Raw genomic sequence first — 72089 nt, 5'->3', positions numbered from 1 at the left:
TTTCTGCGAAGAATGTGGTGCAGGCACTGTTTAAGGTCATCTCTGGGCTCAGACTGATGGGCTGGTGGAGCGGCAGAATAAGACTTTAAAGTCCATGATTTTGAAGTTCATTCACGAGGATGAATGCAATTGGGATTGCTGGTTAGACCCCTGTTGTTGCCTAGACTCAGGAAATTTTCACTGGGAGATAAATTGCTTGTGTTAGTCCCTTCTTCTAACTCAAAGTTACTAGCCAAGTAGCAAGGACCCTTTGTGGTCACACGACCAGTGGGGAATGTGGACTATAAGGGGTGGAGCCACACAGATATATGACCTCAACGTCTTTAAATCATGGAGAGAGGCTGAAACCACTTCTCTGATGAGCCTGGTTAAGGAGAGAGATGAGTTGGGGCCGGACGTGCCAAATTCTGATGATCATCTCACACAGGCCCAGGGAGCTGATACTGCTGCTTTGCAACAGCGTTTTGCAGATGTATTCTCCCTCTTACCCGGCTGTACAAATCTCATGGAGCATCACTTTGAAACACAGCCTGGCATGATGATGTGTTCATGGCCCTACAGGTTACCAGAGCACAAAAGAGATGAGGTGTCAAACTTTGATGCTTATCCTATGCCCTGGGTCGACTAACTCCTGGACCGGTTAGGCACTGCTAGCTTTTTTATGACGCCGGATTTGAACGAGGGCTACTGGCAGATTCCCTTATTTGAAGAGTCACACTTCCATTCGGCTTGTTCGGATGGCTCCCCGTCCTAATTTGGACGGTGGGGGTGTGTGGCAGGGTGTGGTTGGTGGCTCAGTTGCAGGGGAGGAGTGGACTTTTTTCAAAAGTAGCAGTATTATGAAAAAAATACTAGACATATTGATTTTGATGCTAGGCCCTTCAAAATAAGGAAACATGCTCTCCATCCATCAGAGTGCATAGGTAAATGTCAAAACATTGTTCTACCTTCAAGGTTCCTTTATTTATGATTCACTTCTTAAAAAGATGACTCTTTTTGATAATAATAGACAACAAAAAATTTTTCTCACACAGTCGGTAATTTTAATATGCCAACATATGCTGTAAAAATAAAATAAATTTAATTCCCAGATCAGTGATGATTGGCCTTTGTTGAAAAACTGATCAAAACTCTAATGGTGTTCTATATGGGGTACTCAAGGGCAAAAGTTCAAAGAAAAGATTGGGAGGAGTCTGATAATTCCATTATGATATATATTTCTTTCTGAATGGGATGTGAAAATATCATTCGGGGCAGGTATGCATGTATTTATTTTATTTGCAGTTTTAGCAATCTCCCCAGGGCCTGAAAGGCTGCAGAGCTGCTGCTATACCACACTAAGATGCCATAGGTCAGGAGGCTTTCAATGGAGCAGTGACACCAGTAGATGATGTGGCACGTTAAGTCATAACCATGTCTGAGGTTTTAATCGGGCAAGCCTCCTGCTAGTAAGTACTGCTAGTAGATGCTAGTAACAATGTCCTAATCTTTTGCACCTGATGTGCAACTATGTGTGAATTCACGCATTTTAATTGGTAATAAATATGGGGGTGTCCTAATTTAATCTTCACCATTAAATTGCATTTTTAAAGAATTTCCATTTTAAACATTTAGTAATATTACTGGAATCTCCCACTATTGTTAAAATTTATATTAAATATATTTCCGCACAGCAAATTCAAAAGTGTTAAATGTTTTGGTGTTAGTAGTCTTCTTGCAAAAGTAGAGTTAATTGTACTCTAAGTAGAGTCACATTCTTTGAATGTAACTCTGAGGTGTAAAATGATAGTACCGTAATTGCCGGGCTATAAGCCGCTACTTTTTGCACAAGCTTTGAACCCTGCGGCTTTTAGTCAGGTGCGGCTTTTCTATGGATTGTCCATGATTTTTGTGATATCGTAAGACGATTTGTTTTGTTTGTTCCGCTGTTGTACGGCACTACGTTGCCTGGCGGAAGGATCGGGGTTCAAGAGTGGTATGTTGGTCACATGTCCATCCGCCAGGCAACATAGTGCCGTACAAGTAGCGCGAAAAACAAACTTCAAAGTAGCGCTACGCGTTCAGCGGGAGTCGTGGATGACCAGCGGCGATAAGTTATGCTCAACTCCACCGGTGGATTCTGACAGCGTGGAAAATTGTGAAAACATCCACGATCACCCACGGATTTCGAAGGGCTGGACTACTGCATGATGGAGAGGAGGACACCGCCACGGCCCTTCTGAGGGTGTTCGACTCTGACACTGACAATGAGGATTTCTTTGGTTTTGAAAGTGACAACGAAGGAAAGAAGCTGAGAGTGGATGACGAAGCCATCCTGAGCCTGTTCGTTTCCGACACTGGAAAAGAGGACTTTGGTGGTTTTAGTGCGCAGGAAGATGGTGGTGAATGACTGACTTTTCTTCTTGTTGAAGCCATGTCACTGCACCTGAGCCTAAAAGGTAGTCCGAATCTATTTTTCTGGTGTGCTGTAGGTTATTGTTATGTACTACATTTGTTACTCATTTATGAAGCACAGTACATGTGCAAATATGTATCCATAACTTGTTTTTCAAAATATTAATAAAAGGGGTGTGTCTCCAAACAGCCATCTCTTTCCTGACAATTCGCTTTGTGCATATTCTCTTACATATGATAAGTCAACATTGAAAAACCTGCGGCTTTTGGTCAGGTGCGGCTAATGTATGTACAAAACAGGATTTTCCCCTGATTTTAGCTTGTGCGGCTAATATTCAGGTGCGCTTTGTAGTCCGGGAAATACGGTAGTTAAAACCGAGTGTTAAAAATGAGTGTTTCTATGTCAAATCTGGAGGTGTTACAATGGAAACATTAACTCTTGACCTCTTAACTCTGAACTCCTACAGGGGCTATGACAGCTATAGGGCTTTGGAGCGTGATGTCACGGGGGTGGGCGTGGAAAGGATTTTGGCCCGATCCGCCATTTTGGGGGTCTAGCGCAAGTGAAAAGGGAGCGAAGTCACACACAACAGCCATGGTTCGTATTTGCTGTGTGGTCGGCTGCAATGTTCGATCACACGACCGGCAAGAGAATAAGGTTGAAAATGGTTTATCTTTTCATTCTTTCCCAACCTGGAAGCAACATGAGGCAGCTCGTGTATCGGATGTTACCAAACAAAGGCGTCTAGTCTGGATAGCAGCTGTGAGACGAGCTGATATCCAGTTCTCTTCCATCTCCAAATATCTGTTGGTGCTCCAGACATTTTCATTCCGGTAAGTTCTAAATATGTTCATATCACTCTTTATAGCCTATTAGTTTTATTTTCGATGCGCTCTGAGGTCATAGCAAATTAGAACAAACATCCTACTGAGAAATTTTGCAAAACTACCTTCTATTTATAGAGTTGCTAATTATTTGGCATTATTGCAGCAAACCAGCCTATGAAATGGATGAAACATCGTGACTGGGTTCCAGTGCTACACAAGGGACCTGCTTCAAACATACCACCATGCCAATCAGATTACTTCTTCCATGTGAGGGTGAAGAGGTGACCCTTCTGGATAAGATGGTGAAGGTTTGCTGCGTTTGGTGAACAGTGTGATAATAAAACCAGGGAAAAATGAAACCTGCTCCTGTTAAATATTCTTAAGTCTTGTGCTGTTAAAATTGCTGTATTTTTTCAAAAGATACAGTAAATAAAGTAATGTTAGTAGTGGGTGAGATCATGTAAACACTCATGATTTTGTGTAAACATTTTGTCATTTGTAAACTATAAATGACATGGATTCTACACTGTAACTGATGTGATGTTCTATAAGGTGGTTTTAATTTAAAAAAAAAAAAGAGGCAAAAATTTGTTTGTTTCTTTATTCAACTTTTGAACAGTGGGACTCAGTCAGTACATATTCAGTAAATGCAAATTATTTACACAGCAGTGCACTACAGGCATAAATCTAGACCCCTAGATAAAACATTATGGGTCATTCCCACAACCCACAGCTTTACTGTGTTCCAGCAAAGTATCCAATAGCAGTGACAACTCCTCCACAGTAGCAGGTGGGATTTTTCTGTTTTGAGGACGGCTCCTTTTCCCTGTCACTACAGATGGTCTGTTTATGTTTTGATTGAGAGCCTTTTTTTGGGCAGCTGAAGAGGAGAAGTGTATCTTATGGCCAACCTCTGGCTGTATCTTGGTCATATTACCCAGAAAAACCCAGTATGCAGGTTCATCTGTAACAGTCCTTGTGCCACGGATCAACACTGTTGCTTCTACATTAAACAGAAGAGCAGCGACATGGCTGCAGGTCTCTGCGACTCCGGCCTTACAGGTGCAGTGGGCGGCTTCAACCTTCCTGTGATGCTCACAGTGACCTATGGCTGCAATGCTGGTTCATTCAGTCTTTGAGAGTGCAGTACCTGAAACACACACAGACAAAGTTCATTTAAAGACAAGAACTAATGAGCCAAGGCAGACATATATGTCTTTAATCTACTTTATCATAAATGTAACAAAGTGTTTAGAATGTTAGCACATACATGTCATTTTTCATTTCTTTATGTGTCCATCTATAGAACGCTGCATGTTATATTCTAAATCTGCCTGTTCTCTGTCAGAAACCTGCCTGCAGAAAATGAACCTAAAGTATGTAATGCAAGGATGTCATCACTTTAGAGATGGAGAAAGCATAAAGTGACAATTATGAATCACTTAATATGATAAGGAGATTCTGCAGGTCATTAATCAGTGTATAAAACTAAAATAAAATGTATTTTTAGTGACACAGGATACAAACATGGAAGCAAGATGTATAATTAGGATTATTTATAATAAATATGAATAAATTAGTGCAATTTCTTTAACCATAAAGAACAATCCTTCAGGACAATGTCTCATCAATGCACTGAACTCACTATGTAATCCATCTAACAGCCTCCACATGTTCTCACTGTAATTTCCCCTCATGAATGAATTTATGCTGGACTAATCTGAATGTTTGCAGGGAAATCAAACGCATTTCACTCGCAGTACTCGAGCTGACTTACCTTTGTTTGAATGACGACTTGTACGCGCTGACTCCACAGACAAGGTCAGGCTACGTCAATAGCGGTTGGTCTTCAGGGTTTCTACTAGTGATGTGCGATACCACTGATTTCCTTTCCGATCCGATACCAAGTAATATTCAGGGTGGTATCGACGATACTGATCCGATACCGATACTTTGTACAAAAACGTATTTTATTTATTGTATCTCAAATTATAGCGTTATAATGATTACAGGGCATCAGATTACTTGTTCTTATCACTTAATAATGCAGGGTTCATCATATAGAAACATGATATACAAGTCACTTTGATAACTTAAAAATGTTATTGTTTGGCTTTTTCAGTGTTTTATTTGTTCGTGAGTAAATCGGTTTGGCTGAGATTAAAGTTATTAGATTAGATTAAATTTAACTTTATTAATCCCTCAGGAGGGTTCCTCCGGGGTTTTCACACAGCTGAATAAACGTCAAACAGAAAATGATTAAAGAGAAGTGTGAGACGGTCGAGAGTTTACGTCAGCGCCCGGTTGTATTCACCCTCCACCGAGGGAGCTCGTGACGTACAACCCGGCTTTCTTTAGACCGCGAAGGCCAGGTGCTCAAGTGGAAGCAGCCTCTGAATTTGGACACCCCCGCTGTTTCCGGGGCCGGCCAATAATAAAGGTGATTTAACGTATTTTATCCGATAAATAAACCCTGTAAAATGTATTTATCACCCCCCCCCCCAACAGACCTTTTGAATGTCTCCCTAGTAGGCTACGGCCACAACACCTCACTCTTGGAGCACTTTTTTACCACATGTATCGCAAACCACGTCTCAGCTGTTTGTGGAGGTAAAATACGTCCGCACAATTACGCTCAGCCATTGTTGTGAGTGCGCACGCCAAGGCGCTGCGAGACATTTATACAGCCGTATTTCGCACATGACTATGAAAGGCGGAAGAGGAAGTAGTTCCTTTGAATGTAGACAATCCGAATGTTATAGTTTCTTTCCACTGTGTTCCTGTTAATGATAAACTACAAATTTACTCTAAATTACTAAAATATCGATATTTTAATGTGAGAATCGATTCTAGAACATAAATGATTGGTATCGGAGGAATCGATATTTCAGGATCGATCCGCACATCACTAGTTTCTACTCCACGGCCGTATTTCATACGGGTCCACATTTCCAATGCACGCTCTTTTCTGCAAGTACCGCTGCTTCGCCTCTGGACGCAATCGGTCTCTATACAGTTCATTCTCTTTTGAGCTGCTTTTAAGCATCTTTCTTGTAGTCGTCGTTCCAACACAGTGTGTTTGTGTTGATTCGTAGACCCTGAAAATGGCGCTGCGCTCCCATAATGCATTGCGGCGTGACGTCAAATCCAAAGCCCTATAGAGTAAATTCACAGACTCCGCCCCAAGCACCATAGGCTCCAATGCAAGCTGAAGTGAATCCGTTTCAGAACATTTTGCTCTACATATTTGAGTTGTTTGCCATGCTTGGTAAGTAATTTTTTCAAAGATTGTTTCAATTATTATTATTAGCTTTTACTTCTGTGGCTCTTTGGAGTTGAGACAAAGCTGTGTGAAAGGCATTAGCCATGTTGCTCGGAGATGGAATAATATTCTGTTTTAGCTAGCTGAAAGGTATTGTTTGCGGGCAAATACCACAGCCTTGAAAAAAAGCTTGCATGTGAATTTTCAGTCAAACTTTTGGTCAAACACACCTAAAACAATGTCTAGAATGTGAAATGTTGGTATAATGGTGCTACTTGAAGCCTGAAAACGATCTCCCATGAAAACAAAAACGAGCAAACAGCAGTAGCAGATGTCCTGACTGGGTTCTAGTTAGCATTTAGATCCCTCCAGAGTTTTGTGCACACGTTTTAGGTTAAAATGAAAAAGGTTGAGGTTTTACATTTATTACCTGTTGCCTGTGTCCTTGTCTTTTTGGAAAATACTTTACACAAGTAATGGCTCAAAAAGGATTCCTTTTTTTTTACTGTGCTGCAATTGATTACTGGATTATGTGTGCCATTAATTAGTGTCAACTAATTTTTATTCAATCTCCACATAGGATATGCTTGTGAAGATGGAATATGGGGGAGAGCAGAAGTGTTTTGAAATTGTGGTGCACAGTTCAGAATAAATGTTTTTCAAAAACCATTGTGTCTTTTTAGTAAATGTTTATTTCCAAAAGAAATTTCTAGAAGTTCAGAACAGGAAAATTCCCACTTTTTGGAATTAACTCTCACGTAGTTAAACTAAAATACTCTTTGAGAGTTAATATATAAACTCTTAACACCAAGTGTTAAATTATCAACTCCAGACAGATTTGGTGTTTAACACTAAATCAGAGTTAACGTACCAACTCTCCAAAAAGAGTTAAATTAACACTCTCTGGTGTGGACCTATATAGACACTTTTAATAGTGTTGAAATCAAATCCGACAGTGTTAATTTGGACATGCTGGATTTGCTGTGCAAATACATTAGTAAACATACAGGCTTTTTATAGGGTGTTAACATTTTTTACAAGAATGAATTTGCCCAGGAACCAGATGCTGGTGATCCACCATGTTTCTTCTAAAATCAACAATGATTTTTTTTTTATTGTTTGGGTTTTTTTTGGTGTTTAAATTCAGGGTGTTAACTGCACACCAGCCTGTCAACCACTGCACCTCCTTCCTGTATGCTGTCTCATTTCCTCTTTTCATAAGGCCCATCACAGTTGTATCCAGTGTTGGGTAAGTTACTTTAAAAAAAGTTAGTAATTACTATTACTAATTACTTAATCAATATTGTATTTAAAATACTTATCTAATTACTGTGTCTGAAAAGTAACTTAATTGCTCAATAAGTAATTTAACTAAATACTTATTAAAATCCCCATAAACCTTGAGTGGACAAACAATAGAAATTAAACTCTTTAAATAATAAATAATTAAAAAAAAAATATGAGTCAACATGAAATAGTTTAGCCTTTTTGCTTCCTGAATCATCTTTATTACATTCTATAAAAAAATAGATTCTTTAATAATTACATTTTTTAGTAAGGAATGTAACTTTCTTTAGCTAAGAAACACTTTTCCAGAATAACAAATATATTTTTCTGCAACATATCTGAATAACAAAAAGGCTTAACCTAAGAAATGTTATACATGACATATTTCACGCAGTAAACATTAAAATGTTTACATTTTCAAAGCAATGAGTAATATATTCATACATAATGTATGTAATCATGTCATATGATTCAACAAAGTGAAGTTAACTCTGAACTTTGGTTAACAAACAGAATTCCTCTGAAACTTCCTCAAACCAATGAGCACCATATTTCCTGCATGCTGTATGCACTCATGTTTTCCAAAACATTTTTTGTACTACTTAGCTGTGTTGTTTTTGAAAAAGTTGTTGTATCTCATTAATGTAAGTCTCTCAAAGCGTTCACTTGACAGTCTGTTCCTTCTGGGTGTAAGCACAAGATTGCCGAGGCTAAAAAGCCTTTCGACTGGTGCGCTTGATGGTGTGGCTGTGTTGTACCTCAGTGAAATGGCCTTAATCCTGGGAAACTGGCTAAGAACACCCAGCTCAGACCCAGCAGATTTCAAATATTCCATCACCTCTGTTTCAGCAGAGTAGGTACAGTCGTCCTCCTCAAATGAAAAAAACATCATCAGTGGAGTTAGCAGGGTTCTTGTGATCTTGACCAGGTTGTTGGTCTTCAAGAGACAACCCACGGCACTCTGTAGTAAGCATTGCCCTAACCATGTCTTTTTTCTCTTCTTCTCTGATCCAGCGTAACTTAAATTTAGGCAAAGTGACTGCAGCCAGGAGAGCTTCTTTATTGTCCATCATTGAGGAAAAGCGCACCTTGATCGCCTATGAGAAAAAAATACATCAGACACTTCACATAAGAGCATGATAAATAAAACAAAATTTTATTTTAGGGTAAGGCTATATATAGATTACCTTAACAATGATATCAGGGAGGGATGCTGTCAGCTTAAGCTCGTCCTGCAGTGCCAGCGTCCTGGACATTAGAATCTCCAGAATTGGAAGAAGGATTCCAAAATAGCAGTTCTCTTCTCCTTGCAATATGTCTAGTGCAACAGTGAGTGGCTTCAACACGACACAATACTCCTTTAGGAACAGATACTCCCGATCAGTGAAGCATTTGATTCCAAACTGAGTGCAGACAGTATTTAATTCAGCAAGGGGAATGTCAGTGATCCTGGACAGAGCGTCGTGAAATGAATTCCATCGTGCTGAAACAGGTACTGTGAGTTTTTTCTTGAAAAAATTATCTACCAACTCTGAAGCAACAGAAGAACGGTTTGCTTTTGTCCACATTGCAGAACACTTTGAAGTTGCACTTCTGTAGATGAATTATGCCTCATTTGCTGGAAGCCATTTTTCAACATGATGAAAAATTAAGTTCAGTGTGGGTGATGCACACCTTAAGTGTGGAGGGAGAGAAAACTGTCCTTCAGATTCTGTGGAGAGGGTCTGCTTAACATCAGTAAATGTCACCTCTTCATCTTCTTCCGATTCCTCATCAGAGTCTGATTTTTGGAACATTCTAAAAGCTTTGATAAAATTGGACCCATTGTCTGTCACGGTGGCTGTCACTTTAGAGTTCAGTCCATAAGCCGAATGTACTTGCTCGATTTCATTGCCGATGACATCATATGTGTGTCTCCCTCGAACTCTTTTACATGCTAGCGCTGCATGTCCTCGTACAAAAGTAGAAGGATCAATCCAGTGTGCCGTCATTCCGAGAAAACTTTTGTTATGGCTGGTCCAAATGTCAGCAGTCGTGGAAATATATTCCAAAGTCTCGAATGTCTCTTTAAGCTCCATTTCCATGTCAGCATAACACTTATCTAAGTAAGTAGAAAACGTTTTTCGATCATGCAGTGCTGCTTTTTTGCCACACACAGGTATTTTGTTTAATATGCACCTAAAAGACGGAGACTCTACAGTACGCAGCGGTAGCATCTCTTCCACAACGTAGCCTGCAATCATTTTCTTAAGCTCACCTTCAGACACTTTCTGTGTTGCTGAAGTGAAATCAAGTTTCGTCTGCTTAGCAGGAGTTGCCGCAGTGTTATCCATGGATGATGAAGATGGCTCACTCAGAAGGCTTTGTCTGTGCTGCCGTGTCAGGTGCTTCAGCAGATTACTCGTGCTATTGACAGCGGCCGATAATTTTTTCTCCCCAGGACATAGCTTACATATTACCGTAATGTTCTTGTCTGCTTGTTTTGTGAAGTGACGGGAATATTTCCATTTCATAAAACAGGCCCTCGCTTCAGCCGAGTCTGACATCTTCTGCTGTAGAATACGACTATGCGGCAACACTGGTTTTATCACATGCAAAATCCACTCTCACTGGCATCTTTTGTCCTGCTTGTCTGCTCTGTTACCTGGCTCTGCTATCATTGAGTTGAACCATGTCTCCATAAACACCATGATGCAGCAGTCTCAAAAATTCTTCTGAGCAGAAAAGGTGAGTGTTAACTTACTCATTGGAGGCCTGCATAAGTTACATACACAGTCTTGCTATTGTTTCCTGTTTCTGCACTGCCTCTGTCGCCTTCCCTCAGGACAGTAATCCACTGAGATCCTGGTAGTCTGACGATCTCATCCCAGGTCACGGTTGTTGTGGAAGTTTTCCACTTAAATAAAGCCTGCAGACGATCGGTGAGCGGTAGCTAATGTAAAAGGTTAACATATGTGTTTAAGTTGAAATGTGTGGCTGGTAAATCTGGATTACACTAATAGTTAAAAAGTTAAGAGATAAAAAGACTTACGGGGATGTTAGTTCAGTTTATGTCTTCATACAAGGAAAAAGGGAACACCCCAGTTATATTTTGGTCTTTGTTATATCGTTCAGTGTTAAATCAGTATTTTCTAATTACACTTTACATCTTCCATGGCATTACTTAAAAAATACCACTAGGTAGCGCATAGCGGCCAGGAGGAGCGTAAACCCCCCTGGGAGGCAAATCTGCAGAATAAATCCTGCAGTTGAAACGTAAACAAGTTCATGATCTGTGCCTCTTTATTTCAATACACAGCTGCGGGATCTAGGATCGCACCCCTCCCAGGCACCTGTCACACCAAGGGGGCAACAATCGTGGGGGCTCGTCCGGGATTAGTGCCTCCTCTTGACGGCAGCTAATCATGAAGTAATAAACTAAGACCAACGTGCTACGCCTGCTCCATCTGAGGTACCAGAATGGCGGCTGTGCAGGAGCTGCGACGAGGAATACAGAGAAAGCTTCATGAGCTTATTAACACTGCTAAGACAGAGGTGTTGTACAAGCTTGTAGACACCATCAAGGATGAGGTGGAAGATGACCTACCAGGAGATGATGCAACAGAGGTGGAACTCTATGACTTCATTGTGGACTTTTTGAAAAGTGACCGGCTGGCAAGTCAGGAGGACCAAGGCATGTCTCGCCTGCTAGTACTCAATGACTTCATCACTGACCTGCAACGACCTCCGGTGGCTGCAGATGAGGACTGTGAGCTGGGTGCAGAAACAGACTCTGTGGTAACACCTTCAGTAGTTAGTGTGAAGGCAGATAGAACCTGCATGGTAACCAGTCAAGTAACTGATGTTATAAAACTGGCAGATGTTGCGGCGCTCCTGCCTCGTAGAGAATTCAAGCTCCACAGTGGACAGATTTCTGACTCAGATTCAGATGTTAGTTATAGCTCTCTGTGTAGACAGATTGATGAAGGGCTAGCTGAGAATTTTACAGAAGCAGAGATAATCCGAACTGTCCTAAAGATAATTAAACCAGGTACATTTAAGGATATGCTAATGACCAAACCTGGATTAACGGTGGCTGAGCTCAAACGGTTCCTCAGAGCACACCTGAGAGACAAGAGCAGTGCAGAGCTATTTCAGGAGCTTAGCAATGCTAAACAACAGGACAGAGAAAGTCCACATCAGTTCATGTACCGGCTAATGGGGCAAAAAAAGCGTGTGATGTTTGCTTCTCAGCAGAGTAGCTCAGAGTTCCAATATACCAGTCAACTGATTCAAGGAGTATTTCTTCACTCATTGTATCAGGGAACTCATTGTATCCAGGAGGGACACCGGGCGGTGGGCTGTCTGCCCAAGAACAAATCGGGAAACAGCAGAGGGTCACTGGGGAGGGACCACCAGTGATCAGACAAGAACCAGGGTCCCAAACCATTGTAACAAACCATGAGAGAAGAACTCCAACTGATAATCAGCCACTCCTAAGGAAGAGAGCGGGGAAAGGAAACCGTGTAGCTCGACTGATAGGCAAAAGGTGTATGCTTACCTGTCACCTTAATGGGGTACCAACTGAGGTGCTACTGGACAGTGGTGCTCAGGTCACGATAATGGCAAAGTCGTGGCTAGAGAAGCACCTACCAGGCACAAAAGTCAGGTCGCTTGAAGAGCTTTTGCCAAATGATCCACTCAGAATAACAGCAGCTAATGGGACGGATGACCCCTTTGAGGGTTGGGCTGAGGTACTCGTGGAAATCAGAAGTGAAAAACATGGCCAGGTAGCCATACATATACCCATGTTAGTGAGTCAGAGCTGTGTGAACGGTCTGTTATTAGGTTTCAATGTGATAGAGGAGCTCATCCTTGAAAGTCTGGAGAGATCAGGGAGTGTCAGTTTAAGTGATTTGCTAGCAGAGGCATTAAAACTCCATCGAGATACTGCTGAAACAATTGTTTCTGTTGTCAGTGAAACCCCAACGTGCCAACAAACTAGGAATGAGATGATCAGATTAGGAAAGGGAGGTCTCACAGTTCCTAGTGGCCAAATATGTTAAGTGAAATGCCATATCAGGGGTTGGCCTGAGGAGGGGACAATGTTATTTGAACCAGCATTAAAAAGAGATGTCCCAGATGGACTGGATTTATTTCCTGCTTTAGTTAATGTGCCTCCTGCTGCATCTAAAACTGTAAAAATCCCAGTCTGCAATTCAACCAAACATGATATCTTCTTGCCACCAAGGACGGCCTTGGGCTGCATAGAAGGAATCATAGACAGCAGGCCAATAGATTTTGGTCCCCCTTATCAGCAGTCAGGTACTGATACATATATACGTACCACGCAGGGTAGCCAAGCCAGTCACAACAGTATCCCAGAGAATTATACATCAAAAAAATGGCATCCTCCTGTTAACTTGGAGCATCTTGATCAGCAGCAGCAGGAAGTTATGCGTCAGATGCTCTTTGAGGAATCTGATGTGTTTGCTAGAGAGGAGGGAGACATAGGTTGCATACTCAACTTGCAGCTGAAGATTAATGTAACTGACAACAATCCAGTCCAAAAGTGCTATAACTCTATCCCTAAGCCTTTGTATCAGGAGGTTAAAGACTATGTAAAGAATCTCCTAGACCGAGGTTGGATCCGCAAATCTGTGTCCTCTTACTCCTCTCCAGTTGTCTGTGCCCGTAAGAAGGACCAGAGTTTGCGGCTATGTGTGGACTTTAGGGGACTGAACAAAAAAACAGTCGCAGATCGTCATCCCTTGCCCGCGCATACAGGACTTACTTGACAACCTGGGTGGTAACACATGGTTCTCGATATTAGATCAAGGAAGCGCATATCACCAAGGGTTTGTAAGTGAGGAATCCAAACACCTTACAGCTTTCAACACACCGTGGCGGCTTTACGAATGGATTCGAATCCCATTTGGTTTGACAAATGCACCTGCAGCATTCCAAAGGTGTATGGAGGGAGTGCTGGACGGAATTAGAGATGAGTGCTGTGCTCCATATCTTGATGATGTATTGTGTTATTCTACATCCTTTGTGGCACATGTCAACCACCTCAGACAAGTTCTGGGCCACATGAGAGAACACGGAATCAAACTGAGACCTGCAAAGTGTGAGTTGTTCAAAAGAGAGGTTCGTTATCTTGGACGTTTAGTATCAGGAGATGGAGTTAAGATTGATCCAAAGGACTTGGAGGCCGTCATGGCTCTGAAAGATAAAATGCCTCATACTGTTGGAGATGTTAAGTCCTAATACCAGAGGCGCAAAACACCAGCTACTGGTAGACAGAACAATCAGCCGAGACTGCAAGACCAGACTGACCAACCTGTTCACTGCCTGGATTGATTACAAGAAGGCCTATGACGCAATGCCCCACAGCTGGATACTGGAATGCCTAGAATTGTACAAGATCAATGGGACCCTAAGAGCCTTCATCAGGAACTCAATGGGGATGTGGCGTACAACACTAGAGGCCAACTCCAAGCCCATAGCACAAGTCACCATCAAGTGCGGGATCTACCAAGGAGATGCTCTGTCCCCACTGCTGTTCTGCATAGGCCTGAACCCCCTCAGTGAGATCATTAACAAGACTGGCTACGGATACCGACTACGGAACGGAGCAGTTGTCAGCCACCTCCTGTACATGGATGACATCAAGCTGTATGCCAAGAGTGAACGAGACATCGATTCACTGATCCACACTACCAGGCTATACAGCAATGACATTGGAATGTCGTTCGGACTGGAGAAGTGTAGCCGGATGGTAACAAAGAGAGGGAAGGTAGTCAGAACTGAGGGGATTGAACTACCAGAAGGCAACATTGCAGACATAGAGGACAGTTACAAGTACTTGGGGATCCCGCAGGCGAATGGGAACCATGAAGAGGCCGCTAGAAAAGCTGCAACCACCAAGTACCTGCAGAGGGTCAGGCAAGTCCTGAGGAGTCAGCTGAATGGTAAGAACAAGATCCGGGCCATCAACACGTACGCCCTGCCCGTGATCAGGTACCCTCCTGGGGTAATAGGCTGGCCAAAGGAGGAGATAGAAGCCACTGACATAAAGACAAGAAAGCTCCTTACCATGCATGGAGGGTTTCACCCCAAGTCCAGCACCCTGAGGCTGTACGCTAAGCGGAAGGAAGGGGGCCGGGGACTGGTGAGTGTCAGCACCACAGTCCAGGATGAGACAACGAACATCCAAGAATACATTGGGAAGATGGCCCCAACTGACCGAGTGCTCAGTGAATACCTCAGGCAGCAGAAACCCAAGAAAGAGGAGGGAGACGAGGAACCATCATGGAAGGACAGGCCCCTGCACGGTATGTACCACCGGCAGATAGAGGAGGTGGCTGATATCCAGAAATCCTACCAGTGGCTGGACAAAGCTGGACTGAAAGACAGCACAGAGGCACTAATCATGGCAGCACAAGAACAAGCTCTGAGCACAAGATCCATAGAGGCTGGGGTCTATCACACCAGGCAAGACCCCAGGTGCAGGCTGTGTAAAGATGCCCCAGAGACAATCCAGCACATAACAGCAGGGTGCAAGATGCTAGCAGGCAAGGCATACATGGAACGCCATAACCAAGTGGCCGGCATAGTGTACAGGAACATCTGTGCCGAGTATAACCTGGAAGTCCCGAGGTCAAAATGGGAGATGCCCCCAAGGGTGGTGGAGAATGACCGAGCTAAGATCCTGTGGGACTTCCAGATACAGACGGACAAAATGGTGGTGGCTAACCAACCGGACATAGTGGTGGTAGACAAACAGAAGAAGACAGCTGTAGTGATCGATGTAGCGGTTCCGAATGACAGCAATATCAGGAAGAAGGAACACGAGAAGCTGGAGAAATACCAAGGGCTCAGAGAAGAGCTCGAGAGGATGTGGAGGGTGAAGGTAACGGTGGTCCCCATGGTAATCGGAGCACTAGGTGCGGTGACTCCCAAGCTAGGCGAGTGGCTCCAGCAGATCCCGGGAACAACATCGGCGATCTCTGTCCAGAAGAGCGCAGTCCTGGGAACAGCTAAGATACTGCGCAGGACCCTCAAGCTCCCAGGCCTCTGGTAGAGGACCCGAGCTTGAAGGATAAACCGCCCGCAGGGGCGTGCTGGGTGTTTTATAAATAAGTATATGAAGCATTTGTAAAAATATAAAACCATAATATACATAAAACACAATTACTTAAAATAAATCAATAAATACACCAACACTTTAACCAATGCTTTCTCAGACTGGATGAGTAACGGGAACCACTCACTGTCGTATCTGTAAGTGCTAAAATTATACTGTTACTCGAACCATCCAGTCATTCTCTAAAATTGAACATTAACTTTCTTAAAAGTGCTTTAAAAGTCCAAACACCCACAGCTACAAACATCTGGCTGGCACTAACACTTCTAGGTATCCTGCAAAGGATTCTCATCGCATCATTATATGCAAAAGGGGCGACCGTGGCTCAGGGGGTTGGGAATCGCATCTGTAGTTTGTGTGGAAGACAAAATCCCACCCTGTCTGACACCATTGCTGATACCAAAGGGGGCAGAAATACTGCTTCCCCATTTAACCTGCATGTTCTGATGAGCGTACCAGTAAGAGAGAATCCTCACGATGTATTGAGGAACTCCCTGTGTCTTCAATTTATCAAAAGGTTTTCTGTGGTTCACTCGATCAAAAGCCTTACGGGCAATCGTGGCTCAAGAGTTGGGAGTTCACCTTGTAATCGGAAGGTTGCCGGTTCGAGCCCTGGCTTGGACAGTCTCGGTTGTTGTGTCCTTGGGCAAGACACTTCACCCGTTGCCTACTGGTGGTGGTCAGAGGGCCCGGTGGCGCCAGTGTCTGGCAGCCTCGCCTCTGTCAGTGCGCCCCAGGGTGGCTGTGGCTACAATGTAGCTTGCCATCACCAGTGTGTGAATGGGTGGATGACTGGTTATGTAAAGTGCTTTGGGGTCCTTAGGGACTAGAAAAGCGCTATACAAATACAGGCCATTTACCTTAGAGGCATCAATGAAACACATGAGGACAGATGAATTTTTAGCCCTATACAAACTGACTATTTCCTTGAGTGCATATATGCACATGTCAGTGCCGTGCTTTGGTTTGAAGCCAAACTGATTATCCAGAGAAGAGATGAACACACTAACTCTATCAAACAAGATTCTTTCTAACACCTTAGATAAAATACTGGCTAGTGCAACTGGCCTGTAATTATCCAAAAAGCTTACTTTTGCAGCTTTGTCTTTCATAACTGGTACCAGTAAAATACACAGCATTGCGTCTGGTAATATGCCATGAATCATAAACCCAGTGAAACAGAGTGCTAAAAGAGGAGCTAGCCTTAAACTAGCATGTTTTAAATGTTCTGCAGTGATGTGATCCAAACCAGAGGATTTATTATCAGACAACCTATGAATGGCTTCATATACTTCATGTGTCCTTACACTTATTGTGTCATTACTCATGTCAAGATTGTCCTCATATGGATCACTTTTTATACAGTTAAACAACGCACTGTAATGCTGTCTCCATAATGCTGCAATGTTATCTGCCCAAGAAACACCTTCAACAGTTGATGGTAGAGATGGTTTACAGTTATTAAGAGCTTTCACCTCTTTCCAAAAATCTGCCATATTATTACACAGCATTTTCCTGGCCAAAGAATCTGCTCTCAGCATTTGCTCATTTTTAATTAATTTCAAAGCACTTTCTTACCACAATGCATTCTTCGTTTGCCCAACTGTTGCTTCCTTGATCTGTTTCTTCTCTTCCTCAGACACAGCCAGTGATGCCAAGAGATAACTAGCCTTGTCTTCTGCTTGGGCAAATCCCAGGTTCCTCAGCAGTCCATCAAATGTCTTGGCTGGTGGAGTCTAGATTTAAAACAAAAGGATTTTAAAGGTTTTAATGGGACCAAGCAATTTTGACCACAGAGTAGTGGATGATGTCTGTAGTTTACAAGAGTTTACATACATATATAATTTATACCACATGTTAAAGTAAATATCAAATTACCTGAGGGCATTCTGGACTCAAACTCCGCCCCATCCCAGTAAAACGCTCGCATTTCGATAGAGATGCCACTGCCCATTCCTTGTCCTCCTGGATGACAGGTCTTTTGATTCCAGCTGAAAAATAAATAAAACATACTTTTAGTAATCTAAATATATAGTAATTTTAGTATATAAAACACAATGCTTTTTAAAAAGTTAAGAGAATAATTAATTCAAAGAGCAAATTTTAAATAAATAACTGACCTTGTGTTGTTGATGGTGTCATCTCAGACACTCTCTTGGCAGCAATTTCTTCTGCTTTGGTTGATTTCACCCTCTTCCACACATGTTCCACGTCAGTGAGAGACACATTCTTCTCCACCCAAATCAACAATGCCGCCATATGATGGCACTTATCTTTGCCAATCGGGCACTCACTGGAGCTGAACCTGACTAACAGATCCTCAACATGCACCTACATTGAAAGAAAGTTAATGCTTACTCTAAACATTCTAACAAACACTTGCAGTGCTGCTCTGTTTACTGGTACTAGGGTTAACTAGGCTAATATAACTGGTACTAGGCTAACATTACTAACTCTCCAAAACCTCTGTGTTATGTAGATTTTAATCTTCATTTACTTCCACTGTTATAGCATTGCTGTACGTGTGTGTGCTTTATGAATTACATCAATGAGTACAGAATATCTCATGTTTAATCGTCGGCTAGCTAGCTTACTCCTAGCTCACCTCAAACTCGTAAATCTTATTTTTCATGGATGCCTGGACACTTCCCTTTATAATTCCGCCTGGGAGAACGGTTACACAGACCACTTTACTAGAGTTGAAGGAATTAAGACCCTTTTTAACCTTAATTGGTACTTCGCTAAAGAAGGAGGTAATCGTGAACAAAGTTACTTGCTCCTTCGTCGTTGTTTCTTCAGGAGAGCTTGGGCCCGGAAATACCAGCAACGTCACCCGTGACGTCTGACTTAAAGACCGGATACAAGCACTGCCATCTTGATTTTATGTTATAAGCAGAAAGGAGAATATCTGATGCATTTTTAGGGTAGACTAAAAGGTAAGAGAAACAATTAAAGAAAGTCTGTGTCATGGTCCGGGTGTGTGCCAGTGTGTCTCCCTCCGAGCCGGCATCTCCACCCCTGGGCGGGGCCTCAGTGTTCTGCTGATTGCTCACACCTGTGGGTAATTTAGCCGGGGACTCATAAGGCCAGCGCACTCAACCTCTCTTCGCCAGATTCTCAGCTAACCCTTAGTCAGTGCAGGCCACCACCGTGATTTCGCACTCGCTTTGTGAATTACCTTGTCTCATTGTGTGTTTGTCTCATTGTGTGTTTCTCTCATAGCCACACCAAGCTGCCAAACACTAATCTCTGCCAAAGAGCTCCAACCCGGATACTGGACCACCTGACAGTCCCACAGGCTGTGCACCCGAACCACCTGCCTGCCTCTCTGCCTCCACGCCAGGAGTTTCGGACCACACACCCGGACCACTCACCCCTCCACGTCACCACCGACCACCCGCGGCAAGTACGCAGTACGAAGGAGGATTCTGAACGAACAGCTTATCCATATTTCTCCTTACCCATACCTGAACGTCTGTACTCTATTTACAGTGACCCTGACCCTTTCCCTGGACCCAGTGTGACTCTCCCTCCAGCCCAATCCCCGGAACTGCTGTTCTCACTGACCAAGACCAGATTGTTTACTTAGCCCAGGCTGCTTAAGACCCCTTTGATTCAGTTGTGGCACTTCGCACTTGTTAACCTCACTTTCCAGTTTATGAAACACTTATTGAGTAATTAAACATCGTCTCTAAAACTACTTACGTGCTGTTCGGCGTCCTGCATTTGAGTCCTGTCACCTTTTGAAGCGGCCACGGCCGTGACAGTCTGAAGAAACTATACAAACTATAAATGCAAAACTGAGTACAGCAATGTGCATATGTACATATCACCTGAATGATATAACAGTGGATTATTTCACAGTTTTCATCAGAGTGACAGCCTGGGGAAAGAAACTGTCTCTGTGGCGGCTGGCTTAAGCAAACAGCCCTCTGTAGTGCCTGTCTCAAGGCAGCAGTTTGAACAGGTTATGTCTGGGATGTGAGGGGTCTCCACAGATGTTTTCTGCCTCGACATGTACAGGTTCTCGATGGAGGGAAGGTCAGCACCAGTGATCTGATTGTCCTGATTGTCCATTGCAGTTTGGCACCGTCCTGCTTCCTGGCTGAGACGAACCAGGCAATGATTAATAAACAGGAAAGAGGACATACTGGATGATGGCAATGTGGAAGATGACCAGCAGCTCCACTGGCATGGATTGCTGCAGGAAGTAAGACCTTTGCTGAGCCTTCTTCCAGAAGACCACTTCAAATCCCATGAAAAAGTGGAATTATAATCTAGGAATCTGAAGTGACCTAGTGACACCTCCTGTCTGTACGGATTTCATAATAAAGCCTGACATTTTCTTAGCAGTCAAGAGTATAAAATTAGTAAAAGGAAAGAACAAGGGAAATCACACTGTATATATGTAGAATCACCTAGACTTTCTAATGATTATTACTAATCTTTATATTGAATATTGAGGTCCATAAAAGTATTATACTGCTCAGTGCATTAAAATGGAGATGGAAAATTATCAGGTACCGATGATTAAAAAAAGACCTAGTATTTCCTTTAACAGACCCTATTAGCATTGCATAATATTCAGATTTACCTGCCAACAGCTCATTCTTATGGTGGCACATGTGTTCATCATACATGTCCATATGAACAGCAGTTTTCAAAGGAGCAAAAGTATCCTTCTGCAGTGCATCAGAACCTTCTGACTCCGATGAACTACACAACTTCATCATAAGTTGATACATTGCCTGTCAACTCCACTGAAAAAGGCAGTTATGTCAGTGTTCTTAATGTTTTGATATGAAATAAAGCAAAAACAGCTTGACTTACATAATATTAAATTGACATTAAAAGATACCAGATCCTGGTCCTGGTATGGGAAGGTCAAATAATACACAGTTTTGAGGAATAACACCAGACTAAAAGATAAGATCGAGAATATGGCTCTTGCTGTAGACGAAAATTATTATAGACATCATGAGAAATTCCTCGTAGGAATATTAGTTACAGTGTCCATATGTATATTAAGATCACCCTGCAAAACAACATTAACATAGACATAAAAGGAACAGTGACCATAGAGTTCCAGTGGTGGCTAAGAAGAATGAAGTAAAAGCTGAAGAAGTTTGGCTGCCATGTACTGAAATACAAGAGTCACTGGGAAACAATAAAATCCAGGGGTCCAAGCTCCATGACAGAGTATAACAACCTCACTCAAACAGATGAAAAGACAGTAACTTAAGTAATACAATTAATCAGATTACAATAAGTATGTGGAGAGCTGCAGCAGCCATTAGACCCAGCATTCATGCAACTGGAAATCAATAATAAAAGCTTTCTTAACAATAACTCACTATTTTTAAATTATTTTTGATTATTCATTTACATTTATAGTTAGATTTTACTGTTTAACATGCAAAAATAACTCCTATCAAACAAATATTATTATTATTATTATTATTATTATTATTATTATTATATCTCCTTGAACCATGTAAGGTGGAAAGAGTGCTGTGCTGCTGAGTTCATCCAAGGATCAGATGAAGTGGAAAGAATATTTTGACGATCTCGTCAATATCACTAACACACCTTTTTTAGATGAAGCAGGGTCTGGGGGATGACTTGCCCATCACTAGGGCTGAGGTCACTGAGTGAATTAAAAAACTTCTTGGTAGAGGAGGCCTTGGGTAGATGAGATTCACCTTGAGTTCCCTAATGCCCTGGTTACAGTAGGACTGTTATAGCCTGTTGGTGTAAAGTCACATAGAGATCGGGCACCCAATAGAATTGGGTGGTGGTTTCCATCTTCAAGAAGGGGGAGGGTGTGTTTGAACTACTGTGAATGCTGGACCAACTCTTTACTCTTTCATTGTTATGAGCCATTTGTTCACTGTACAACTGTAGTGAGAGCTTGGTCCAAATTGCAATAACTTGGACTCATTCTCAGTTGGCCAGTGAACTCTGCCAGAGCTGCTTTCTGTGGCCACTGATTTTTGTTATGGAAAGAATTTCTAGGTGGTGCAAATTGGCAGAAGGCTTCCATTTTGGTGGCCATCAGTTTCTCATCTCTAGCTTTTGCAGATGATGTGGTTCTGTTGGCTTCATCAGGTAGTGGCCTTTAGCTTCCATTGGAGCAGTTTGCAACCAAGTGTGAAGGTTTAGGAATTAGAATTAGCACCTCTAAATCTGAGGTCATGGTTCCCTCCCGAAAAAGGGTGATGAGCCCATTCCAGGTCAGGGGAAAATTGTTCCTCCAACTGTGTTCAAGTAGCCTGAGTTCAAGTATCTTGGGTTCTTGTTCACAGTTGAACGTGCATTAACGCGTAGGGCCACGTCTGTGGACTCTCCCAAGTCCAAAGACTGAACTTCGCAACCTATCTCAACAGCAAAGGTTAGGTACCCTTTAGAGAAAGCTAATTTCTGCTATTTGTATCTCCAGCATGTATCTATTCTTTTGGTGAATACCCACAGGTTTCTCCAGAACTCTGGGTAGTCACTTTTATGTTGTAGTGAGGAGAGAGCTGAGAGTAAATGTGAAGCTGCCTGTTGCAATCTACATCCTGTAATTACTGAAAGAAACAGATATAAGCACTGGATACAAGTGACATATACAAACAACTGAAATTAGCTTTTTTTTCAGAGGGTAGCTGATTTCTTTATTAGAGATAGGGTGAGGAGTTCAGTCATTCATGGGGGACTAGGAGAGTAGAGTCATTACTCAACCATGTCCAAAAGAGCCAATTAAGATGTTTCATGTATGTGACTAGGTAGTGCCTCCTGGGTGAGGTTCCAGGCATGTCCCAACAGGAGGAGGCCCAGAGGTACCCAGAGGCACACATTAGAGAGATTGCATCTCTCTACTGGCCTGGGATGCCTTAGCGTTAGAACCAAATTGGAAGCTGTTATTTCTTCTCACAAGGATGAAGAATATATTTGTTATTCTGACAGCAGTTTGGAATATTGAAACTGGGTGCAGATAAATTCATACACTCCATGAAAGAATATCAAGTGTTCCCTAATTTGTTTTTGCTGCTTCAGCAGGAAATTTACTTTTAAGTAACAGATATAAGGTGCAAGCATATGTTCATACCCTATAGTGTGACAGGTACAACATCTCTCAATAAAATGCATATTTGTCTTTTTTTTTTTTCTTTTTTACAGACAAGGAAGCAGCACACTCTACTGTGGTTTATCATTCTGCAAAGTCACAAAATCTGAAACTGCTTTAATGAATGTCATACAAGTCATCTGTATTGTCACCAGAGATGGGCAGTAACGCGTTACTGTAATCCGATTACTTTTTTCAAGTAACGAGTAAAGTAAGGGATTACTATTGCAAAAATGGTAATTATATTACCATTACTTTCCCATAGGAACGCTGCGTTACTGCGTTACTGCGAGAATGTCTCATGACAGTGACGTGAGCAAGTGCGACGTTTGTGGCAACAGCTGTGTGCAGATCAACAATGGATAATATATCGAGTGCGGGAGAGAGTATGAGCGTGCAGCGTTTAAAGCGTGGAAGTACTGACCTTATTTTGAGTTTGATTCCTTAAAAAGTGACAAAAACATTAGCGTCCGTTGTTCGTGGGAAGAAAACTTCTTTTTACAGCGAAAACCCCCCCCTAAACAAGCACCGAGTGTGCAACGACGTAACGGGAAATTCACAGAGAAACTCGCGGATTCTTCAACTGACCGCTGCGGCACACCTGCACCAAGGTAAACCTCCGCCTACCCTACTTCTGCTTTACAGGTGAAAATAGAGCAACAGGACCGCTAGTCTGTGACTTTATTTATTTTCTGCTGTGTTTTACTTGCATCTATTTGAAAGAGTGAGTGTAAACACACACAAGAAAATATTTTATGTGCTGGAATCTGCAGAAAATAGGTTTAAATGTTAAACTAATTTATTTAAGTCAGAGAATGTTGCATATAATTAAATTTTTGCTTGATGCATAAAGTTAAAAGATTAAAACTAATAAAACAAGTTTTAAAAAGGGACCTTTCCATTTGATTACATTTTGCATGATGGATTATGCAGAAAAAGTAGAATTGGGCTGAAATATCTATCGCTTTATTACCTATTCAGGTTTTAAATCGTGTTTTTAAAAAGTAACTAAGTAACTAAGTAATTAATTACTTTTGAAAATAAGTAATCAGTAAAGTAACGGGATTACTTTTTGGGGAAGTAATCAGTAATTAGTTACTGATTACTTTTTTCAAGTAACTTGTCCAACACTGATTGTCACACTGATGGCAATACACTTCTATTACAGTACACTTTGACTACTACTTCTCCCGCAGTGGCAATGATGTCAGAACCTTTAATTATTTGAATGTCTAAGAGAGGTAAAATCTGTGACGTATCTGATTACATCATTGCCTCAGTGCACACCTTCAGAAAGAAACTAGCACTACTATTTCCCCAAGCAGCGTAAGAACAGCTCTACTACAAACGTTCATGTTTTAAAAATGTTTGCAAATTGAAAAAGATTGCATATAACTACAGGTTTATGAATCCTGGATGATTTCCACTGACTGCATGGAAGAAGAAATAGTCAGTCCTCATGATTCGACAGGGAGCAAATGAAAAGGAGCAAATATGGCATAGCGTTTTGGATCAACATAACACAAAATTGTTCAGCCCCCTCCAGTGGCGAGTTCAAGCAGAAGTTAGTCCACAGTATGAGAATCCAGTTAAACATGGTACCACACTTAAGAATTCCAGAGGGAGAAGACGTGACGCTGAATCACATGCAAGGTAATAAATTTAGAAATTTAGATTCGGAACCTAACATTGTAACTTGTAGATAGCTGAATGATTTGATGATCATGAAGGAAAAGCTTTTTGAGGGCTTGGGACCAGTACCTGGAACACATAATTATAATTTATCACATTCTTCTGGTATGTAAAATCTTAGTTGTTCTTGCATTTGTTAAAGAAAACTGCTCCCTGGCAGGAAATAACCATCCCTATTTTTGCATAAAAAGTGTTCACAAACAAACTGAGCCATTTAGAAAGGTCACATGGGTTGAGGTTTTTCTAGCAATTATTGCAGCACTTTATTTATGTGCTGAGGATTGCTTGGTATCATTAATATGAAGCAGCGATAGGCTGATAAATGTGAGATATATGGAATGGGTCCAAGTAGCAGTAGTTGAACTCCGGACCAATGGCAGCTTGCTGATTGCTCGAGTATTCTATGGACATTGCTCTGATAAAACCGAAAGAGAAAATGCTTAAATGAAGGGGGCAAGGAGCTTACCTTAATGGTTCAACCTCAGCCCCAAGAGGTTCCTTCTCAGGTTCAGCTTCCCAACATGAGAGGGTAAAGTCTTTTATGGGGCATCAGAGAGTGTTACAGTCAATATGGCTGTACTGCTTCTCCCTTTATAAGATTCAGTGTTATGTAGAGGTGTAATTTTAATCATATTTTTAATTAAATTTTGCCTCATTGAAAATCTCTCCAGAAAATAGATAAGTGTCTATGGAACTATAAAAAAATCAAAGATGTGTGTTGGCGCCTTATAAGTGAACACATGAGCGGAATTAGTGGATGTGTTATTTTGTGGATCAATATTTACTCGTCCCCTGTGCCATCCAGAGACTGAGAAAAGTGTAGCTGAAGGCTGTATTTTATTCAGGCGTATTCATGCATTTGCTTAATAGATTACCATTTTAACTTCTCCTCACAGGATCCGGTACAGCCAAAGAAGAATGACGGTACTTTCACAGAAAACATGAATTTTGTTACATAATGGAAACAAGCTACAGAGAAGGTGCCTGAAAAATTAAATAATAAAAGGTAACAGATTCTGTGATCTAACTGTTTGATTTAACAAACACCGAGATTATTTTCGATTGCTCCCCTCCTGCTGCACCTGAACCAGCTCACTGACACTCCACTTCATTTTGTCATTCACAAAGTGGGTATGGATAGAGGAGGGATCAATCATTTGTCCTATTATAAGCAGCCACACGTATGGCAAAATGTCTGTCACAGTTGGATCTTTGAGATGATGTAAATAATTGAGTGAAGATGATGTAGAAATTAATTTAGCACTGAGCAAAATGTATTTAAACATTTTACATACAATTCTGACAACTTTGGGGTGGCCGTAGCTCAAGAGGTACAGCACGTGATCTACTGATTGGAAGGTTGGTGGTTGGATACCCCAGTCTGCATGCCAAATATCCTTGGGTAACATACTAACCCCAAGTTGCTCTCTGGTGCATTCACCGCAGTCTGAATGTTAGTTAAAAAGCACATAAGAAAGTGCTTGCGTGCATGTTGTATAAAGCGCTTTGAGTGCTCTGGGAGAGTAGAAAAGTGCTATATCAGTCAATTTACCATTTCATGTTAATGTTTGTTCACAGATTGAGATTCAGTCATTAAATGTCAAACAGCATCTTGAAAAGTACACTGTACGAAATTCCGAGTCAGCATATTTTTCACTGGAAATCACTTAAATCATTCTCAGTGGGTCAACCCCTTGATTCCCCTAAAGAAATAGACTTGGTAACAGATCAGTTATGAATGTCTATTTGCAGGACGAATCTAAAATGGACCACGATTTTGATTGATTTAAAAGGATTGCGAATTCAGTCTGGATCAGGCACATATCCACTTCAGCCCGATCATTTCCCAGCTTATGATGTGACTTATTTCACATTAGTGATCTGTATTCCTTTTTTAAAATGTCTCATCTATAGTGAGATATTTTAATATGTTTGCCTTTTATGATAAAACTTTAAATTTACAGTTGTTCTTTTAAGCTAAATGTATAACAGTGACTAATATCAAGAACTACTACTATGAAAACTATCAGGAAGTAGTGTCCCCCTCAGGTGGTAGCTGAATAATTATATTTAAAATCAAATGTAAAATTAGGATTCCCGCTTCGTCTAATGATAATTAAAGTTGGGAGGCCTAAATCATGTCAGTGGACATTATAAATACATATACAGTATAAATAATTTATATCAGACTTTATTCCCAAACTGATTAAAATGACTCTTTTCTTCCCTCTTGGTTTTAAAGATAAATATTAGGGTCAGCATTAACACATGCCTATTCATGTTCCTTGGTGTACTGGATTAAAATGGAGGCCCTGCTCTGCATTTTCCCGCTGCCAATGTGAATCATAATCTCAGGGCTTCATAGATGATTCTCTACTCTTGCACGTGCTTAACTCCAAGTGAACATACAGAGAGTTGATTGAATTGTAGTAACTGTGATAATGCCTGAGCTTGTACTGGCAAAATCATTTCAAATTTGTTTTTTCACACACACATTTTGTGCTTGCTTGAGTTGTGCGCTTTCCTCTATGCTGCAGCCACTGCTCTGGTCTCCAAATTTTTCATACCACTTCTGGGTCCCAGCATGCTGCTTAGATAGGGAAGGATTGATTAGAGTGATGACTGCCAGTTGTGTCGGCCAGCCTCCCCTGGCACTGGCCCCTGAACCCACTGCCCCATCTCTTCTCTGCAGGTGAGATACAAAGCACACCCCACCACATGACATAACTCAGATCTGGAGCGGGAAACTCAAAGTTTCTAGTCTCAGAGTTATTCAACAGAGAATTTATATTAAGCTCAGAGTTTGTTGAACATGTTTTTTGATATAGGACCATAAACACATATGTGGTGGCCACACTCTCACTATCGCTGAACTGAAACGATAGATTATAGTTTTTTTCTTAAAAAAAAGAAATCCCTCATTTGGTGATGTGATTATGGTGGGGGAAAGTAGTGTCTCGCTAAATCTTCCATTTCTGTTCGGTTGGGTTGACAGCTAGTGATTGTGAAGACCATAAGGTATGATTTACAACATTTTGGTCCTCATTATACCATCCATTGTGCCCCCACGTCCTAAAAATGAGACCACTGTCATCTTGTATGAGATGACTACCAAACTGCCCCTGACAAGTAAATCGTAAATGGAGTGATTCTTATAGCACCTCTCTGCTCTACTTGAGCACTCAAAGCGCTCTATATAACATGCCTCATTCAAGCCATTTTTTTCCCACACCTAAGTGCTTTCTATCTAACCTCCACACATATTCATACTCTGATGGACGGATCAACACAGATAAATGATGAGATAAAAGTATTTAAAGTGCATAGAATAAAGTGCTGTGTGTATGGGTGAATGCAGTTTGTACTACTGCAAACAAAATAGCACATCACTTACCACTGAAGAGGATGAATGGAGCCAAAAGCACATGAGCAAATGTCACCATGGCATAAACAGAGGTGTGTCAGTCAGTTTCCTTGCACTGCAAAAAGTTACTATAGGTTAAAGAGAGATCGAAAAAAGTGTGTCACAATTGGATCTTGGAGATGATGTCAATATTTGAGTGAAGATGAGGCTGAAATGGCTTTAAGACCCAAAAAACAAAATGTGACTATCCAGAGTTGGGACCAGGAAGCAGAGTTGCAGTCTTACACACTTCTTTGCATCTTCTTCCCTCCCATTATTCTCCCAAAACCCCATCCCCTTAGAGATCATGTCAGATCCTAGATCAGCAAAAAACAAACCAAAAACCAGCAACAAGTGATTTAAATATAAACAACTCAATAAAAAGAAGAAGAAAGCCTTCAGGTCTGCCCGTCATGGCAGCTGGCCACCCCCTCCCTTAGCCTGGACCTGCCGAAGGTTTCTGTCTGGGAGCAGGTTCCACAAAAGAGGTGCTATCAGTTTCTTTCAGATGGGGCCTGATTATTCACAAATTTTTGTTTAGATTTCTATATTTAACAAGAATCACTCCCTTTAAAAGGAGTACAATGTGTTTAATGAATTTAAAAGAGCATTTGCATTTTGTATGGTTCATTTTTATCTTGGTGAGGTTGATATCCTGTTTTATTGTGAAGAGCTTTGTAAGAGGAAGTAAATATGGTTGTGATCGGTAACTGCACTATGAGAAGTTGTGATGGAAAGTACGAGAAGTTATTCCAGTTCATATATAAACACTTGTACAATCAGTTTGACAGTCTTTGCTGATGCACACATTTTTGAAACTGCCTGTGAGGAACTGAGGACATTTCAGCTCAAAAGCCACCGAGTGACGCCATTTTGGAGATGTCCGTGATCGCTCTGTATTCCTTCACGCATAACTGTTTCTGTACAGAACGTGCACTCTGCCCTCTGGAAGCATGGGACTACAGGGCCTATATATGTAGAAGCAGTCAGCGTGCTTGTGAATAACTTTTATTGTTGTTGTTGTTTATTCCAGACAGCTTCCTAGCTGTCTCCACACCACACTACACCACACTAGATCACACTCCTTCCTCCTGGAACTGGAGGCACTGTAAAAAGGAAGAGCGTGATCGCTTGATGAGCTGCAGCTGGTGTGCCGGCCGCCCTGGCACTGGCCCTCGAGCATGCTCCACCACCCCTCCCACACCTCCGCCACAATTATAAAAAATATGTCTAAAATGAGTCCAAGTTTGGAAAGACGTCAACAACGACCACATCTGGATTATAAATAGCCCATACACTGAGATTCTACGAACTCAACAGTAGAAGTTCAGTAGACTTAGACAAAAAGACGTCGCCTGGTGTTACAAAACAACCCATTCAGTGGCCCAAAACTGTATGTCCAAAAATGACTTCTAAAAGACATCCCTTCTACGTTACTTTGCGCAGTGCGAAGAGGTTATCCAGGTCTTTATGTTTTCACAACAATCCTGAAGTTTAACTTATTGGAGTGTGTTATCTGGCTTCATGGATAGACAGAACTAGGTAACTTTTGAATAGCAATGAAAATGTATTCTATGCCTTTGAATGACACTGCCAAAGGAAAGCATGTGTAATGTAAAAATAATTGTCCATATCACTGAACCTGTGTGTGTGTGTGTGAAGAAGACTCCTCATTTACCGTATTTCCCGGACTACAAAGCGCACCTGAATATTAGCCGCACAAGCTAAAATCAGGGGAAAATGTACATACATTAGCCGCACCTGACTAAAAGCCGCAGGTGTTTCAATGTTGACTTATCATATGTAAGAGAATATGCACAAAGGGAATTGTCAGGAAAGAGATGGCTGTTTGGAGACACACCCCTTTTATTAATATTTTGAAAAACAAGTTATGGGTACATATTTGCATAACTTCTTAGGTATATGTACAAGTATCGGTAATTACAAGTATACATGTACTGTGCTTCATAAATGAGTAACAAATGTAGAATATAACAATAACCTACAGCACACCAGAAAAATAGATTCGGACTACCTTTTAGGCTCAGGTGCAGTGACACAGCTTTAACAAGAAGAAAAGTCAGTCATTCACCACCATCTTTCTCTTCTTCCTGCGCACGAAAACCACCAAAGTCCTCTTCTCCAGTGTCAGAAACGAACAGGCTCAGGGTGGCTTCGTCATCCACTCTCAGCTTCTTTCCTTCGTTGTCACTTTCAAAACCAAACAAATCCTCGTTGTCAGTGTCAGAGTCGAACACCCTCTGAAGGTTGATCTGATATCCTTGTGTTGGTGTTGTTCCCAGATCATCATACTAAATGTTGTTCCAGGATCACCATTGCAAGTGACCAATCAGAATGTTGTGACGTCATACTTTTGCGACTTCGGGAAAAACCGGCGTAAAACAAAAAACTGTACCTAAGCTGCGTGAAACCGCCTCTGTCCGCCGATCAACGGACCTTGACCCTAACCATAACCCTTTAATAAACAGTAAGCAGAATTGATATTGTCCTTGCAACAATGGAATTTCATAAATGCACGAATGGCTTGGCGCGCAAAAGAATAACGTCACAACAATGTGATTGGTCACTTGCAATGTTGAACCTGGAACAACATTTTCATGATGGTCTGGGAACAACACCAACACGAGGATATCAGATCATCCCCCTCTGAAGGCAGTGTCCTCCTCTCCATCATGCAGCAGTCCAGCCCTTCGAAATCCATTGGTGATCATGGATGTCTTCACACTTTTCCACGCTGTCAGATTCCACCGGTGGAGTTGAGCATAACTTGCTTTTTATTTATTGCCGCTCGTCATCCACGCCTCCCGCTGAACGCGTAGCGCTACTTTGAAGTTTGTTTTTTGCGCTACTTTTACGGCACTATGTTGCCTGGCGGATGAACATGTGACCAACATACCACTCTTGAACCCCGATACTGTGTGTCTGATCACATGCCCTTCCGCCAGGCAACGTAGTGCCGTACAACAGCGGAACAAACAAAACAAATTGTCTTATCAAAAATCATGGACAATCCATAGAAAAGCCGCACCTGACTAAAAGCCGCAGGGTTCAAAGCTTGTGCAAAAAGTAGCGGCTTATAGCCCGACAATTACGGTACATGAAAAAATTGGAGTCTATTAGATAGATACAACATGATTCAAACCACTAAACTACAAATACAGCAATGCCAGAGCTCGCAGGCAGAAGGAAAAACAGAAAAGGAGGCGCAAAAAAAAAAGAAAAGCTAAGAATAAGGAGGAAGGAATAATAAGGACAGAGCACAAGTTGAAAAAGAGAATGCTGTATTTTGTGCTAATTGTGTGAGTATAAGTGTCTACGTTGTAAATGTACTTCATAGTGGAAAATGGAATGGCTCTTATAAAGCGCTTTTCTTCTCTCTCTGAGCACTTGAGGCACTTTACTTGCCTCCTTCACACAAGCGCTTTTTTACTTACTATTTCATTGTAAGTGCTTTCAATGTAATATTCACACACATTAATACTCCAGTGCACCTGAGTGCACCTTTGGCCTAGCATCTAGCCCAGTGATGTTTGGCATGCAGACTGGAGCAGGGAATTGAATCACAACATTCTGACAAGTAGGTGAGGTGTTCTACCACCTGAGCTAATGAGGGGTGGCGGTAGCTCATGTGGTAGAACAGGTCACCTACTTATCAGAAAGTTGGTGGTTCAATCCTCTTTGATCACCTCATTATAGCCACCCCATAATGAGGGACAGATACTATCTCTACTTTTAAGATTAGGCTTAAAACTTTGCTTTTTGCTCAATCATATAGTTAGGGCTGGATCAGGTGACCCTGAATCCTCCCTTAGTTAAGCTGCAATAGGTGAAGGCTGCTGGGGGATTCCCATGATGCATTGAGTATTTCTTCTTCAGTCACCTTTCTTACTCACTATGTGTTAATAGACCTCTCTGCATGGAATCATGCTGGTTATTAATCTCTGGCTGTCTTCCACAGCATGTCTGTCATTCTGTCTTCCTTCTCTCACCCAATCGGTCCCTCCTTGAGCCCGGTTCTGCTGGAGGTTTCTTCCTGTTAAAAGGGAATTTTTCCTTCCCACTGTCGGCAAAGTATGGAGCCCCGCAAAGGACATGGGAGGAAAAAAAAATTAAGATGAACTTTTGCGAGATCTCGTAAAAGTTTTGCAAGATCTCGCAAAATAGACTGCATCCTTCGCAGGCCACATTTAAAGGCCGAGTCAGTGTATCCTTCCCCAACCTATCCCAGAATTCATAGCGCAGCCCAGCAATTCATTTCTAACAATGGCGGCAGCTATTTTGTTTTAATATTAGTCTTTCTGGGTCACAAAATAAACTTTTAAGATATTTTTTAGGCGTGCATGTAGCTGTGTAAACTTCAAATATCTGCTCGGTTTATCAAGACATCACATATTTGCAAAAGTGCTCCGACATTTTCGGAGACGTCTGTTACCCACCATTCCGAAGCTAACGGGACTACAGCCGGGACTAACACCACACTCCCAGCACATCGTGCCTCGACCTCCCGGTCGGCTTCGAGCTGGCGGTCTCCAGAGGATGCGGCCAAATTATTTGCGAGGTCTCGCAAAAGTTCATCTTAATTTTTTTTTCTCCCATGTCCCTTGCGGGGCTCCGTACCAAAGTGCTTGGTCATAGAGGGTCATATGATTGTTGGGTTTTTCTGTGTATATTGTATGGTCTACCTTACAATATAAAGCACCTTGAGGTGACCATTATTGTGATTTGGCTCTGTATAAATAAAATTGAATTGAACCAGAAGTAGAAAGGGAAAGACTAAGGAGACCCCGGCTTTCCACAACTTCCCAAATCTAATCTAAAATTCATGGTTTGGATGTGGCTGAAATACAACTACTAAACAAAGTCTTCGCATCTGAACAGGCGTACAAGATGATATATCATACATATAGTTATCAGTCGAATTGCCTGTGCAGTAGGTAGGTGCATATGTTTGAGTGTGTAAGGCCTATTTGGAACATTCTTTCTCCTGAATTGTATATCCATGGAGACTTTGGTGCTCCATAAGTTGTTAGATGGGGCTTTTTGTGATTTAGAGGGTCTATAAGCATATTTGCTTAGGCTGCTGCCCCCGTGACCCGGCCTCGGATAAAGCGGATGAAGATGGATGGAAGGATGGTGTCAGAAGACTTGATATGGGTTGATAACAAGATCTCGCTCCCATTTTGTAGTTGGATGGGAATTCATTAAAGTTTAACAATGACTTATAAATATTTTAAAACAATTTAGGGGAACAGCGATTTAAAATTATGTTACCCAAGTAGGCATTTCAAAATTCAGTTGATTGGAATACAAGTTTTTCTATATGGTGGACATCAGTTGCTGATAGTCAAGAAATCACTGTTGGTCATTCCACACTAGTAATGTCAAAGTATCTTACAGAAATAGGCCTCTGCACCTGGGGTGAGGGTGTGGCCATGAAAACAATGTGACATGGGGTGGCTGTAGCTCAGGTGGCAGAGCAGGTCAGCCACTAATCAGAAGGTCGGTGGTTTGATCCCAGGCTGCTTCCTGGCTGCATGCCAAATATCCTTGGGCAAGATACTAACCCAATGTTTGCCTACTGGTGGTGGTCAGAGGGCCCGGTGGCGCCAATGTCCGGCAGCCTCGCCTCTGACAGTGCGCCCCAGGGCAGCTGTGGCTACAATGTAGCTTGCCATCGCCAGTGTGTGAATGTGTGTGTGAATGGGTGTGAAGTGTGAAGCGCTTTGGGGTCCTTAGGGACTAGAAAAGCGCTATACAAATGCAGGCCATTTACCATTTACATGCCATTGGATGTTTGGACACATAATAACATGACGCTAAGCATTGGCCAAAGAATGTGAACTAACAACCACAAGGTCGTGGGTATGCCAGCACTGTAGGAAAAAATTCTAATATAAAAGTATTTTACTGTGCATTTTACAGTTTTGTTCTGTTCTTCTAGAATATCATTAAAGTTACGTAAAAAGACTGTGATTTCACATTTCAAATGTAAATTAATGTTAAATTACTGTAATGTAATAAAACATAATTGTCATGATTATTAAATGTATCTGTCTGTACATATGCATATTTAGATTGTTAAAATACATTCACAAATGTATCACCGAGAGCCATCTCGTTTGGCTCTCGGTGAAGGCGGTCGCACTTTTCTCCTCTCCTCCTTTCCCTTATCTTCCCTGCTTAGCCTCTTGTGTCCTTGTCCTGTCTCGTGTGTATTACTTTCCCTGGAACAGTCTCTCACTGTCGTTCTCTAAAACCTAAAAGAGAATTATGGATTTGATCAACTGGTCTCTGAATGCTATTGACACCCTTTTCTCAACGAGAAATCTGGGCTCGGGAGAGCCCGAGTGCCCTGGAGGGACTTTCCCTGCCGGATACACGATGGACGAGTGGCAGAAATGGAGGATCATGTGCCTGGCGGGACTGTCGATCGAGGACGCTGAAGATATCTACCTATTCGGAACCATGATAACAGGGTTCTTGCTGATCGGAGCTGGCTCGGCCCTGGCTTATCGGAGAATTAAGAGAGCGGAACCGGCTGTTCAAACCCCCCCCAAGGCCCGCTGGAATTGAAACGATGGGACGAGGCGCGACTTCTCACAACGAAAGCAGCATTGTTAACACCTTGAAGACACTTACAGCTGCCGTGAAGACTCAAAATAACACCATTGAGCGTATATTGGGATACATCAAGGAGAGGCCTGCTCACAATGAGACCCTTGAGCGAAAGTTGGATCACATCGCAGAATGGCTCACTGCAGTTGTGGGGTCTCAGAATCAAAAGAATGACAACACCACAGAACGGAAGTTTGATACCATCATGGGGAGGCTCGCGGTTCTCCAACGGGAGATTGAGAGACCAGTGTCGGAGTGTTAAAGTACAGCTTTGAAATTCTCCTGAGCTGCTTGCATAAAAGAAAAATCAACAACATCAACATGCGGATACCTAGGCGCCAGCTGCGGGCCCAAGGCTGGAGTCGAACAAAAACTCCCAGATAACGACTGTGTGTTGACTATTCTTCCCATTCCATGCAAGGCCACCTGGGTTGGCTGGCAGACTGTTTACTTAGCCTGATAGGGCGGAGGACACTGTCTCAGCTGAACTCTGGTAACGCACACACATACATTTACACTGATAAGCACACACTCATCCCCCTCCCTTTCCAAACGCCTTCAATGCTTGTTTGTGGCGGGTCTGTGTGCTGCGCTGGAATGGTAGCGCTGTGCAGGGCGGCTGCTGTGTTCGCTTCGTATTACTCCTCAACCCCCACCCAATCCTGTGGCTTGTCATGTCTTTCACAAAGTTGTGCTGTGGACATTTATGTGCTTTTTGTGCAGAGGAGTTTTTTTTTTGTTTCCTGTTCTCATGCTGTCCTACCATGGAAGCACAGCATGAGTAGAGGTCTCCTTTTTCCTCTTGTACTTTCCCATTGTGGTGTATATTTCAGTGTTTTTCTGTAACGCTACCGATCTCCGACTTGTATCCCCATGTAATGTCTGAGTTGTGTCTGTAAGGTCGGGGGGTACTATTTCACTTCAGGGCAACCTGCATGTGGCGAATAAAGCTTTGATTGATTGAATGATTGATTGATTGATGATTTCACAAATATCTGTCCGTTATTTGAAAGATCGAACTGTTGAATTCAAATGTAATGCTATGGAAAAGTATATAACATGATTCCTATAAGCTTGTGTTACATCACATAAGTATTATTATCATCGCTATTTAGGGCGATTGTGGCTCAAGAGTTGGCAGTTCGCCTTGTGATCAGAAGGTTGCCGGTTGGAGCCCAGGCTTGGACACTCTCGGTATTGTGTCGGTGGTCAAGACTCTTCACCTACCGCCTACTGGTGATGGCCAGAGGGGCCGATGGTGCGATATGGCAGCCTTCCCTCTGTCAGTCTGTCCCAGGGCATGCAATCCATTATTGTTTAAACCAACTGTTGACTGTATATTTCTATACATTTACCTATTATGATTCATATTGCCACATTAATTGACCTTGTTTATAGGTAATTTCATTGTTTGATCACGTTAAAATGTTCCTAATTTAATGTCTGAAAGCACTTGGAAAAGGAAGAATCCCATGTAAAATTAGCGCAGCAAACTCTATTTTCATTACTGAAAATAACTGTATTTTCATGAGAAAGTTATTTTCTGTTATTTCACGGTAGTATTTTGGCGCCCCAGCCGCCAGAATATTACTGCTTTTTTAAGATTTTTTTTCCCCTATTTATAGATAATTTCATTGTTTAATCACATTAACATGTTCCTAATTTAATGTTTAAAATCACTTGAAAAGGCAAGATCCCATGTAAAATTAGCGCAACAAACTGTATTGTCATTACTGGAAATAACCGTATTTTTATGAGGAAGTTATTTCTCTTATTTTACGGTAGTATTTTAGCGCCCCAGCTGCTGGAATATTACCGTTTTTTTAAGATGTTTTTTGCAACAGTGCATATTTTGATATAAATTCTTGGAATTAAATGAAGTTTCGGCAAAAGTGTTGATTTACTACATTTGATGGTATGGATTGATATTCTAATAAGATGAGAACTTATCTATAAGTGTGATCATCCTCAGAAGAGAGGTAGGTAAATTAATACATGATCAGCATTTAGGGGTATTACCTGTATTCTTTTAGTTTAAATCCCTTTAATATTTATATTTTGTCAGATTGCTGCTACTAGGGCCTCAGCGAAAATGACAAAAAGCGAGCCTGAAGGAAGCTATGGGAAGTAATATTGTTTGTCCTAACATGTGCATTTAAAGACTTGTTTAGTGTTTTAATCAGCTAATAGAAATTTTCAATTAACTTGGTCAAATGTTTTCTCTGTATCTAAAGAGACAACTATGGTTTTGAATTTCTTAATGAAACACTAGTCTATTACACATATCTGTCTATCTGCATGTATTATTGGGTGACTCTCAGCCTTTGATGAAACCTGTATGGCCAAAATGTATTATAAATGGAGTGACTGTTTTCTGGCAAGGTCTTTTAGTCTTCTGGCAAGGACTTTGCAAATTGTTTTAAGGTCTACTTTTATGAGTCAAAAGGAGCGGTAGCGTATTTGCCTGATTTAAGAAACAGGCTAATGTTGGTAGAAATTTACTTTTGGAGATGTGTGTGGAGATGTGTGATAGAAAGTGGGTGATAGGCCAAAATTCTTACTGGAAAACAACATGGACATTCTGATTTGGAAGATACTGTAGGACTTAGTGGAATTCAGATATTGAAAGAAGTGAATTCAAAGCCACAATCTGTTCATAATTTAGTTTAGGTAGATTTATACTGTTAAGAAATTCTTTATTAGATTCCACAATTGGTATATCTGTGATGAGTATAAAGCTTCAAATTTTTTTTAGAAGATTTATTTATTTATTTATTTTATACAGTATATCATGAGTAATTTTTCCAGTCATATCTTGGCTTTAACTGGTTAGCAAGATATTTTCTGGCTTTATTGCCAGTTCAAAGATTTCCACACAATGACTTTTTATCGGCTGTTTCATTTCATTCCAGCTTATGTTCTTGTCACAAGGCAGTATGGGCAGTTTCTAATGAAGTTAATTTTTTTGTTCTCACGTGTGGTTTTTTTTTTTATTTTCTTTGCTAACAGTAAGGTATTTTGCCCATCTTTGCTCCCTTTTTTTGATTTCCAAGGAACACATGTTGATATTCCTAGAAGTTTATTATCTTCTAATTATATTGCCCTACGGCTTTTGAAATAATTAATGCAGTCTTGTTCTTTAACTAATGATTTATCCACTCTCCAGTTTGTAATTCATGGTGTAACTCTTTTCTGTGTCAGAGAGATAGATACTAGTTCATGATCCCTACTAGTGATAGGATGAATCTAAATGTCTGTGATATCCATCATAATACATCTGCTAACTAAAAAGTAGTCCTGAGAGTGGGGTGGGTATCACTTGATAACAAGCTTGCTTCTCACCACCAGTTCGTTCTGCTACCCCTGGTGGCTGCCCCTGGTGGTAACTTGGCTTCCTTGTTCTGTTCCTTCATCCCATATCTAAAGCTGCTTTATGTTCTCACTTTCTACCAGATTCTCCTGCTGCCTCCTCCCCCACTGGGGTGTCCTCCACCTCCAGAGATGGTGTGGACTCACCATATCCAAGCTGCAAGTAAGCACACCCCATGGCAGTACACACTCACCTCTGGTCATTCTCTTGCCTTTCTGCCCAGTAACCTCTCTCTCCTCTGTTACAGAGCTCCCCATTCCTTCTCTCTCCATGTGCTCCCCCTGTCAAATATTTCTCCACCCTCGACCATTCTCGGCTCTAGGTCCCCTGTTTACGTGTTTGGTTTCTAGCCATGTTCTTGTTTCAGTTTCTAGATTTTGTATCACTTTCTTGTCCCATGATGGAAAATTCTGTACTTTATTTTTCTGACAAATTATGTAAATAAACCTTGTAAATTGTTCAACATGTGTATTGACTCTGCTCTTGGGTCCAGTTCTCGTATATCCATCAGTTCATGACAGTTAATATGCAGTACTTTTGGTACATTTTTAAAAACGTCTGTACACATTGCAGCCTCTGAATGTCTTGAATGCCAGTAATTAAACACTTTCAGCAATCAACCAAATATATTTTTGTTGAAAACAATTTAACACTTTCTGTAAACACTTCTTCTTAATTAGTCTTATATATTAATATTAGATTAACAATATGTGTTCTCAACTTGTTTTGAAAACAGTGTGAAAGGCTTAGGGAGTGTGGTGGAGAGTTGTTAATGCCAATTTCATGTTGTTATCCTAAACAGTGTAACTTTTGTGTGAGTTACTAACTCCTATATCGCCCCAAGATCAGACTGCTGGCGTACTTGTAGTTCCTAGTCGGAGTTTTTAAAAGTAGAATGGTTGACAGAGACTTCAGCTTTCAGGCAGGTGGTTACTATATAAAAAAAGCCTTCCATAGAGCTCGGATATATTACTATTCGTCACTGAAAACAGGAACAACTCCAGGTTCTTTTTTGGCACTGTGACCAGGGTGACAAAGAATCAGACTGAGCAATGAATTTGCTAATTTTTACACAGATAAAATTTTAACCATTAGAAAAAAAAGAAAAAGGAAACTACCGACAGCTTCCCTCCTGGCTTATTTCAAGTTAAACTTTTACAAGTGCTACTATTTACTTACTCTTCCTTCCTTTTTGAGTCAACTTTTACATTTCTTCCGATAAACCACCAACATATCTTTTAGACCCCATTCCTATAAGACTATTCAAAGACTTTTCAACATTAATTAATGCTTAAATCTAAAATATTAATAATTTAGCCTCAAAATCATCTGTTATAATATTCAAAAATTTTTGAAACATTTCTTGTCAAACATATTTCCAAAGAAATTGCTCATTTCATGAGCTTCAGTCAGGATTTAGAGTGGATCTTTGCACAGAAACAACACGAATGAAGGTTACAAACAATCTTCAGTGGATTCATTTCTCTGGTTGTGCTGTTAGACTTTAGTGCATTTCAATAACGTTGACCACAGTATTTTACTACAGAGATCAGAACGCACCAATGGCATTACTGGAGTTGTGCTGCGATGGTTTGAATAGTATCTGTCACACACAAAATTAGCAATGTATTTCCACAGGGTTCTGTTTGGACTAATACTTTTTACATTATACATGTTCCTCTTAAGCAATATTATTAAAAAATGCACACAAAAACGCATACATTTTCATTGTGTTGCAGATGATACTGTGATTTGTTTGTAAATGAGCAGCAGCAGCCACTTGCACAATAAAGTCATGACACTCTGGCAGGTTGCCAGTACTGCTGGCTCATCGCAACTGACGTTTGTCTGTTTAGAGGCGGAGCCCAAAGGAAGACAGCGTCCCAGTGTGATTAGATATTTTAGACAGTGCAGGTTCCTGCGTTAAACAGAGTTACACCATGGCCGTAACATAAGTGTTGTTTTAAACCTTACTCATTTACAATTGGAAAATGTTTACTGAAATAATTATCAACAGTCATTGTTTGCTGTGTAGCAGTGGCAATACTGACACTGTCACCGGATTACTGCAGTGCAGTGCAGTCTTCAGAACTTGCCTTAGAATCTTGTAGTTTTAAAGATTTATTCAGTATTAGTCTGTTGTATAATATTACATAATATTTATGATTAACAGCACTGAGAAGAAAACAGAAAAATTGTTTCTTAGTCAACTGAGTAAACTTTATAAAATGTGAACAAATATAAAACATGCTTGTGCTGTTGCCAGATGGACACTCAGTGAAACGCAGCAGTACACATCTATGGAGGACCACAAATAAATAAATGAATAATGAATTGTAGAATAAAATGTGCATTTGTAAATTCATTTTTGAATTCCAATTTAATAAACTGATTTTTAAAATGCTTTTTAAGTCTTCATTTCAAAAAACATTTTCGAATTGCACTTCAACCCTTTAAGACCTACCATAGAACCAAGTCCGCCAGAGCTTATATTATATTTTTACATGCTGTAGTGCCATTTTTGGGAGCATTTCAAGTTGATATACAACAATACAACCATTATAGCCCAAATCTTAATAATATGTATGCATTAAGTGCATAGTAATTACATAAATTGCAAAAAAGTGCAATGAACTACAAAAAAATTTAAAATCGTTTTTGTTTTTTTAACATATATTTCTAGTTAGAGAAATTTAAGAGGCTTATCCTTCAAAACTATAAATACAAAAAAGTTGCACAAACTAGTTTCCCACCACAAGAAATTTATTTTGAGTGTCTTCATAGTTTTATTTTTGAAATACACCAATTTTCACATACTGCAGGAAAAACGAAAATAAATATTATAATGCAAATTTGCAAAAAAACAGCATATGCATCAAAATAAACTATTTCCAGCAGTGCAATATGAGTCCTAAGCATCCCAGAAATGACACAAAGTCATAAAGTCAAAAATAACTTTTAAAAACACCAGTATAGGCTCGTAAGGCCCTAATGGTAAAAAAATACATTTCCGCAAAATGACATCACTTCCGGTTTCGGGCAGGTCATGGCGGACATGCGATAGTTCTCGCTAATGGACGTAGGAAGTGTTACAAACGGCTGATCAGATCGGCAAAGCGTGTTTCTGGAATATTATGTTTTTGCTGCTGCAAGTGCTTTTTATGCAATTTTTGCAAAGCTATATGTGGAAGGGAACTGGGACCTAGGACAAGCTGATGGCATAAGACTCTAGCTTACGTGGTTGAAGTGCTACCGGGATTTAAAAATAGTTACGCAAAATGGACCGGCTTTAACACTAGGAAGGCCCAGAGCCCAGCCATTTGGCTTTTCTACCTTTAAAACCCGGAGAGCAGCCAAATGGCTGGTAGGCTTTTAGCTAAGCTTTAGCTTCAGGCAAGTGGAAGCTAAATTGGCTAGTCATTCATATGTAAATTGGGTTGTTACCTGGGAATTCTGGAGGGAGGGGAGTGGGGGTGTGTGGATGAGGGGGTGGGGGAGCTGCTAAAAGCGGTGAGCTTCCTTTTGTGTTTCATCTTGATGCATTCTCAATCATCCAGGGAAACAAATCTCCAAAAGTCACCAACTTGGAGTGTTTCAGTTTGCCATCTTAGGGAGAAATCAACACACATGGGTGTATGTCCTTTGTTGCTGAGATTTATTGATAAAAACAGTACAAAAAATCAACCATTTGTACACATTTTTACAAATAATTATAAAAAGTGAGTGAGTACATTTCAACATTTTCAGCAATCACTCACAATCCTGGCACTGCCATGGTATCTGTAGTCTGCATTTACCACATGTGTATCTGTTGCAGTGAACACATCGCACAGTGGCATGATTGTTCTTGCAATTGTGTTTGACCTGACACATGGCTCTTTTTCCAGGGCTCGGTGTGGAGGGTTGTGTCAAAGGCAACTGTTCTTTTCTTGCCTTCTTCGCAGCTACATGAGAGTGAGCTAACTCCCTTGCAAGCTCCACCAGGAAGTCCACCCGTCTTTCCTTCGTCCCGGAGCATGCTTGATACAGCACATGTGCATTCAGTGCTGCCATGTCAATCATGTTATAAAACACGGCAACTGGCCAGCGCCGTGTTCCTCTGCGGACAGTGTACTCCCGAACCATCTGGTCCATCACATCCACGCCACACTTTGTTTTGTTGTAAAGGGTGACAGTGTTTGGCTTCCTTTTGGTAGTGTTATCAGTCTGAACCACGCCGTGCATGCTGCTAAGAATATAGACTGTCTTCTTCCGTTTGGCCGCATACGCCGTCAGCGTGGCAGCAGAGGTTGAAAACACCTAAGAAATAAGATAAATTGTTATTTCCATAGCACTTTTACACACAATGAAACACATAAACATAGAACCACAAAAGACCTGCAACATACCTGAGTGGTGAATTCATTGCGATCTGTCTGTCTAGTGGATTGAGGAATTTCCCTGCGAATCTTGTTGACTGTGCCGAGGATGGTGGTTTTCCGTCTAAGAAGTTTTTGCGCAAGTGAAAGCGATGTGAAAAAATTGTCCGTGGTAACATTTCTGCCCTTGTCTAGGAATGGTTCCATCAGCCTCATTACTACATTTTCAGAAAGTCTCTCCCCAGTGGGACGACTGGGGTCCTTGCCAAGATATGGGAAGACATTGCAAATGTACTTGGATTTTAGGTCGCAAGCCACCCAAAACTTGATCCCAAACTTGTCCGGCTTACTTGCAATATACTTCAGGAAACTGCACCAAGTACATTTGCAATGTCTTCCCATATCTTGGCAAGGACCCCAGTCGTCCCACTGGGGAGAGACTTTCTGAAAATGTAGTAATGAGGCTGATGGAACCATTCCTAGACAAGGGCAGAAATGTTACCACGGACAATTTTTTCACATCGCTTTCACTTGCGCAAAAACTTCTTAGACGGAAAACCACCATCCTCGGCACAGTCAACAAGATTCGCAGGGAAATTCCTCAATCCACTAGACAGACAGATCGCAATGAATTCACCACTCAGGTATGTTGCAGGTCTTTTGTGGTTCTATGTTTATGTGTTTCATTGTGTGTAAAAGTGCTATGGAAATAACAATTTATCTTATTTCTTAGGTGTTTTCAACCTCTGCTGCCACGCTGACGGCGTATGCGGCCAAACGGAAGAAGACAGTCTATATTCTTAGCAGCATGCACGGCGTGGTTCAGACTGATAACACTACCAAAAGGAAGCCAAACACTGTCACCCTTTACAACAAAACAAAGTGTGGCGTGGATGTGATGGACCAGATGGTTCGGGAGTACACTGTCCGCAGAGGAACACGGCGCTGGCCAGTTGCCGTGTTTTATAACATGATTGACATGGCAGCACTGAATGCACATGTGCTGTATCAAGCATGCTCCGGGACGAAGGAAAGACGGGTGGACTTCCTGGTGGAGCTTGCAAGGGAGTTAGCTCACTCTCATGTAGCTGCGAAGAAGGCAAGAAAAGAACAGTTGCCTTTGACACAACCCTCCACACCGAGCCCTGGAAAAAGAGCCATGTGTCAGGTCAAACACAATTGCAAGAACAATCATGCCACTGTGCGATGTGTTCACTGCAACAGATACACATGTGGTAAATGCAGACTACAGATACCATGGCAGTGCCAGGATTGTGAGTGATTGCTGAAAATGTTGAAATGTACTCACTCACTTTTTATAATTATTTGTAAAAATGTGTACAAATGGTTGATTTTTTGTACTGTTTTTATCAATAAATCTCAGCAACAAAGGACATACACCCATGTGTGTTGATTTCTCCCTAAGATGGCAAACTGAAACACTCCAAGTTGGTGACTTTTGGAGATTTGTTTCCCTGGATGATTGAGAATGCATCAAGATGAAACACAAAAGGAAGCTCACCGCTTTTAGCAGCTCCCCCACCCCCTCATCCACACACCCCCACTCCCCTCCCTCCAGAATTCCCAGGTAACAACCCAATTTACATATGAATGACTAGCCAATTTAGCTTCCACTTGCCTGAAGCTAAAGCTTAGCTAAAAGCCTACCAGCCATTTGGCTGCTCTCCGGGTTTTAAAGGTAGAAAGGTAGAAGCCTGGGACTGCCAGTGTTAAAGGGTTAATAAACTTCATTTCAAAAATCTTTTTCAAATTGCACTTTAATAAACTGCATTTCAAAACCCTTTTTCGAATTGCACTTTAATAAACTGCATTTCAAAATCCATTTCCCTTTCCTGTTCGCACAGGGATTAACATGTGCATTAGCAGTAGGATTAGCAGTTGGATTAACAACTTCATTTTAAAAATCCTGCTGCTATTCAAATTAGCGACACCGTGGGATGTAAGGAGCTCTCTGATTGGTTGGTCAGACACAGCCTGGATTTTTCTAGCTCATAGCTTCGCCCTCCTAAGAAGCGTGTGCTTGTACAAAGGCTGTTCAGCCTCGGGATTTACACTCAGCTTGACGTGGATATGTGAAGAATGAAGGGACCCTGCAGCGAAACGGAGAGCCCAACCTCTGACTGAGTGCCTGTTTATGCAGTCTGACCACCTGTGAAGGTAACGTGCTAACATGGCTAACGCTAGAACCAGGTGGTATTCTCTGGAGTTTAAGACCAAAACTGAACTCAAACAGTGAATTGACATTAGATTGGAATTCATAAGATGAATAGAAATACTGCTGAAGCTGAATGATTTATTCATATATGATTTTTTTTTTCTCCAATTCACCAGGTCTGTATAGTTCAGTATGACTATGGCACATGATACAAAAGAATAAATACAGAAGAATAAAAACTTTATGTGAATAACTTTACTCTTCTTAAAAATAATTCATAATCATTCAGAGGCTGCAGAGTCCATCATCACTGAGGCAGTCTCTCCTGCATGAAGTCCAGGTGCTCCCATCTCCCAGAGGAGTCCAAACCGTCATCAAACAGCCCTACAGACACAAAAACGTGAAAATATAAACAACCAGACTATCAGCAGTGATTAAACTACTTTAAGACCTCTGTGAAAATCATTTACAATATATATCACAGAATTTAAGGCCTTTATAATCACAGAGCATACAGAGAAAAGTACTAAACTGAATCAATTTCAGCTTTTGTTTTTCATAATTTATATTGTATTAATAATTAAATTTCATTATCTGTATCTTTACCACACATTTGCCACACAGGTGTAGATACTGTAGGTTCAGTGAATGTTTACATTGCGCTAATTAGAATATACTGGACATTCAAAGCTAAGATTCAGCGCACTGTGTTAGAGGCTGGGATTTGATGAATTCATCATATATACAACCTTTGATCATCATTTATGTCCAGTTGAGAATGAATCTGTGCACTCACATATTAAATGAACTGAAATCAGTAGTGTGATCTCCAGTCTTGATATATTAAATGTGAGAACTGACAGCTGTTATTTTAATCACCCTGTCTCAGTTGTTTTAACTCTTAAGTATCACAAAGTAATGTGGTAACGTCTGGACTGACGAGTTTACTGTCAGAATTTTAATCGCTAGTTTAAAGGCTGTAGGCTGCAGCCGTTGCTCTAACACTGTATAAATGTAACAGGGCTCAGTGCTGGTACTAACAGTCTGAGCTGCTTCCAGCTTTGTTTGTGAAGAGCACAGCAGCTTACAAAACACATAGCTAGCTCTTACAGCTGCGACGTAAAATTTTCATAAGCTAAAATGAGCTTAAAATAACGGGGCTACGTGCGGTGATGCTAGCATTAGCCATGTTAGCACGTTACCTTCACAGGTGGTCAGACTGCATAAACAGGCACTCAGTCAGAGGTTGGGCTCTCCGTTTCGCTGCAGGGTCCCTTCATTCTTCACATATCCACGTGGAGCCGAGTGTAAATCCCGAGGCTGAACAGCCTTTGTACAAGCACACGCTTCTTAGGAGGGCGAAGCTATGAGCTAGAAAAATCCAGGCTGTGTCTGACCAACCAATCAGAGAGCTCCTTACATCCCACGGTGTGGCTAATTTGAATCCGGTTGTTCAGTCTGACGTCACTAGCCGTGTCTGGGTCTAAACTCCGCTGCAGGTCCATATATCAAACGATCACTACCCAGATAGCAAGGAGACATTGAACAGATGTTGATTTTCCATCTGAACCATCAGAATCGTCAGGATTGAAATGTCAACACAAAACCAATGTTGAAACAACATTGAAATACTGATGAAACCTGACACTGACATTGAAATAACATTGATTCACTGTTGTTCTGTCATCGTTGATTGTTGATCTATGTATAGTTGACAAGGTGACAACAATCACGTTGAAAAACCATCGATTTATGGTTGAGCGGGAAATTAAAGCTGCTACCACTTGGACTATTCCGCAGCACCCCTATCACATTGGTACATCCCTCCAGGTAACCATTGTCTTGTACAGTAGAGCGGGACATTAGATTTACTCTCAGCGGAATTGACCGGAGAAGGTATAAGTTCATGCACTGCACTGGCCTGCACCACGATTAGTATAAGGTAAGAATGAATGACTTTTGTTCTATTCGTTATTTCCACGGTTGCATTTGAATAACAGTAAAAAAAAACAAAACAAACTTGTTAATGTAAAGTTTCGGATAAAATGTGGGAGCCCGAAATTGTGTCTACTTTCTTCTTACAATCCGGCAACAAATAAATTGCACTGCAAACAAAGTCTATCAACAAAGAAAACATTTTCGTTTCATACTTTTCCGTTATATTTCCTTACAAAGCTAGCTTTAACGCTTCGAGGGTTCCTTTGTTCTTGCCGTCGCCTCGGCGCTTGACCCAGACTTTCGCTCTGTAGTTGCTTTTTAGCATAGTACTACAAAAAATTTTAAATCTGTGATATATGATTGATAAACGTAAAGGTAACTGTATAAATGTGTTCAATGACTTTGTTACTTTTAATGATTGGAGAGCACCCGCTTCGATTCGCACTCAATTCAAACTTTACGCTGCACGCTCACCTAACTTGCGTTTGCACCTTTTGTCCACACGTAAACTGCGTTTAGCATTTACGTGTGGACGAGGAAGATGGAGAAAACGCAGCGTCAAAGGTGTGCGCCTATTTTGACGCCACACTGTGCGCCAAGTTTTTGTCTCGGTGCCATGAATTCCTACAATGGCAGACTTAGACAAAATACTGTTAATGTTATTATCTTCAGTGTTTAAATGCTTACATATACGGGTTTGCTTGTAATTGTTGCCTATATACATTTTAAGCTATTATTTATTATTTAGTTTAATCAATAGATCAAGTTTTGTAGTGACTATGAAATATATTGTAATTATCTGTTTCCTGTTTATCCTAGACAGGGCAAAAAAGGACTCCAAATTAAAAAAAAGATAAAAATGAAAGACTGGTGCATTGTTCAGCACTGGTGGTACAGAAATAGTCCCTAGTTCATGGATAAATGGGGAGAAATTGTCATGGCCTCCATATCCTCTGTGAGACACATTCAGGATCCACGATGCAGTAAAGAGGAGAGTTCATCCTGGTTCAACATGGCTCACCTATGCACCAGTCCGACTTCTAATAAGCCATGGTGGGTATCATCTGGATTGGTGTTGTATAAATGTAACAATAACAAGTTTTTCATGTCCTAATTTATGTCTGGCCATACATTGTGTTTGTACTTCCAGACACATTTCACAAAGCAGAACGCAGTCTTCAGAAATATCTAAGTGAACACTGTGATACGTCTGACCTTCAGTCCGAAGCTGAAACTCAGACCAGTCATAAAAGAAAGCACAAGTAAAACTTTTTTTATTTCACAAACATATCTTTGATTGCTAAGAATTTATGATCTTGTCTTTTGTACATATCTGTGGTGCTTGCATACTGCAATATCACCACATAATATAGTCCAAAAAGTGGAAGCTTGTAAACTTTTTATAAATGCAAAGCCGTGTACACTTGTGCACTTCAAAAATTCCTTGTATACTGTACCTTCTTGCACATCTCCGTTTCCTGTGTGTGTTGTTATAAATTAAACTGTAACTTTAGGAAAAAATATTCCAAAAGCACATTTGTAATTACTTATGACCGTTTTCAACTTTTTTTCTTTAGACCAAATCCCCTGTACACATATAGTGACTCAGAGGATGAGCAGCCCACAAAGAAATGGTTTCCCCAGGCCCCTCGAGTGAAAATACCAGGTAATAAAATACTGTCTAGTGTCTTTGTACATATCTGTGTGTGACACAAGGAAACTTTTGACAAGTTGTCTGTATTCTTAAATACTTAAAAAAAATTATCTTTTTCTGTCAGACCTGACGAGAGCTGTTAACGAACTCCGTGAGGAGGTCAGAGCCATCCGCAATACCGGCTGCAATGAATCGGTAGATGCTGGGGTACTGCCTCTGGATTTGCCCTTGCACAACATTGAGGAGCTAAACAATGCAGAGCCAGCTCTTCAATCACAAGAGGCAAATAAGGCAATGGTAAGTATATAAAGGTTATATACACTTTGTAACTATAAAGTGTAATAGCTGTCAGATGTGATTTAAATACATAACAACGGCTTGTTGATTAAACACACAAGCACTTGCATACACATTTAAGACATGAGACACGCTAATTCCATCTCTTAAAATGTGTCTATAGGTGAGACGCTTTGCCTTGATTGGAAGGACCACACTGGAGGTGCGAGTCCGCCGTGTAATGGCTTATGCCATTACAAACGAGCTGGCCTCGGTACTAAACTGGGCAGGGAAAAAAACCAAGGACCAGACAAAGCAAAAAATGGCATTTAAAGATACAGCGCTCTGCAAATGCATATTTGGTAAGTTTTACTGTTTTTTTGCTATATTACTTTGTCTTTCTTAATAACAAGACTTTCATGTCCGGTTAATCTGGAGATGGAGTCTTTGGTCTTTGGCTTGTTTAGTCCTCGGGTTGTAGTTTGTACAGCCCGAGGACCCCATGTTTATTTTGTTTTAAAGGATACATGGCACACCATGCTAAGACTTCTCACTTTTTCCGCTCATAGCTCTTTGGGAATCAAATGCGGCAGTTTGCAGATTTACGCCTGGTGACTTTCATGTTTATCAGCCTAGGAGTTTACATACTTTCTCCCCACTGAAGACAGTTAACAAGAGCTTATTCACGTGCTCTAATTCACTTTTTTTGTTTGTGTGTGTGTGTGTGTGTATTTTTGTCCTAGATGGCCTGACGCAGCAGTTAGGGGCAAACTCTATGTCCGAGTTTGTCTTTGCGCAAGCAGTGCAGAAATGGCTCCGATACGCCCCAGATCGTTTGGGTGGTGCAGGACGCACATCATGCATCCCCATCCCAGAGTAAAAAATTACAAACTTCTGTGAAACATATAAATGTAAATAGGAAACTGTCTTTTAATAAAGTATTTAGCAAACGAAACATGACTATTGACCTTTTTTTTTTTTCTCTGTTACATCACATGCAATGCTTTCTTATTTTAGGATATTAATATTGACATGATACATTGTGAGACATTTGGGGTTTTTTTTTATAAAGGGTGTCCAATTTAAGGAATAAGTACAATTATGTGTTTAGGTGGTTTAAGTATTGATGGAAACATGCAGTAGTTTAGTATTGGTTAAAATACCTATAAAGAAAGGTAGATTTCCAGTCATGATTTAACTGTTGTTTTAATAAAAAGCAACTGTGCGAAAGAGGTGGAAAATCAACACCATAGCTCAACAGTGTTTCAATATCAGAATCTGACATTGTTTCAATGTCAACAGTATTAGAAAATACAACGTTGAATCAATGTCAGGTTTCAACATTGATTCAACATCAAAACCTGACGTTGTTTCAACGTTAAAAAAGGGTGCAAGAGTGACGTTAGGTCAACGTCACACTTCAACGTTGATTCAATGACACAGCCTGATATTGACTCAACAGTGTTTCAATGTTTCCTTGCTATCTGGGTATGGCATTACTGAGAGTTGAAAAACTGTCTAAAGTCTTTCATCTTTAATAAAATGATCAGCGTTCTGCTCTACCAGGTGTAACAATTGAGTTTAACATCCAGGCATCCATGAAAACGGAATTTATGACATTTAACGGAGTTAGAAGTTAGCAGGGAGTTAGCTCGCTAGCTTCTATCTAAATACAATATAGCATGTCCTGACTGCGGGGTTTTGGAAACAAATTAAAACGTACAGCTCTGCTATCTCTTCCAGCATAAATGAAGACAGAAAACTAAACAGCAGTGACGTTTGTAGGGTTACTGAAGTTGGGCTAGCTGGTATATAATGATGTGCTACGTGACCGCTAGCGACACAGCTATGTTAGCATAATATAAACAAGCTAACTTTTTTTCCACTCGATAAAAGTTAACATGAGTGTTCTCGGTGGTCAGGAACAAATGTAATCGCATGGCAGGATGCTGTAAAAGGACCAAACTTCAGCCAGGAGAACAACTGAGATAATCCATCCACAATACGAGGTTAGTCATTCTGCTGCATGGGCTGGGCTGTAGTCAAATCAAATCAAATCACTTTTATTGTCACATCACATGTGCAGGCACACTGGCACAGCACATGCGAATGAAATTCTTGTGTGCGAGCCCCACAAGCAACAGAGATGTGCAAACACAACAACACAAACGAGCAAAATACAAGAATGGCCAACCTGAAACTAATAAATATATGTACAATATATAATAGTGTATGCATTTCTGGATGTGTATACTAAATATTTTCCTACGTGTGTGTGTGTGTGTGTGTGTGTATACACATTTTTACAAATTAAATAGTAAAAATAAATAAATAAATAATAATAATAATAATAATAATAATAATAATAAAATATATTAAATATACAGAGTTGAATATGTGCAAAACAAGTGGCATTTATATACAGTGTGGAGTGCATAATGTTGAAGTTCCAGTAGTGAAGCTGAGGTGTCTATGACGTGTTCAGCAGTCTGATGGCCTGATGGAAAAAGATGTCTCTCAGTCTGCTGGTACGGGACCGGATGCTGCAGAACCTCCTTCCTGATGGAAGCAGTCTGAACAGTTTATGGCTGGGGTGACTGGAGTCCTTGATGATCCTCCCCGCTTTCCTCAGGCAGCGCTTCCTGTAGATGTCTTGGAGGGAGGGAAGCTCACCTCCAATTATCCGTTCAGAGCACCGCACTACTCGCTGGAGAGCTTTGCAGTTGTAGGCGGTGCTGTTGCCATACCAGGTGGTGATGCATCCAGTGAGGATGCTCTCAATGGCACAGTGATAGAAGGTCCTGAGGATGCGGGGGCTCATGCCGAATCTTTTCAGTCTCCTGAGAAAGAAGAGGCGCTGCTGCGCCTTCTTCACTGTTTTGTTTGTGTGTACTGACCACGTAAGATCCTCAGCCAGATGTACTCCAAGGAACCGGAAGCTGCTCACTCTCTCCACAGCAGCGCCGTTGATGGTGATGGGGGTGTGTACTTCTCTGCACCTCCGGAAGTCCACTATCAACTCCTTTGTCTTTGCGACGTTGAGGGTGAGATGGTTGTCTTGACACCAGTGGGTCAGGGCGCTGACCTCCTCCCTGTAAGCCGTCTCATCACCGTTGGTGATAAGACCCACCACTGTAGTGTCGTCCGCAAACTTCACAATGATGTTGGAGCTGTTAGTGGCTGTGCAGTCGTAGGTGTAGAGTGAGTACAGGAGAGGGCTCAGTACACACCCCTGTGGAGCACCAGTGTTCAGTGTGATGGGGGATGAGGTGATGCTGCCTAGTCTGACCACCTGGCGTCTGTCAGACAGGAAGCTAAGGATCCAGCTGCAGAGGGAGCTGCTCAGTCCTAGATCCTGCAGTTTCCTGTCCAGCTTCGAGGGAACGATGGTATTGAATGCTGAGCTGTAATCTACAAACAGCATCCTCACATACGTGTCTCTCTTCTCCAGGTGTGACAGGGCAGTGTGTAGTGTCAGGGCTATGGCATCATCAGTGGACCTGTTGTGGCGGTATGCAAACTGTAGAGGGTCCAGTGAGTCGGGTAGTGCAGAGCAGATGAAGTCCCTGACCAGCTTCTCGAAGCATTTGCTTACGATGGGGGTCAGGGCTACAGGTCGCCAGTCGTTCAATGAGGAGATGGTGGAGGATTTGGGTACAGGGACGATGGTGGTCATTTTGAAGCAGGCTGGGACTACAGACAGAGAGAGGGAAAGGTTGAAGATGTGCGTGAACACTCCAGCCAGCTGAGCCGCGCATGACCTGAGGACGCGGCCGGGAATCCCGTCCGGACCAGTAGCTTTGCGTGCGTTCACCTTCCTGAAGCACTTCCGCACATCCTCCTCAGACACAGTGTGCGCACTGACGTCATCCGCGGTGCGCACACTGTCCGGTCTCATGGTGTTCGCTGTTACATCCTAAGGAGAGGTCAACAGTGATCACTGACTGTTTTAGGAGCTTTTTGAGATCAAATAGAAGAAAATACATAACATTAAACATGTTAACAACACAAAAGCCATATTAAACGCAGACTACTTTAGACCCGGAAGTAGGATTCGCCGCGTCATCACTGAACGACCGGATAGCAGCAGGATTTTTAAAATGAAGTTGTTAATACAACTGCTAATCCACATGTTAATCCGTGAGCGAACAGGAAAGGGAAATGGATTTTGAAATGCAGTTTATTAAAGTGCAATTCGAAAAAGGTTTTTGAAATGAAGACTTAAAAAGCATTTTAAAAATCAGTTTATTAAATTGGAATTCAAAAATGAATTTACAAATACACATTTTGTTCTACAATTCATTATTTAAGCACAGAATTTTTTATTTCGATGCGTGTGGCTCTTGTGGTCCTCCATACACATCTGGCTGCAGTGCTTCACTCACTGTGGGTTCAGGTTCCACTGTAATAGTTGGTCTACATGTTACAGGTTCTATGAATAGACAGTCTGTGGAGTGGACAGGAGCAGATGTGCAGGCTGTCTTTTTATAACACAATGTGCCAATGGTAAGCAGCTCATTTGTCTGATCTGAAAATTTACTTCAAATTCCCTATATATATTTATAGCCAAATCACACCACAATCTATTAGTTGATTCATATTTTATAATAATCTATTTCTGCTACATAGAAACGGTGCTTATACAGAGTTTGTTTTAAAATATTTTCCCTTTTTTTAATATATATTTTTTTTAATTTTTTAATGAATAAATCAAAAGTCTCTATGACAGAGTTGATCTTGGTTACACATCAGTGACTTGCTGTCTTGAGGATGTGCAGACTTTTTCCAACAGTTTTCCAATTTAACTACATGTGATATTTCTGCTGTGCACTGGATGTACTGACTTATCAGTGGCTTCACTTTGACAGTATGTTTCATGTGTTTTCTGCAGACTGAGCAGCTTTTTGTTGACAGGTTTAAATATCTCCATTTTGGCCAAAGATATACAGTAATTGCTAGGTCCCAATGCACACTTCAAACTAGCAGCGCAGCCAAAGCAGACACTCTTGTGTCTGATGGCTTCTTTGTGAATGTGGCTTCTGGGTTGGTGAATATACTGCGCCCATGAACTGAAACTATTTGCTCAGATGATTTTTTTTTATCACACTACAGAAAAAACTATTCCATATCCCCTCACCTGACAAGTCCTATTTGACCTCCTGGTTATACTCTTAAAAAAATGTATCTAAATAAGTCCACACATTCCAGGTGTGGTATTTATGTTGCCAATCAGTAATGTAGGCTAGATAAAATAGAACTTTTTTTTAAATACGTATGTGTTATTGTAGGGTCTACCTTACAATATCAATGTTCTTGTGATTTGGCTCTGTATCAATAACATTTAAAATTGAATTCTATATAATAGAAGTTCAACGCTAAAAAAACCCAATAAAATTTGAATTCAGACAACATTTTTTAATCACGTGAGTTTCAGTTTTTTTTTTGTATGAAACTAGCTGTTAGAAGTGTCCTCCAAAGAACTACTTTTTACTTTGACTATATTTCATAGCCTGTTTTTTTCTTTTAATTAAGTTTTTTTTTTTTTTTATCAATATCTGTATTTTAACTTAAGTGTACTTTCACCACCTCTGCACAGTAACATTTAAGACATCTGTGGTGTTTCCTACCCTTTCCTGCCTTATCCTTTTCTTACTCAGAACCATGATCTCCGTTTGCTTTGATTGTAGAGAGTACCAAACAAATCATCAGTATATTTTATGTCTCATAGGCTATAATAATAATTTTTACAATATTTAGTCTGGCTAATTAACCTGCAACATAAAAAGGTGCCAAAATCACCAGTTAAATCTGAGAGTAAAAATAATCTTCAACCCTTTGTCTTTAAAATTATAAGCTATAAATATCCCTTCCTCACTACTCTCCGAATTATAATGTCCAAAAAACACATTGCGTATAATTGAGTGGCCAAGAAGAACAAAACTGCATCTTTTGTGCCCCAAGAACAGCCGCGCCATCATCACCCAAAGTAAGATAGCTAAAGACATCAGCTCTGAAGAGATCCTAATGATTGAGTTGTCTGTTGTTTATCTGGATGTGTGATTGAGGTTTAGCAATTCTTATTGAACATTCTTTTTCAAAGAATGAAAGATGACACAGTGAGATAAAATAGATAAAACTGAACAAATTCACATGTAAACAGATTCATAATATGTAAATAACAATCTGCATCATATGCCTGTGGCTGCAGATTTGAGGCCATGCCTCTCTACACTATTCAGTAGACGATGTAATTTCCTGGAGAAGCCTCTTCCCATTGTGAAGTGCTGATCTGATTGCTTTTTCTGTGAAGCCACACAAGTGTTGCAGCTCTGAGTGAATTTATTAATCATTGAAATCTTCAGCCAAAACAGCAGGTGAGTTTGGAGATATTGAAAAAGTTTGTCTGAAACAGCTACCATACTACCGTACTTAGCAAAAACATAAAATGTCAGACTGACAACTGAGAAAGTCCATGATGTTGGGCAGGAATGAATTTATACACATTTCCGGAGGAAAAAATATAAAAGGTTATTATTCATTCATATTCAAAGACACTCAATCTTATTGTTGGGGTCTATTTCAGTTGGGCTTGCATGGTCCTTTGCAAATCACAGTCAGTGAGAATGTTTTACTCATGTGTAGGTTTTAATTAAAAACACTGTGTTATTAATTAGATCCTGGTTCCTGGTTGAATTAGATGACTGCATCTCTCGATGCGTGAATGGTCTGGAAAGATAATGTTTCTCAGGCTGCAGGGTCACAGATGAAATCTCAAATTTCAACCACCCACATTCTTCTGAATGTGTTTATTCTCCGAAGGCCACTATCACAGAAGATATAATTTCTTGTAGAAACTCATTCACAGGACAAAAAACAAAACAAAATAAATTACATTCACAGATTTCACCCTTGATGATGTGATACGTACAAATAAGTCAAAGTGCATGTTGTAAGTGTTTTTTGTGTTTGTTTTGTTTTTAAAAAAGGCTGAGGGTAAAAAAGTAGTGCATTTTTTACTGGCACAATTGTAATTTAAAGGGTTGTCTTTAGAAATACGGCAAGAGAATGTGAACAAAACAATCAAACCAGCATAAGTGGATCTCTGGTTTTCACTTGAAACATAAAAGCCTTTGCCATAGAAGCTGACCAAAGCTGACTGGACTGATTAGAAAAGAGTATGAAATCTTTTTTCATGTGCTCTCCCTTCTTCCAGAATTTTTTGGAATGTCTTTGCTCTGCACAGACTGCAGCAGAAAAAAACAGCCCCTTAACTCAAGTTGTTATGGAGTGGTGTTTCTTTTGAGGATGATTAATGAAGGCTTCTATCCACAAAACCAGAAGTGTTCTTCCTCATCAGACAAGCGATGCTGATTAAGCAGCTGAAGTGTTCTCTGATTACTGGCCCACCTCTTATTCCTACTTCTTTTTCTCTTGGCCTAATATAAATTGGTGTGTGCGTGCGTGCGTGCGTGCGTGCGTGTGTGTGTGTGTGTGCGTGCGTGCGTGCGTGCGTGTGTGCGTGCAGTGTCTGAGCTGATGTGATGAGCAGCGTTTTTTTCAGGAAGGAGGGGATCTGCAACTCCCAATGCTCCCCACCTGTCCATTAGTTCTAGATGACTAAGTCTACTTCAGCTTTCATCACTCTGATATCCACACAGAGGCCAGGCCAGGGTTTGAAGCGATCCACCAGATGGGGCGTTCAGCCCGCTAGCAGCTGGACTCTCTGCAGTCCACTGCTAAAATACTGACATTCCATTTCAGCCTTACACATGCTGGACGGCTAAAATTATGTTTTTTGAGTGCTGAACTTTTAATAACTTCATCCACTAGGTCACAGGAAAAATGAGGGTTAAGTTTTATTTTACCCGCTTTTTAAACAGGCACCATTTCAAAAACTAGAAGATACTACCTTTCAATGTCTTGCATGCATTCTGTTAACCATTGCTTGTAAATTCAGTAAACTTTAGTGCAGTTTTTTGTCAACGACAATTGATTATATTTACTAATTATTAGTAATGTTATAATTTACATGTATTTGTCATTAACTTCCTTATTAAAATAAATTAATCAGTTGCATATAGATTTGTTTATTATTTATATATAAAAGGCCATGCAACAACAAAAATATTAAAAACATTCCAGAATTTTCCACATCCAAGCTTGTCATGTAACGCATTGTGTTTTTGCAGAAAAGTCATCTTCAAAAAACACACAGTGAAAAAAATTAAATCAACATCATGAGATGATGACCTGGTCTTGATGTTTCTAAACAAGAAAAAAAGAAACAGAGATTCAATGATTTAATGCCAAATAGTCTGAGTGGTCTGGTGTATTTATTTGGGTCAGAAAAGTTAAGCATGATACATGTATGCTGTGCTCGTTCATTTGCACAGTATCTCAACTAGATGCAATACGTGTGGCTAGTTTAGTTTGTTTGGCAATTGTCTTTTGCAGTATAGTTTAAATTTATGAAGGCAGACAAAAGTGAATTTTTTTTTACATTTTGTTTGTGTAATTTTACTATTCAAATATTCTCTATAGTATCACAAACTTGTGATGTAAATGGCTTTCACGTGCAAATTTCTGCTGAATTTGTAAAACCCATTAAAGCTCTTTCAATACTAAACTGTTGTGTTAGGTTTGATAAATACATAAAAGGACTGGCAGTCAGTTTAGCTTCACCCATTTAAAATTGTGCCAGCATTAAATTAGTTTGGTATTCTATTAGAATATGCATGCCAGGAAAATATCACTTTGTAGATTGATATGGATGAAGAATAGCACATAAATGAGGAATGTTGTGTGTTTCCCTATTCAAAGGACAGCACAGAGCTATGGTTTGTCAATCATTATAAAATGTCCCAACAGAGTCAGCTTTGACAAGTCAGTACGAAATCCAACGACACTGAGTAGCTGAGCGGTCAGCATACACATGCATAAACTGTCACTGGAGCCTCCTGAGTGCTCTCCAAAATGTTTATAGTATACACATAATTCATATTTGTTTACCTACTTATGTGCTCCTAGTGGGAAATGATGATCACTTGAAACAGTATTAGCATGTCAAATATTATACCAAATTTTGCAGGGCCACTCTGGGATACAGTTTGTTGAGCAAAACAAAGAGTTGCTATTGATTGTTCTCCTGTTTGACCAAATAGCTGCTCTGCACCTGTGTCAATCATTTTATTATGGTACACATAGCCCTCTAACACATTTACCAGGCAACCTACTCTTGAGTGTGTCACTCAAAGTGCTTCATGTGACTTCATTTAAATCAGTCACTTGATCTCTCCAAAGTTATTTTGATGTGTTTTTAATGATGTAAATACATTTCTGTAATCTAAACATACATCATCTGAATTTAAATGAAATAAAGTAAACTGAAACTAAAGGCTGCTGACTATTTTTTTATCTTTCTTGACTAAAAATTACACATGATGTACAACAGCCTAACAAAATTGTCACGGTGTTTTGATTTTTGTATCATTATTATTGGTCTTTGGTTTCATCTTGGTTTATGATTGCTAGTGTTTTGGTTTCTGTTTTGCATTTCTAGCTCTTTGGTTCTCCTGGGTTTGTGATTTCTAGTTCTTAGGTTTAGTTCAGCCCTCGTATTTATTCTCTTGTCCCCGGTCACTGAAAACTGAGATTTTTTAAATACTCCGGTCAGGGTGGATATTTTTGAAAACTCAGTTTTTGCATTTGTGTGGACGAGAAAAACGCAGCATCAAAGGTGTGCGCCTTTTTTGACGTCACACTGTGCGCCACGTTATTGTTTCAGTGAAATGAATTTCTACAATACTGTTAATTGTACTCTCTGCAGTGTTTAAATGCTTACATATACACACACAGTTACTGTCCCTCCACATACAGTGGGGCAAAAAAGTATTTAGTCAGCCACCGATTGTGCAAGTTCCCCCACCTAAAATGATGACAGAGGTCAGTAATTTGCACCAGAGGTACACTTCAACTGTGAGAGACAGAATGTGAAAAAAAACAACCCATGAATCCACATGGTAGGATTTGTAAAGAATTTATTCGTAAATCAGGGTGGAAAATAAGTATTTGGTCAATAACAAAAATACAACTCAATACTTTGTAACATAACCTTTGTTGGCAATAACAGAGGTCAAACGTTTACTATAGGTCTTTACCAGGTTTGCACACACAGTAGCTGGTATTTTGGCCCATTCCTCCATGTAGATCTTCTCGAGAGCAGTGATGTTTTGGGGCTGTCGCCGAGCAACACGGACTTTCAACTCCCGCCACAGATTTTCTATGGGGTTGAGGTCTGGAGACTGGCTAGGCCACTCCAGGACTTTCAAATGCTTCTTACGGAGCCACTCCTTTGTTGCCCAGGCGGTGTGTTTTGGATCATTGTCATGTTGGAAGACCCAGCCTCGTTTCATCTTCAAAGTTCTCACTGATGGAAGGAGGTTTTGGCTCAAAATCTCACGATACATGGCCCCATTCATTCTGTCCTTAACACGGATCAGTCGTCCTGTCCCCTTGGCAGAAAAACAGCCCCATAGCATGTTTCCACCCCCATGCTTCACAGTAGGTATGGCAACTCAGTATTCTTCTTCCTCCAAAACACAACGAGTTGAGTTTATACCAAAAAGTTCTACTTTGGTTTCATCTAACCACATGACATTCTCCCAATCCTCTGCTGTATCATCCATGTGCTCTCTGGCAAACTTCAGACGGGCCTGGACATGCACTGGCTTCAGCAGCGGAACACGTCTGGCACTGCGGGATTTGATTCCCTGCCGTTGTAGTGTGTTACTGATGGTGACCTTTGTTACTTTGGTCCCAGCTCTCTGCAGGTCATTCACCAGGTCCCCCCGTGTAGTTCTGGGATCTTTGCTCACCGTTCTCATGATCATCTTGACCCCACGGGTTGAGATCTTGCGTGGAGCCCCAGATCAAGGGAGATTATCAGTGGTCTTGTATGTCTTCCATTTTCTGATGATTGCTCCCACAGTTGATTTTTTCACACCAAGCTGCTTGCCTATTGTAGATTCACTCTTCCCAGTCTGGTGCAGGTCTACAATACTTTTCCTGGTGTCCTTCGAAAGCTCTTTGGTCTTGGCCATGGCGGAGTTTGGAGTCTGACTGTTTGAGGCTGTGGACAGGTGTCTTTTATACAGATGATGAGTTCAAACAGGTGCCATTCATACGGGTAACGAGTGGGGGACAGAAAAGCTTCTTACAGAAGACGTTACAGGTCTGTGAGAGCCAGAGATTTTCCTTGTTTGAGGTGACCAAATACTTATTTTCCACCCTAATTTACGTAAATTCTTTACAAATCCTACCATGTGAATTCATGGATTTTTTTTTCACATTCTGTCTCTCACAGTTGAAGTGTACCTCTGGTGCAAATTACTGACCTCTGTCATCATTTTAAGTGGGGGAACTTGCACAATCGGTGGCTGACTAAATACTTTTTTGCCCCACTGTATACAACTCGCTTCTGCTTCTATGCTCCATCCTTGTTTACTATTTCCCACCAAGGCTTCTAGACTTCTGATTGGCCAACATTTCTACACGGTTAGGAATATATCGCCACCTGTTGCTTTGGCATGTTCCTAGCAGCGTTTTCCTTCATTTCTGCGTTTATGTGTGGATGGGATTTTTTATTTTTTATTTTTTTTAAACAGAAAATCTCCGTTTTCAAAAATACCCGTGTACGTGTGGACGTAGCCTTAGTCCTCAGTGTTTCCCTGTTTGTGGTCGCGTTGTTAACGTACGCAATCTCTTCATGCTCTGTTTCTCCCTCGTGTTCCTGGCGAAATCCTAGTTCCTAGTTTCTGGTTTAGTAAGCATGCATTCTGAGAGCACAGTGTTGGGATAATATGATACTATAAAGACTCTAAGATAGGATGGGGCCTGGTAATTTAGGACTTTGCAGTAATATTGTTATACAATGTGTGTATATGTAGCTCATATTTTTCCCATTTGATCTTAAACACAGGATTCAATTTTAAATTTTCTCACATCTCACATACAAAGGTGACTATTTACATGGGAATATGGAAAATAGAGAGCTGTGGTCAAGAATATTACACTCTTCGTGAATTAAAACTCACAACAAGAAAATGCTGTGCATCAGGACAGGCAAGTGGGCATCTACTGATCGGAAGATTAGTGGTTTGCTTCCTGGCTAGTGATGTTTGATTCGTGAACGAATCGTTTAATACTCGAGAATCACTTTACTGACTCGTGAATCATGATTCACAAGCCCAACTGACTCATCCCTGTTGCTGTTAGCAAACTAATTCCATTAGTAGAAATATATCTAGCTTATAATTAAAATTGTGTGGTGGGGGGGGGGGGGGGACAACAGCCAGTTTCTTAACAAAAGCATTTCTGCTCTGAACTGGAAGAAAAAACTCTTGAGTAGAAGCTCACATCAAGAAAATAGCTCCTTGGTTCACAGTAGCATCGCCCTGCTAACATGCTAACAGCACATTTGAGCTACTCACCCCCTCCCTTCCTGTGCTGAATCGTAAGCGTAAGCAAATCACTCAGGACTCACTAACCCCCTCCCTCTTGTGCTGAATCATAGAGCGAACGAATCACTCAAGACTCACTAACCCCCTCCCTCCTGTGCTGAATCATAGGCGTAAGCGAATCACTCAGGACTCACTAACCCCCTCCCTCCTGTGCTGAATCATAGAGCGAACGAATCACTCAAGACTCACTAACCCCCTCCCTCCTGTGCTGAATCATAGGCGTAAGCGAATCACTCAGGACTCACTAACCCCCTCCCTCCTGTGCTGAATCATAGAGCGAACGAATCACTCAGGACTCGCTCACCCCCTCGCTCCTGTGCTGAATCATAGAGCGAACGAATTACTCACTCACCCACCCCCTCCCTCCTGGCTCACAGCTTCTTCTTTTTCTTGGTTGGCAACCAATGTTAAGGCGCATTACCGCCCCCTGGCTCACAGCTCAGTGGACATTTAGATGAGAAAATATATATTTGACACATTTAAGGAAAATACTAATAAAATAAAAATAAACAAAAAAAATGATTTTTAAGCAATTTTGATAGGAAATTGCTTAATTTTGGAAATTTTTTTGCTCTATAAAATAGTTTTTTTTTTGTTTTGTTTGTTTTAGAATCATTCATCTTAGCAGTAGGATTTACATGAAAAGAGAAACAAATTAAGTTTGAGCGAAAATGTAAATTTTTTGCACTCTCTGGTCAACTGACTCAGTGAATCAAATGACTCAAAAAACCCAATTCACTTTGGTGAGTGACTGATTAAAACTCGATTCAGTATAATGAATCAAATTTACCATCACTATTCCTGGCTCCTCCAGTCTGCATGCCAACTAACCCCAAGTTGCTCTCTGATGCATCCATCGGAGTATGAATGTTAGCTAGGAAGCACTAAAAGCTTAGAAGACAGTGCTTGTGTGAATGGGCATGTTGTATAGAGTGCTTTGAGTACTCTGGGGGAGTAGAAAAGCACTATATAAGAATCAGCCCATTTACAAGTCCAATGTATAAAGACATCTTCCTCATTCATTATTCCTTGCTAAAACAACAAAGTGCAGCTAAATATTTTTTAATTAAGCAATTATGCGTTCCTTGAACAAACAGATCTAATTTAGCATATCATGTAAACCTATTGCTTATTATCTTTTACTGTCGACAGTGGGATGAACCTGGGCATGTGCGCGCACACACACACACACACACACACACACACACACACACAGAACAAACCCAGTTGTGCAAAGAAATTTGGAAAAACACCATCATCAGCTTGTCCGCTGTGGCTGACGACGCAAATAGCAGCTGTGCTTGAGTTGGAGATCAGTGAAGCCAGTCTCTTTGTAGATGTATTGTCACCAGAAAAAAAAAAAATCTGCTTCTTCCTCAGGCAGGCCTGTGCTACAATTACTGATGAAAGACCCCATCTGAAGATGACACTGATTTAACAAGCAGCCTCAAATGAAAAAGTGCTGTACTGAATGATAAATAGAAAGGTATTAAAGAGGTAAATCTGTCAGAGAAGGTATTTGTCCTTGAGCCCAGATACACACACTGTCTGCTGTATGCATGTGGCCGATAGTAAGAAATCTCATTGTCAAAAACAGAAAACTTTCTACACTCATACACTTGTTAACAAAAAAAGACTCTAGTATTGTCTCTCTCATCAAATATATGTGCATTCAGTTTTCATTAGCACTATCACAGCTTAAAAGTCAAACATTCACTGAAAATTCTTTCTCATTTTAAGAAAATAGAAACACCACAGCTGGAGTGGTGTCCTAATTAATTGATGAGATGAGAAGCATAACACATGAAACACTAATTAAAAACTCCAGGCACCATGTGCTGCCTATATGCATTTGCAGACTTTATTGTTCACAAGCAAGTTGATTCAAACCCTGATTCTGGGTTACTGAGAAGTGCAGTATAATAACATGAAAGACAGTTAAAATGGCAGGTAACATAATTGGAAAAACATCTTTACTGCCTGCGCTGTTTACCTTATAGATTAATAAATATACACATTCCACCATTTTAATAAATGTTTTACAGACTCATGGATGGATGGGTCGATAGATGGATGTTTGTATGGAAATTAAATACATGTTAAAGAAATTAATTTCCAATAGAGCCTCTAAGGAAAGGGTTACTCAAAAAGGTTTGTATGGAAATTTTTACACAGTAAAATTCACTGAGTAAATTTTACTCAAATTGAAAAAAAATTTACTCTAAAAAAGACAGTATTTGGTCCCAGTCTAAATGGAGTAAAGTTTACTCTTACGGTAGAGTTAAACTTTCAGAGTTAAATCTACTCTATTCACTGCAAATATTTTAATACACATGATGATAATTTACTCAGTTTAGTATAAAATAAAAACAACTCCACCCTAATTTTACTCTGAGTAGAACAGAATTTTACTCTACATAGTATTTTATTCTAAATAGAGCAGAATTTTACTCAGAATTGAATTCTAATTTATTTCAAATAGAACAACATTTTCACTCCAAATAGAATTTAAATTTTACATACAACTAAATTTTACTCTAAATAGAATTAAAAGAAGAAAAATATGTGACTTTATTTCGCCCTCTATGTATTATCATTCACTGCAAGGTACAATAAATAAATCAGAAATTATTTATATTTTAACAGCCACCTTTATTGTTCACAGGAAACAGTATGGTACAATATAAAAACTGGAATCACTATCACTGTATGACACCTGTAAATCAAATGCTTTACAACAGAAAAGCTCTTCAACACAAATTACATGAGGTCCATCTCTTGTACACAAAACTTGAACCCAGAAAATGTGCCATAAACTTGAGCACAACCAAACTGGCCACATTTAAGACGAAGAGTCTTACCAGAACAAAGTCCATGGATCACTTTGAAATGCTTTATCAAGGAATTAGCATTTGTCTGGGACCTCTTGCAAATGAAACAAAACATTCCAGTTCAACACTCTTAGTAGAAAAAAAAAATTCAACGCAGCATCCGAGCCCTCAACTCTGCAACCCTAGGATTCACTTGGGTTGTATCAACATCTATCTCGTAAATGGTGGTCTGCAGGAAGTTGTACATATTGACCAGATCGTGGTCATATGACGTACCAAAGACAAAGTGAGCTTTGAAAAGCTCATTAAAACAAGCAAGAGAGCCTGGTGACTTACAAGGGACTGCATGTTTGTCTATCACAATGAAGTACTTGTGAATCACATTCCTCTGAGTGCCCACTGCAAGAAGGTATGGTTGAAGGCTCTCTGTGATGCCATCGAGATGCCCCTGGATGCTAGTTCCCGTCTGTGACACAAAGACAGATAAACGTTCCAACATGATAAGACTTCGGTTAAAAAACAAGAAGCTGACAGAATTAAGGACAGATACAAAACAGACAAAACTAGTTCAATTTTAACTACTAGCTTGTCAAAACTAGTATCTGTTATCTGTATATCTACAAAAATCTATATGCAGATATAATCTATATAAATATGTTAATTACCATGACAGTTAATTTGTTGAAATTGTAGCATTTCTATTTACAATGAACTTAAAGTTTGGAATGACTTGTTGTTTGTGTACTTTACTCAAGTGATAAAAGAAATGTGTGATGTTGCAAATACAGCCTACATATGGTTGTGGAAGACATAAAGGCTGCTTGACTGAGCTGTATACATCTCTTGGTAATGACTAAATTCATAGTTGTATTTAAACATACACCTTTTAGTTCATCTGAAATATTGTTATCAATGTAAATATAACTAGTTATGTTTCCTTTACTGTAACTTTACCTTGACAAACTTGACAAGATGGTCACAGGCTTGTCTGGCTGAGAGCTTTCCTGGTCTCTTGCGGCCATGAGGTGATGGTGGTAACAGGTGTACAAGGATCAAAATGGATGACATGTCACTGTCCCATCCTGGAAACATAAGTAAATTGGAAACAATAATTAGCTGCCAAAACACGTTATCTGCAACTGTGTTAACACTTACATTATAAAGTTTTGAAAAAAAAAAAGCGACAGCAGGTGACGGTGTTACACTTTCAAATGCTCCAATTAAAACACAACAATAAAATTCCATTTATTTTATCTCACCATTTTCCACTTCTATTGTGCATTCAGCATTTTGCACAAGGTACTGAAGGTCATCTGATTGCGTGAGACTACGGCTTTGTTTGAGGACTTTCTGCTTGTAGATAGTGGGCCACTTCTCCAGGAACTTCACAGAGGTGGCTTCATCGAACATCAAAGTAAAATCTTGTTCAATCTGCAGAAGAGATGAAATTAAGTTTTTGAAACTCCTTGTATCAAACAACTTTTATGCTCACTTTTTTCTCAGATGCACCTCAACTTATAAATGTAACAGTGAGGGAAGTTGAAGGTAAGATAAACATACTAATCCTCCTATATCCAGGAATCTTGGGAAGTCCAAAAAGATATCAGATGACTTCACTGGATCATGAATCATATTTTGGCAATAGTTGAAGGTCTGCTTCATCTTCATCATAACAATTCCTTCATCAGCTGTATGTTTCATCAGTGCAATAGCCTCAGAACACAAGCTGTCTGTCATTAGGCAGTTGTCTTCTCTGAAACAGTCTCTATCAGATGTTGGGCCCCCTAACAGTGGATATGAATAAGACAAAAAAGTGACACCGTGTCCTACAAGGCTTGAGAACTCAGCTAGAATTTTCATGCATGCAGTTTAGTCTCCAGATGAGTGAGACTTGAATTATAACTACTAACAATATCACATACCCATTTGCGTTTTTGACATTCTGGGAGTCCATTAGAAGCTTCCTTTTGGATAAACTTCAATCTCCAAGCCAGATACCCACTCCCATCTTCTGCATTGTAAAAATGCTCCTAAAATTAAATGAAATATTTTAATTAACATGTTAAAATATATTTACACTTTCAATCTGAAAATTGCAGCAATTGAGCTCCCTTGCTCGGGACTGGAGCGCTGAACTCTAAAGGGATTTAAATAATGAGAGTTAAGAAAAGGCAGCACAGAGGAAAGTCCTGCGAAAAGAAAAACATCTTCAGCTTTACTCAATCCAGAGCCAAACTGTTAAGTAAATTCTACATATATTTCATGCCTGAAAAATGTCTTACATTCACGAGTGAAAAGTAAATTATTTGAACTTATTCTTTTTTGTACTTACATAGCCCAGCCTGCTCCTAGGATCAGCCAGGTATGGGAACAACGTGATGATACCCTTTGCATATTTCTCTTTAACACGTCTTGAAGGACTTGTCCTACACAGACAAACACAAAGTTGAAAGTCTAAATACCACCTCTAAGAAAATAAATGAATGAATAAATGATAAATGAATTTATCATATATATACTTATGAAATAACTATGTCAGCATACCCATGTTCACTTGTCATATGTGCAACTAATATCTTGACCGTCTGCTATCCGTTAGGCTTTTTGTCCGGGCATACTCATTGATGATCCTCTCTCCTCCTGGTTTGTTCTTTAGAACATCTTCAACCATCGAAGTTACAGTAAAATAGAGCGATATAATAATATATAATCAATATATCATAAATATTTTTCTTGTGATACTAAAAAAGCTTTCAGGTTCGTTCTAGATCAAATCAAAGGTCTATAGTCACGAATACATGTTATTTTTTTAAAGTATGTTTTAGTATAGAATTGAGGTTCATTAGATATTCATGATCACTGTGCTTCAAAGCCACCTAAAGTTCTGTTAAAAAGCACAAATAATTACCCTTAAATTTGTCTGTCTCTCAAGCACACTAACTTTTTATGTTGCCGATCTGGTCTACAATTTGCAGACCTGTGCTGAAGGAAAGACAGCAGAATCTTGTGCTTTTATGACAGTGATAATAATACATATAATATATTCAAATTTGTGTCAACTTTCTGAAAGGGTATACAGCAAACTACATAGCTTATTCGGGCAAGAGAAGTGTCGTCAGCTCTCCGTCTTGTTGTAGGACTGTGTTCCAATAATATGGTGTCATCAGAGTCCACTTCAATTTCTCCACTGGAACTGGTAAAGGAGGTGCTTGCAGAAGAATCTATCAAATCATAAAAATTATAGAGGTCACTTTTGTGCTGCCCCTGACTGCAACAATGAGGTTCATGTAGCTGGGTTTGTAAAGTGCTTTATGAGTGAGCAGTGTTGAAGATTTTTAGTTGTAGTGCCTTGATGTTCCTGTTTTAGCCAATGAGTGACAGAATCGATAACACAAACTAATTTAAGTTTATTAGTCACAACCAACCACATGACATCACATTCCATAACAAACAGAAAATCTTTTTAAATGTTTAGCAGTTATTTCTTTAGTCCAGCTTCAGAAATAGTTAAATCCATGTCAGTTTTTGAGAGCAGGGCTCCATGATGTAAATTAGCCTTTATATGTTTAGTGTTTCATGTCTTCTTGCCTTCTTGTTTAAGTTTGTATGATGGTTAGTGTTATTTACACAATCATAAACATTGTAGTACCCAGCAAAATATAGGATTATTTGAAAACAATTCAGTAAATTTATTAGCTTGCCTTACACAGAACATGTTCTACTAGCCAGGACTTAAAGCATGAATGACACAGTGGGTCAGTGATTGAGTGATTCTAGTGACATTTACCTTTCTGCAGATGTTAGATTTTTCTTTGCTTAAGTTAAAATGCTGTTACCAAGCTGATGGGACATTAAACTGTTAAAAATTCCATCAGGGATAGAAACTCATCATTATTCCATTTCCGTGGGATCCTGAAAAAAGTTTGGCCAATCTTAATATTTGGACCAAGTAATTTGATAGGACAACTGACTGTGCTTACGTAACTGCTCACACCCTCTCAACTTGCAACCAGGAAATAAACTGGACTGTGGTTTCTCTCCCCACTACCCGGTCAATTAAAAGTTTAAAAATGACGATGATGATGACATTCCAAGATACTTACCATCTGGATTTGGACCTTCTGCTTGACAAATCTCTAGCACACCAAGGTTTTGTTTTTTCATAAGGAAATCAAAAACATCCTCATCAACTTCAGTCTTTGAGTCATCAAAAACTTTGAAGTCCAAGTTTGGAATGTTGAACTTCTTGGCAACTGTGAACATTATAAAATTGCATTATACATTTGAAATTAATACCAGAACAAGGCAAAAAAAAAAGTGAAATTACATAAACTGAACCAGAAAAAAAGCCTAAACATTTGGTATAGCAGCTATTACAGCACCATCCCCAAAGCTTGACTGATTCACACAAGCTATGAAACACACTGGAAACTTTGATTTTTTTACTCACCACATTCCAAAAACGATGTGTAGGTCAGTTGGCCCTCAAAACAGATGTACTTTTGTTGTTCTCTATACTTTACACGCACAGCTTGCATCCTTCATGATATGAAAAGGATATTGTTAAATAATCAGATTTATTACAAATACTTGCAAAATTGAACAAAACACACACATATATTCCTTGTACCGTATTTTCACGACCATAAGGCGCACTTAAAAGTCTTAGATTTTCTTCAAAAAGTGCGGCGCGCCCTATAGCGCGGTGCGCCCTATGTGTTGTAAGGAGGACGTAGTAGAGAACACCATGAGAACGTTAAAGGGTGAAGTGTGGGCGTTGATCGTATATACCGGGACAATCGCACATACCTGTATAAAAGAACAGGTATGTGCATTATGCAGGACATCGTTGTTTTAACAACCCTGAAAATGGCAAAGAGACACGCTTACGAAGCACAGTTTAAACTGAAGGCCATCAGCTACGCGGAGGAACATGGAAATCGAGCAGCGGCGAGAGAATTTAAGATTAACGAATCGATGGTTCGCAAATGGAGGAAGCTGGAAAACAAGCTCCGGCAGGTCAAGAAAACGCAGCTGAGTTTCCGCGGACATAAGGCGAGGTGGCTCGAGTTGGAGGAAAGACTCGAGCGGTGGATCATCGAGCAAAGAGCGAGCGGGAGAAGCGTTTCGACGGTCACCATTCAGCTGAAAGCAGTTTCACTAGCTGAAGAGATGAACATTGAACATTTCCAAGGAGGTCCGTCTTGGTGCTTTCGTTTTATGAAACGGTGCCATTTTTCCATCCGGACCAGGACTACGGTAGCGCAGCAACTTCCAGCGGATTATAAGGAAAAGCTGGCCATCTTCCGCTCCTACTGCAGCAAACACATCGGCGACAAAAACATCCAACCCAGCCACATCACAAACATGGACGAGGTCCCGCTCACTTTTGACATCCCGGTGAGTCACACTGTGGAGAAGAAGGGGACCAGCACGGTAGCGATACGCACAACGGGGTATGACAAGCCTTCTTTTACTGTTGTGCTTGGCTGCCATGCTAATGGACAGAAACTGCCGCCTATGGTGATTTTTAAGCGAAAGACTTTGCCTAAAGAGAACTTTCCAGCAGAAATCATCATTAAGGCAAATGAAAAGGGCTGGATGGATGAGGAAATGATGAAAGACTGGCTGAGGGAGGTGTATGTAAGGAGACCAGGTGGTTTTTTCCACGCATCACCATTGCTGTTGATCTGTGACTCTATGCGTGCCCATCTCACAGCAGATGTGAAAAAACTTGTGAAGCAAATGAACTGTGAGCTTGCTGTCATTCCGGGAGGCCTGACAAAGGAACTCCAACCGCTGGACATCGGTGTGAACCGCCCGTTCAAAGTAAGGCTGCGAGCGGCCTGGGAGCGATGGATGACCGGTGGAGACCACAGTTTCACTAAGAGTGGAAGGCAGCGCCGGGCGAGTTACGCCACAATTTGCCAATGGATTGTAGATGCTTGGGCTAACATGTCTGCTGGCACTGTTGTTCGAGCTTTCGCAAAAGCCGGCATCGTTTCCGAGGAGCCGCACGGCACGGAAAGTGACTCTGACGGTGAAGACAGTGAACCTGGCATGTTTGATGGAGATTTAGCGCAGCTGTTCAATTCAGACACAGAGGATGAGGACTTCGATGGGTTTGATTGATGATAAAAATGTGAGTACCAAACTTTGTTTTGCTCCTGCTTTATTTTTAAATACGCACACTTGTATGCTTGTGTGTTGTTGATGATGACGATTATTGGTAATAAAAATGTGAGTACCAAACTCAGTTTTGCTCCTGCTTTATTTTTAAATATGCACACTTGTATGCTTGTGTGTTGTTGATGATGACGATTACCGGCAATAGAAATGTGAGTAAGGTACCGAATTCAGGTTTGCTCCCGCTTTATTTTTAAATACGCATACGGTACTTGTATGCGCCCTATGGTCCAGTGTGCCTTATGTGTGTGTTAAATACAGTAAGGGCACACATAACTGAGACTGCGCCTTTTAGCACAGTGCGCCTTATGGTCGTGAAAATACGGTATGTCTTACAATCTCACGATGCTCTGTTCTGATGAAATGTTCTGTCATATGGTCTGCCTGTCACTGACTTGGAGATTTGTGACTGTGCACTCTCAGATCATATGCCTGTGTTATTCAACGTTGGTTTGACATATACCGCAGTTAAACCTGGCGCTGCTACTCGGTGCTGTCGGGTTATTAACCCCGCCACTGCTGCGCAGTTTTCTGCTGCTTTTAATCAGCTCGGCGGGCCTTCTGACTTTGTTTCCTCTGACACAGAAGACCTACATTCCTGGTTTAATTCTTGCTGTCAAAAAATCATGGACTCTGTGGCTCCTTTAAAAACCAGGCAGCTTAAGGCTAAACCTGAGCCTTGGTTTAATGAGAGCAGTCGTGCTGTTAAGAGGGAATGTCGTCGAGCAGAACGGAGGTGGAAAAAGGATAAACTGCATGTATCATTTCAAATTCTCAAAGACTGCTGGCATCGCTACCAGAACACTGTTAAAGAGGCAAAAAGGGAATATTTTGTAAATATTATTTCTTCCAACTGTCATAACCCACGTGTGTTATTTAGGACCATTGACACTGTTCTTAATACTCCTTTGAATGTCTGTTTGGAAGTTTCTCCTGAGATTTGCAATGATTTTCTGAACTTTTTTATTGAAAAGGTTGTCACCATCAGGGCTCTTATCACAGCTCCTGACTCTGACCCCTCAGTCTCTGTCCCTTGCGCTGCTGTTTTCACTCAGTTTGAGCTTGTGACGCTCTCCTCTTTAGAGGATGTGGTTCGCCATATTAAGCCCACAGGTTCCCCACGGGATCCTGTCCCTCCACAATTCTTTAAAGAAATTTTTCCTAGTATACAACAGTATGTCCTTGACATTATTAACAGCAGTCTGTCTTCTGGTGTGGTTCCTGCAAATTTCAAACATGCAGTAGTACAGCCACTGCTTAAGAAACCTGGCCTTGATCACACAGTTTTAGCGAACTATAGGCCTATTTCCAAGCTGCCTTTAGTCTCCAAGGTTTTAGAGAAAATTGTTTTTAGTCAACTGAAAGATTTTCTAGATGAAAATGGAATCTTTGAGGTTTTTCAGTCAGGTTTTAAAACCCTTCACAGCACAGAATCTGCATTATTAAGGGTTTTTAATGACGACCTTCTGGCATGTGATTCTGGTAACCATGTTGTTCTTGTCTTGCTTGACCTAACTGCTGCCTTTGACACAGTAGACCACAATATTTTAATTTCTCGATTACATGATGTAGTGGGTATTGGTGGCACTGCACTCAATTGGTTTAGGTCTTATTTGTCAGATAGAACTTTCTCTGTCAGCCTTCTCGGTTACGAATCGTCTTCTGCTCCTCTGTCATGTGGTGTCCCACAGGGCTCAATTTTAGGGCCACTGCTCTTTTCTCTGTATCTACTGCCTCTGGGTTCTATCCTTAGAAGGCATGGGATCTCATTTCACTGTTATGCCGATGACTGCCAAATTTATTTGACACTAAAACGCAAGGATGCCATCTCCATAAAACCTCTCATCACATGTCTAGATGACATTAAAGCTTGGTTGGCTCGAAACTTTTTAAATTTTAATAAAAAGAAAACAGAAGTGTTGGTGTTTGGACCCAGTGGTCCCTGTGAGTCCTCCTCTGTTGTTTTAGGATCCCTGGAAGTCTATTTTAAATCTGTTGTTACTGACCTTGGTTTTAAGTTGGACAGTGATTTTAAATTGGACAA

At 40.6% G+C, this 72089-nt stretch overlaps 2 protein-coding genes and 2 long non-coding RNA genes across 5 annotated transcripts in view; 2 read left to right on the top strand and 2 right to left on the bottom strand.

Annotated features, from left to right (window-relative positions):
• Window positions 1-41742: 41742 nt before the first annotated feature.
• LOC143412807 (uncharacterized) lies at window positions 41743-42805 on the bottom strand. The gene is made up of 2 exons (XR_013093341.1): window positions 42497-42805; window positions 41743-42407 (listed from the first exon to the last, which is right to left on the bottom strand). It is a non-coding gene; the product is annotated as an uncharacterized LOC143412807 (long non-coding RNA).
• A 49-nt stretch (window positions 42806-42854) lies between these two features.
• LOC143412806 (uncharacterized) lies at window positions 42855-43864 on the top strand. The gene is made up of 2 exons (XR_013093340.1): window positions 42855-43110; window positions 43200-43864. It is a non-coding gene; the product is annotated as an uncharacterized LOC143412806 (long non-coding RNA).
• A 3653-nt stretch (window positions 43865-47517) lies between these two features.
• LOC106675526 (uncharacterized) lies at window positions 47518-49511 on the top strand. The gene is made up of 6 exons (XM_014410343.2): window positions 47518-47611; window positions 47731-47842; window positions 48158-48246; window positions 48359-48531; window positions 48695-48872; window positions 49254-49511. The coding sequence occupies exons 1-6, from the start codon at window positions 47518-47520 to the stop codon at window positions 49388-49390; spliced, it is 783 nt and encodes a 260-aa protein (XP_014265829.1). The 3' UTR covers window positions 49391-49511.
• A 14169-nt stretch (window positions 49512-63680) lies between these two features.
• Window positions 63681-72089, bottom strand: part of LOC106676668 (uncharacterized) — a 10623-nt gene continuing 2214 nt past the window's right edge. The window contains exons 2-11 of one of the 2 annotated variants that reach the window (XM_076874581.1): window positions 68310-68398; window positions 67963-68112; window positions 66768-67080; window positions 66404-66520; window positions 66192-66285; window positions 65782-65889; window positions 65420-65643; window positions 65119-65290; window positions 64814-64941; window positions 63681-64325 (exon numbers count right to left, since the gene is read on the bottom strand). In XM_076874581.1, coding sequence (XP_076730696.1) covers window positions 64008-64325; window positions 64814-64941; window positions 65119-65290; window positions 65420-65643; window positions 65782-65800 — 861 coding nt within the window. In that variant the 5' untranslated portion in view covers window positions 65801-65889; window positions 66192-66285; window positions 66404-66520; ... (1 more) ...; window positions 67963-68112; window positions 68310-68398 and the 3' untranslated portion in view covers window positions 63681-64007. Of the gene's footprint in view, window positions 64326-64813; window positions 64942-65118; window positions 65291-65419; window positions 65644-65781; window positions 65890-66191; window positions 66286-66403; window positions 67081-67962; window positions 68113-68309; window positions 68399-72089 lie in introns of both variants that reach the window. The other variant, XM_076874582.1, reaches the window with a different exon arrangement.

This window comes from Maylandia zebra, linkage group LG15 (assembly GCF_041146795.1).
Source record: "Maylandia zebra isolate NMK-2024a linkage group LG15, Mzebra_GT3a, whole genome shotgun sequence".
In the NCBI taxonomy this organism is placed as follows: Eukaryota; Metazoa; Chordata; class Actinopteri; order Cichliformes; family Cichlidae; genus Maylandia; species Maylandia zebra.
Note: the sequence above shows the minus strand (reverse complement) of the source record. Positions and strands in the feature narration are given on the sequence as shown.

Bases quoted from the DNA above. Each gene is read 5' to 3' on its own strand.
- LOC106675526 (XM_014410343.2), top strand. From the start codon at position 47,518: ATGGCCTCCATATCCTCTGTGAGACACATTCAGGATCCACGATGCAGT. The intron at 47,612-47,730 runs GTCCGACTTCTA...TTGTACTTCCAG, and splicing joins CATGGCTCACCTATGCACCA to ACACATTTCACAAAGCAGAA. The intron at 48,532-48,694 runs GTAAGTATATAA...ATGTGTCTATAG, and splicing joins AAGAGGCAAATAAGGCAATG to GTGAGACGCTTTGCCTTGAT.